The sequence below is a fragment of the Neopelma chrysocephalum genome, unplaced genomic scaffold (assembly GCF_003984885.1).
Source record: "Neopelma chrysocephalum unplaced genomic scaffold, ASM398488v2 Primary Assembly neopelma1_24, whole genome shotgun sequence".
In the NCBI taxonomy this organism is placed as follows: Eukaryota; Metazoa; Chordata; class Aves; order Passeriformes; family Pipridae; genus Neopelma; species Neopelma chrysocephalum.
In genome coordinates, this window is record NW_020897693.1 from 29,929,860 (window position 1) to 30,001,948 (window position 72,089).

At 36.9% G+C, this 72,089-nt stretch overlaps 1 protein-coding gene across 3 annotated transcripts; it reads left to right on the top strand.

Annotated features, from left to right (window-relative positions):
* Window positions 1–10,426: 10,426 nt before the first annotated feature.
* Window positions 10,427–56,895, top strand: ARHGAP5 (Rho GTPase activating protein 5). Of its 3 annotated transcripts, XM_027670306.1 has the most exons (8): window positions 10,481–10,886; window positions 18,082–18,191; window positions 22,074–25,966; window positions 35,310–35,457; window positions 47,115–47,192; window positions 48,183–48,314; window positions 49,981–50,086; window positions 54,682–56,895. In XM_027670306.1, the coding sequence occupies exons 3-8, from the start codon at window positions 22,244–22,246 to the stop codon at window positions 55,010–55,012; spliced, it is 4,518 nt and encodes a 1,505-aa protein (XP_027526107.1). In that variant the 5' UTR covers window positions 10,481–10,886; window positions 18,082–18,191; window positions 22,074–22,243; the 3' UTR covers window positions 55,013–56,895. The 3 variants fall into 3 exon arrangements, with proteins under 3 accessions (XP_027526123.1, XP_027526107.1, XP_027526115.1); XM_027670314.1 differs by lacking the exon at window positions 18,082–18,191; XM_027670322.1 differs by lacking the exons at window positions 35,310–35,457; window positions 49,981–50,086; window positions 54,682–56,895 and having other exon boundaries at window positions 10,427–10,886; window positions 48,183–48,308.
* Window positions 56,896–72,089: the final 15,194 nt, after the last annotated feature.

Consider the following 72,089-nt stretch of genomic DNA (forward strand, 5'->3'; position numbering starts at 1 on the left):
TACTGATCAGAATTATGCACCATTGCTAGTGAGTTTTTGCAGCAATTCCCAGGCTGGCTTTGTCTAGATCTGGGTTTACACCTTTTAATATCAGGCCTGGACCTAGTTCTTCAGTTTCAGGAAGTATGTACTGGGGGACTTTAATTAAAAAACAGGGAAGAGAGTTAAAAAGCTTGTGTTTCAAAGAAATAAATTAAAACTGAGTATCTGTATCAAGGTAGCACTCTATTTGTATATGAACAGTCAAGGAATCTGAACAAGAGGAAATGGAGTGAAAATGCTCATTTAGATCACAAATTAAAAATAAACAGATAGTCTGAACTGAATTAAACTACTATTTAGATTAAAATGTAAAAGTCTATAAGAAAAGTATATACATTACTGAAATGCCCTAAGATCATCAAGCTTCAAAACACACCACAGATTTATGTACTTCTGGAAGGTTTATTAAAAATGCACTATTAAAAGAAGAATAAAAGATGACTATGGTATTTTTGAAAACTAACAAGAACCAAGGAGATACCTACCTGACACAGGAGAACATACAGCAAACACTCAACAGGTTATATTTATTTAAATGATGAGTAAACTGGAATATTACTGACTTAACTTCTCAAGTTACTGTTGACTCCTGTAACTTTGGAAATTAAAATAATTTGTGGTGATTTTCTTACTGATTTACTTAGAAGCATGAATGTTATATTAAACATAATTTTTCTAAAATTTCTGAAACCCGCAATAGAGAAACTTGCTTTCAGAGTATTCTCACATCAACTATAAGAACAAATAAAAGGGAATATAGAAACCACTTAGTGAAAAAAAGAAACCCATATAAATCCAAAGGGAAAACCCCCCAAAAACCAACAAACCAAAAGAATGCTAACTGGTGGTAAATCTATATGCAAACGAATACATTTTTCTATAATTCCACAGAGACAAGCATTTATAAATTTCATAGAATCATATAATAATTTGGGTTGGAAGGGACCTTTGAAGGTTATCTAGTCCAAAACTGTGCAATAAGCAGGGACATTTTTAACCAGACCAGGTTGCTTGGAGTCCTGTCCAACCCGAACTTGAATCATGGATGGGGCATACACCGCCCCTCTGGGCACCCTGTTCCAGTGCTTCACCAACCGCACTGTAAAAAATTTCTTCCTTGCATCTACTCTGAATCTATCCTCTTTTGGCTTAAAACAATTACCCTTTGTCCTATCATGACAGGCCCTGCTAAAAAGTGTGTCCTCAAGTTTTTTTTGAAAATTGCATCCAAATTACTGCAAATTATTTTAGAGCAAATTCTTAGCTTTTCTTTGAAATTGTTAAATTAATTCACAATGCAATCTATAGTTTATACCTGCCAAACTGAAATTAGATTACATAAGGTAGGCACCTTCCTTTTTATAAAATGGAACCAGAAAGTGAAACTTTTTGAATTTTAGGGGTCTCCATGCATTATTTACTATAGACTTAATGTACAAATGTAAACTATAAACATTCTTCTACATATGGCATATCTTAGTAAAGCCACTTTATCTACTTATCTAGTTATTGTCCTACCTGGAATTTAGGTGTATGCCAGAAAAAATAAAAGCTCAGAAAAATAATGACAGATGTTATTTCTTTTAGTGTAATTTCCTCGTCTGCATTACCTGGGGACAAACTGTGGCCCTGTAATCACTGAAATGTATCCTTAATGTTACAAACTTCTCATGTTGAGCTTGCCTCAAAAGACTTAACATGAAGAAAGTTAACATAGAGGCATGTTCAGACACATTATCTTAAAGAAAAATATGATAGCAAGAGTACTACTCTGCATTGTTCTGATTGTGTCTAGGCCTTTTACAAATCTGAAATTAATGAAACCTAACAATAACCTGAGAGATGGCATTACAATTTGTTTGTGGATCTGAGCTGAAAATCTGAGCTATAAAAATGAAGAATTAGTTACAGTAAAAGGCAAAAGCACCTATAAATTAGATGTACAACTTGTAAGTTTAAGGCACCTGGTGCTAAGAATGGGATCCAAAACCAGACCAGATGCTCACGCTCCCCTTAGCAATTCATGGAGGCTTGCTATTCAAAGCACCATCTGGTGAATGGAAAGTGATGTAAAAATACCCAAAGGAAGTTTGGGAAGCCACCTTGGAGGTCAGGCAACTTTACATTTTAGTTCAAAGGACTGAATACTGTGGAAAGTCATCTAGGAAAACAGAGAAGTGTGTATGTTCGATGTGGTATTCACCTTTTCTCTTCACAAGGTGAGTATTCTAGATGTAGGTTTGGCTCAGCTCTGCTGGGGATTATTTGCACTGCTTGCATCTTAATATATTAATGAATCATATGTGCATCATGGGAAAAATTTGGATCCTACTGGAGTTACTGGCAAACATCCCACTGACTAAACAGGAGACTTAGTTGAACTCAGTGAAGACAAAGGACACTAATGGATTCCTGTAGGGCGTTTCTCAGCAAAAATGACCTTCCCTGCAGCTGGCAAGCCTCTCAAACAAGGCAACCATTAGCTGTCCCATCAACTCTTTAAGTACTCCAGGTAATGCATTTAACTGAAAAGAGAAATGAACTGTTACTTTTATTTTGCAGACAAAGCTAAAATGACACTTTTAGAAAAGTGAAAATAAATGTTCTTTTTTAAGGCAAAGAGGAAAACCAACCAGTCAGTTTTCTGAATGCAATCTGTGTGATTAATGTGTCTCAAAATACAGACATTTTTATAAAATATTAATCACTTCACTTCTGGACTGTATTAAATTACATTTAGCAGTTTTGAAATTCCTTCAATATATTTTTATGAGCAAATAATATTTTTTAAAATTTTTGATCATATAAAGCACTTCCTGTATAGTTTTACTCTTTTTGTTAAAAAATCTGACTTGTTTGCCAGGCACAATAGAAGTCCAAGGAGCTTTCTAGGAGCAGAGATGACTTTTGTGAGCAGGAATCTGAGGGATGTGGTTATTTTTCCTTATAGCTATAGTGTACAAAATTTCAGACATGAATGTTGAAGAGTAAATTATTTTTTAAAAAATATTTTGCTTTTTTAATAGGATATCATCATTGTAGCTTCTCCAATTTACATTATTTACATAGGCAAGTCTATATTAAAGTTCTGAATACAGTTTAAATGCTTGATTTATCTCATAATACCCAGAATGACTGAAATGTGCCTAATTTTCTGTTTTACTAAAAAGAAAAATCCCCCTAATTGCAAAAGTAATTTGGTGCCATACTAGTTGTTTGATGTAATAAGGTGTATAGTTCACAAATACATCTATCACTTAAACATGGTTATTTTCTCTTTCCTTTCAGTCTTATTAAGATGAAACTTGGTAAAATAGGATTAGATTATAAGAAAACAAAATGGTAATAATGACAGCTAGTGTTTAATAAACACCATATTTTCCCTTATTCATGTGTTCAGAGATAGAGAGGAGTGCCACACCTCTTTCATATGCACAACAGATTCACTGTCAGACGAGGAAGAAGTTGGCAGGCTCATGAATACGCTAAAGGAGGAAAGCATCTGTTTAGTAACAAAACCTTCCTAGCAGAGCCTTTCAGCCACTTGTTGGACCTTTTGACGTGGTACTTGTGAGAGTGTGCTCACACGTGTATGTAACTGGAAAGGCAGGAATGCAGAAAAAAAGATCACGATGGAAGCACTGATTGTCATTTTTATAAAAGGGAAGTATTTTAAGATTTTAAATATGAAAGAACTGTTTTCATGACTTTCAAACACCAAATGAGAAAAATGTCTGTGTTGTTGTTTATTGGGACGACTCCCATAAATGCATATGCAATTAAGTTGTTCCTACTCAGTAGAACAGTTCTCTCGACTGTAGTCTGTAAAGTCTACATATGGAGAATGGGAAGAATAGGCCTGTTATCCTATATTCATACCACTAGGCAAAAGGAGAGAACTGCATATCTATTCAAGGCAATTAGCATCTATTATGAAGACATGGCTGTTCTGCATCCTTCACACAGGTTAAAGAGCCACATACACTTTTTGTGAAAAAATAGAACACATGGGCTAGAACAATAGGTTTCTACAGATATATTCCATAGTTATATTTGTTTGCTCTTGTCCAGGACTCCAAAATTCTTCACACCCCGGATTTAAGGATCTGAAGGTGTTGCTTTTTTTTTTTCCAAATTTTGGCAGAAATGACTTTAAAAAGAGATGTGTACAACATAATGTCAAAAATTCCATTACATGAATAAATTTTGATATGTATTCATATGAATCCATTCATATGTCATTTTACAATGACAACAAAAGATCTTTTTCTTTAGTGTAGGTGCATAATAACATAAGCTTTGATTTGGCAACACCTTTTAAGACATGTTTGCTCAACTGACTATTTTCATGCATTGTGTATTGATGAGTGATTTAGATGCAAAGTACTGGGCATAGGCATATAGAACCCATTTCAGAGTCATAGCTCAGAATTCAAGTTTTAGAAGCAAATGTTCTCACTGTTTTACTGTGAGCTCAAACAGTCAGAATTCTCCTAGTCTCACCTGACTAAATACTGGATTCATAACACTGGGCAAAAGAACAGAACTGCATATCTATTGAAGGCAATTAGCACCTCTTAGGAAAATGCTGGCTGTTCTTTGTTCTTCACACTGAAAATAAAAGAGCCACATAGAATTTTGGTTAAAACCAGAACACATATGCACAAACAGCAGATTTCCAGAAAAAGTATTTGTTTGCCTTTGCCCAGGATTCTTATACACATTAAAAATAAAACAAAAAGCCTATTCAGTCTCTCCAACCTTTAAGGTAAGATCCAGCAATCCTTTCCAGCATACTTGTTTCCCAGCTCTCCCTTTACGTCCGGGTAGGGAGGACACAGGCACATACGGTCCTATAAATGCAATTTTTCTTGAAAGTGTTGCAACCTACAATCAACTTCTTGGTAACTGGTGAACATTCTTTATGTTTATTAGATTTGTTATTCAAGACTATATATATATAAGTAAAATATCTTTACAATGATAGTTTCAGTAGTAGAAGTCGGTATGATCAATGGTGTGATCACTTTGTAATCTGTTGGTAAAATAAATGTCTGCCCTGCTCCTTCCAATTTAAAGGCAATGTTGCCTTTAAATGTCCTCAGATGTTTGCAATTCGGAGGATATGCTCTTCTTGTGATATTAAAAAACTGCAGTCTCTGACAAGGAAAGGTGCTTGCTCCATAAGAAAGACTGCTTTAAAAAACAATGCTTAGCACTGTTTCTTTAGAAACGTAATATTTTAGCATATTTTTCTTGTAACACCTAAACTGTTAGTATCTGATACGACAACAGAAATCACCTTGTTATGTTTGGAATTTGACCAATAATATTTAGTCAAATGAAGTGATGTATTATTCATGGTTAGTTAGGTCAGCTGAACACATTTCAGCCTTACCATGTTTTCAATCATCTTGACTAGTGTCATAATATTTTCCATCACCTCTCCCGAGGCACGTTTAGCACCTTTTTTTCCCCCCTTTTAGAAAAAGAAATTCTCAATTACAGCTGTGAAGCAAACAAGCAACTGAAATCCACCCATTTCCTAAAGCTCTATTATCCCTGAGGCATCTGAAACAAAAACATATCAATACTAATTACTTAGCAGAAAGCAATCAAGAAAACCTTCTCACTTTCAAATCTGTCTTCTCCCTATACTCCTATAACCAATGTGCTTCTATACAGAAAAGCCTGAGCTGTCTGAAAGCACACAGGGAGACAAGATGATAGCAAAACCAAGCCTCCTTTATGACCTTGACCCCATGAGTCTTTTCTGGTATCTTCCTCTCACAGATCTCTCCTTGTTCACCTGTGATAAGTATAATCTCTTCTCAGCAGCTCCCAGTGCTTCAACTCACTGATTTCAACAAGCAAGCAACCAACAGAAGAGGTGTTGTTCATACAAATCTATCCTCCTCTCCCTTCATCAGACTGATGCCTGCACTGAAATGAGGTATCATCACTAAGTCCATAGGAACTGGTATCCAAGCCTGGATTGCAGCAGTGGCCTCTATCAGCTGGACAGGATGCTGCAGGCCTGTTGCAAGACTCCAGTGAAGGGTGCAGGGTGCTGTGGAGAGCTCGGTGCTCTCCTGAAGCCAAGGCTTCTGTGAGGCTGGGCTAGAGCAGCCAGGGTTCTGGGACAGTTAAAACTGGCTCATTATAAGTAAAATAACAACTGAAACAATCCTCTATTTCCTTCTGTATGTTGAGCTAGGCAATCGCTCTCTCCTCAATGTTTAGGTTTCATTACTATATATATATTAAGCGCTAAACCTACTCTGAAAGGATTTTTTTCCCTTTCTTTTTCTAAACTAATACGTACATATAAGGTGTCTGGCTAATTTTCTTCTCCACTTAATTTTTAGAAGAACTGGATTCCATATCTTTGCTCACTGGCTCCCTCTCACACCCTTGTTAGATCTTTCTGCACTCCTCTGGGATTTTCCAGTCCCTGGGAGTCATGGGCTTCACACTGGCAGAGTGGAACTTAGCATGGTTTAGAAAAAGCCAGGAAGTCATAGCACAAAGAGCTGAATACATGAATTATGTGAAGGCTTGATTTTGCATAAGCCAGGTTCAATGCAATCACTGACCATGCTCCTGATGTTCCTTTTGAAATGGTAGATGATCCAAATTCATAAAAAATTAATGATCAATGTAGTATTAAGTTTAAAAATTAATAAAATACTTGTTTAAAAAAAACACAGCCCAAAAACCTGAACCCCCACACTAGAGTAAGGGTGGAGATTAGAAGAAAGGTAAAGAAAGTGGAAATTTCTTCCTGCTCTTTGGTTTGTCAAGTGTACTGACTATCAGAAAACCAGTAATGCTGGTGAGCTCTCCCCTTAACACGATGAGATTATGCAGTGATGCAGGTCTCTTAGTAAGTAAATATATTTATCTAAATGATTCCTATTAGAAACCAAAGAGGTTTTCTTTATAATTTGAGATGATGGTACAAGCATTTATGCTTCTCTTTTGCCCTCTCTTCCTGTATACAAATGTTTTTACACACAGCACAATGACATGAGCACAAATAGTAGAACAATTTCAAAGTGTGTGAAGATTTTCTCACAGAGAAGGTGCTGTAGCATTGATTCTTAAACTTTATGCAAAACAGTGCCTTTCCCCTGAAGTGAGACAGACCTGGCAGTTCTCCTGTTTAATGAGGGATTTTGGGGAAGAGGCCTGAAAAGCAGCTTGTAGTAAAATAATATGTGCAGATTTCATATTCTGCAACCACCAAGAGCACATTGATTTTTGGTTCAGGACACTGGTAAGATTGCTTGCTTTGCACTTCCAAGTGGTGCTACAGAAACAATTATGGAGGAGCAAGGGCAATTAAGAAAATGCTATACCTGTGAGAACTATGCGCATTGCTCATCTGATCTGTGGTTTGAAATCCAGCAATTCCAGAAGCATGGGGAGATTTGGCTTCAGATCACCAGAATCAGAGGAAACTGATGTACAGGCTTCTAGATACCAACAATGTGCTTACTTTATTTGTGTTTATAATTGGCCTTTAAAGTATGAGGATATTTCTAAGATGAAACCTGCTACAGGGAAAGGCTCAAATAACAATTATAAATAACAAATGTTGCAAATCATTAATGACTTTCTTCTGAGTTTCTCAAGGTTTACTAAAACATTTCTCTGAAGTGCCTTTCTGTATAATTAACAAAACACTAACCTAGCTGAATTATTAATCAGTTTTCATTATTACACTTTATTTTGATGCTTTCTCTAAGTTATAGTGCTCCCTGCATTCTTCTCAGTCATTAAAAAGATTTTTTGAAATATTTCTTCAGACAAATATTCATAAATATTTCTGGACTATTTTAATAAAATTTTATTTTAAAAATACTTTGATGGAGTTGCTTTCATTTATCTTACTGCTTCATTAGTGACATAAATCTTTAAGTAGCCCTATAAATCCAAATATTATGCTCTCATAAGGGCATAAAACTACCTGTTTTCTCATGGATTTGCAATTTTCTCACCACTTTCCCTTTGGAACTTTATAAACCTTGCATGTCTTCTTAACATGCATCTGAAACAGTCTATGGGTATATCTCTACCCAACAATTAACATTAGACTGCAAACCTTATACATTTCATAAAGTCTAGGAAAAACGCTGTGTCATAAATCTGCTTAGAACCCTGCTTGCTGGTTCATTGGACATAATTCTTGACTTTTTGTAGCTTTACGCAAAATCAAGGGGCTTAATAAGCTCTGCAAAATCATAGCAAGCTGCCTGCTGCAGCCTGCCAGAACTTTGCATGCTTCTGGAAGGCCACCAGCAAAGGGAGTTTCTGCACATAAGTTGCCTGTGATTCTGGTGACCTGAAGTGAGGAAATCTATATGAAAATCAATTTCTGGCTTTACAGTCTTCCTTTGTTATATTAATTTTGGGGGTATATTTAGGGTCAGAGAAAAGAATTAGCTGATCTAATTCTGCCTGGAAACCCCTTCTTTTCTTTCACCAAGGGCTGTTTTGGAGCTGGCGGTGTGTCTTATTGTGGACTAACATCATAGGAAACTACTTATGCCTGTTGCCTTTCATCTGGTTGCATGCCTCTTTGTGAAGAGAACCTCCACATCTCTGTAACTAATGGTGTTGCCAACTGCTTCTAACTGAGATGCTCCTTGCTGTCCTTGGATGCTTCAGGTTTGAGCTTGCTGGGAAAAGTTTCTTCCTCTTCCCAAGCCTATTCGCCTTGCTGAGGTTTTTATAAACTAAGATCAGGATCAAAGTAAGTGATACAATCAATTTCTGTATTAGAGGTCTTCCACATGATGGAACTTTATGAAAATTCTCTAATATGAACTGCTTAAGATAATTAATACCTAAGCCGTTTTAGAAGGATACAGATCTTACTCCTTTAAATTTTTTTAAGCTAATAACTCTCAAAAGATTTTTCTTTTCATGTGAATATAAGGTTTTGATTCTGGTTATGTGAAATGGGGCCTTAATCATCCAAGGTATTTATTTTGAACAAAAACAACAAAGCAACAAACCACAAAAAGCTCAAAATCAGGTAATTTAGATTAAAATTAAGTTCTGATTTTAGGCTTCTTTAGCTTGACTTTTTTTTTTTTTAACTAAGAGATGACTGCAAAAACTCTTGAACAGATGCCGCGATTACAATGTCAAATAATTTTTGATTTCTTTAAGGAGGGCCTTCCTAAGATGAGTATTTCTAGAAATATTCTCATGTAAGGCAGTGTTCATGCTAGGCTGTCCACTCAAATTTAACACGAAAAGGTTTAGCTAGTTAGAATTTTCTCAAAAATTCAAGTTTACAGGTAATATGTCTTTAGAAAGGATCTGATTTTGTAAATATTTTAATTAACTAATTTTAAGATGTGCATGCAATATGTAAAATTGTACAGAATCAACCATATTGTTAATAAATATTATGATGACAACTCAAAACTTGGACTGTGCCAGCAATAAGATTGCTAGTAAAATATTAATTTATTCCTTTGTATGCATACATATAAGCAATCTTTAGTAATAAATGATGCATAGAATATGCATTTCTGCATGCACAGAAATATGGTGTATGTGCATGATGCCCACAGATACCCTGTCCCCCATGGTGGATAGAGTAGATTCGCACCTATTTACTATTTTTTTTGCTGTCCCATGCCTTACCTGCCACTGCCTGTGGAAACCCAGCTCTAGAGGCAGGAGCGCGAAGCTTCGCAATCCCATCACTACCTAAGTGTGTAACAGGCCTCATGTACAACCCTGGAGAGTTCTGAGGATGGAAGAGGGATTTCACCTCCTGCACCACGTGCAAACAGCAGCATGTAAGGACTATGCCGAAGGCTTGTGCTGCCTTTGGTTGCTTAACCCGACTCTGAGCTACGCGTGGCTGGTGCCCCTGCGAGGGATGTCCTACAACAAGTGGTGTCACACCTGCAGCCCACAGAGCAGGCCCCACTGCCAGCCGTCTTTTCAATGATTGCCAGATGAAAGTGCGGTGTTACACCGGCTAAACCTGGGAAATGTTGGGACTAGTTACGAGCGCTGGCAAGAGAGGAGGGAAGACAAGCCTGACCGAGGCAACATTTTTGCATTTTTTAATTCCATCCGAGTCCACCGCCATTTTCCTCCTTTAGAGGCATCGCTGCTGGGTGTAAACTGAGGCCGCGCCCCGGGGGTCTCCGTCCCTTCGGCGGGCCGATGGCTCGTGATCGAGCCCGTGGCCGCCTGCGCGCCGCTCGCGCTGGGGCACGGCGGCATCCCGGCCTACGCCGCTGTCCCAGCCGGGACTCGAACCCCGGCCTTCCAGCTCCCGGCTCCTTGCGCTACCCGCGCGGCCACCTGGGCACGAGCGAAGTACCCTCGCTGCGCGCGCCCGGCCGGGCCGGACAGGAAAGCGGGGGCGGGGCGGCGCGCGTGCGCGCGCAGCTGGCGGCTGGCCGCGCGCGCTCTCCCAGGCTTCCCAGGGAATCCAGCGGCAGCAGGAAGAGGCGCTTCCCCGCGCACGCGCAGCTGGCCGGGCGGGCGCGCGCTGAGCCGCGGCGGCGGGAGGGAGGGGGGAGGGGAGGGAAGCTGCTGAGGTAAAGTTAGGGGGAGAGAGAGACTCCGTCAGAGAAGCGAGAGCCGGGGAGGCTCGGCGGCCGCCATTACTGAGCCGAGAGCGCCGGAGAGGCAGCGGAGAGACGGGACGGGGCTGCGGCGGCCGGGAGCGCTCGGGAGCTGCGGGCCGGAGAGCGGAGAGAGCCCCGCGGGGAGGAGAAGCCGCCGGGGGCGCCGGCGTGGAGAGAGCGTCCCGGGAATGCTGCCGCTCCCGCCGCCGCCGAGGAGCCGGATCCCGACGGCGCGAGGTGAGGGCAGGAATGCGGTCCCGTGGGAGCCGGCCCGGCCCGGCCCGGAGCGGGGCGGCCGGGCCGGAAGGCGGAGGGGAGGGGGGGAGGAGCGGCCGCAGCCCCCGAGCCGCGGCGGGCGCTGCCTGCCCAGCGCGGGGCTGGGGCCGCGTGCGGAGCGGGCACCGGCCCCGCGCCCCCGCACAGCCCCCCCGGCACCGCCGGCCCGCAGGGGAGGCAGGAGGGGCAGGGAGCGGAGCGCCTGGTCCCAGACAGGTGATGAAGGCCCGAGAAATGGGAGGGTCTGAGCCTGCTGTACGAGGCTGCCAGCTGGTCACGGCTCTCCAGGGAGGGAGGAAGGCAGGAAGGGGAGCTTCCCTGCTCCTCTCTCCTTCCTTCCTCATTCCCTTCTTCTCCCTACTCGTTCAGCTTCCTCCTTTCTTCCATTCTCACTACCTTGCCCCCCCCTTTTCTCCTTTCTCTGTACTTCTTTTCCTCCTCATTATGCCCTGCTCATTCACACCTTTTCTGTTCTTTCCCTCCTCTACTAAATTTGAACACTTGTCCATTCGTCTCCTCCTTCCTTTCACCTTCAAATATTGCTCGATGTTAAATTTCACAAAACTTCACTCTCCTAATGATGTGTGCATTTCTGTTTTTCCACCAGGTGGATTTTAAGGCTTTGGAATAGGGTAGTCAGTTGCAGTGGTGCAGCTTGCAAGCATTTTGAATCCCTTAAACCAGCATAACCTTTAGACTCTCTCCACCCAAGGGAATCACCAGAGACATACAGATATAATGCTGTGGTGTTGTAAATATAGGACATAAGGAATATTAAACACTGTTTATATTAGAAATAGAAGCAGGACTATATAGTTATAAAAGGAAGACATACTTGTCACCTTCTCCCCATAATACACCCCACCCCTATGTACCCCCCTCTTTTGCCCTCTCCTGTATTGCTTTTCATATCAGCGTGGAATATTTCCTTAATAAGTAGGAGGGAAACGTTTTTAATCTAGACCAAAATAGGCCTGTGGGGGTATCTGTGTATTCTTTACTGTCATGCAGATAACTGGAGGATTTTTTTTCTTAATAAAGATTCTTGACAGAAATTTGAAAACTCTACACTGCAGAGTAAAAGCAGTAAAGAGAGAACAGCATTTGCTGGTCAATTGGACGTCCATTTTAAACCTGTGCATTGAAGCCAGTTGCAGCACTGATGCCTGTATACTTATTCTATAAATGAATGAGGAGTTAATAGGTGCCTTTTTTTTTTTCAGCTGTGCTGTCTTACCTTCTGAAGGTTCTTTGGCATGACAGTCATTTTCAGCAGTGATGTCCGTGACCAGAGTTAACTGCCTTCTGATAAAACCCATACTTATTTATAGTACATATATAAAACAAGGATATTACAAATATTCATCCAGGTACATTTTTATGAGGGTTTATTTTCATTTTTGTGTTGCTTTGAAAATTATTTTTAAGAAGTATTAAAATTCTTAAAATTCTATAGTACTCCACTAAAACTCAGTGTTGCCAGAGCTTAGGAAGTATAATGCAAATATGGTAGTTTTTTAAAAAAGTCTATAGTATTAAAGTATCAAAATTGTTTAAGCATGTGTTACATTATCACTAGCTTATTTTAGTTATAAGTTGCTTTTAAGCTCTTAACATACAGAACTGAAGTAGCAGGCTTTTTTTTTCTCTCTTTTTTTTTTTTAAAGTATCCCTATCTAAAGCAACTGCCATTGTTGTAAAATGGTAAATAATTGCAGCCAGATGCCTACCACTCCCTGGTATTGGACTTTACTTTAGCTAAGGTGTTGCATGTGTAACACAATCCAATTAAATACTTTAGGCTCAGACTTAATTCTTTTAAAATGCTATATTTAGCACTAACAGAATCAAATGCTGCACATGTTTTTCAAGCTAAAGATTAAAATATGCTTTCCTAAAGCCATAGGTGTTTTTTCCATGTGCAGACTTTGTAGAAAAGAAAAGCACTGATCATAATAATAGATTGTTCTGTGTAAGTTTCCCTGTTGGGACTTGTTATTTGAGTAGATGGTGCAAAAATAATTCCATTCTGTTTAATAAAGACATTAAAAGGATGTTGATGATATCTTAAGGCTTCCAAAAGTACTTTCCTGACACAAGATAAATCCCATGTACTGGCATCCTTCAGGAATATTTTGTATAAAACTTCAGAATACTCCCCTGCGTTTAGTAGAGTACTGCATGGTGTGTTCCTAGGATTCCATGCATCAGGCATTCTTGGGGGGTGACACCCTCTGACCTTCGCTGAGAGAATGGAAGTTTGTGAAGCCAAATATCCATCGCTAAGTTCTGCTGGCATGGTGACGTCGGTGAGCAGGCTGAAAACAGGCACATTTCTGGCCATGACGTAGCTGTGTGAGTGAAGCCCGTGGTGCATTCCTGCTCGGTGATAAGGAAGGAATGCTGTCCAGAGGGGCCTGCCGCGGGCTCGCGCCGCTAGGGGGCTTTGTCTGCGCGGCGCTCCCGGGGCAGCCCCGCGCTTCCTCCCCTTCCAGGGCTCCGCACAGCGCGGGGCTCTAACTGACAGTTTCGTTTCAGAAGGTCCCAGTTACACTGGGAGTTGTGTCCTAGGAATGCCAGCATTCCCCCCACCCGTATCTGTGTTATTTCTTTCCTAATGGGCACACACAACTTGTAATCGCTTCGTTTATTTGTTGTTTTTTCTTTTTTACTCTGAGAATTTTTAGCCTAGTGGTTAACGTAAGTGAGCTGGAAGACTATTACATTTTACAGATTATTATTTGAACCCTCATATCACTTCCTTATATTTACAGTTTCAGTGAAATATTTAAAGAAAAGCAAGTTGAAAATTCCTCCTAGGAAAATCTGAAATAATCATCATGAAGTTACTTTGAATATGCATGCTAACTGTGTTTTTCTAGTCACTTAACACCTATTGGAAACCAAAATAATTAATCCGTGGCTGGTTCTGCACACTACATTTTGTGGTAAATAAGAGTTGTTTTTTTGAGTTAGAATTCCCACGCAGTTTTACAACTCTGCATCAGTTGACATACAAACATGACAGAAGAATGTTCGCTTTAAAAAGCAAAACCAATACCCACATGCACAATTTTTTGGAAATGTGTATATTGCTGTATTTTGGCATTTATTTATTTATTTATTTATTCCCTTGCTCATTTCATAATTTTAAAAAGTGGATAACCAGTGTTGTCATTTTACACAGGTAGAAATGACATACGGTTTGTACAAGGTCAAACAACAAACTGCTGTTTGAATTAAGTCTCAGAACTCCATGATGTTGTGACCTGGCTTCTATACTGCAGTTACTCATGAAGCAAATAATGCGAAATGATCCAGATATATGGATCAGTGAAATTAGTTGAAGTTGCTGTTACCCTGATGTAAATTTTGATTTTTTTCCCCCCCCAGAAAATGCATTTTAGCCCCTTTTCTGTCCTTACCTGGATCCCTCCTTTCTCATTACTTCTTTTTCTTTCTTCTATTTTTATAAGTTCTTTGATGAATTGGCTTTGTAAAATTGCTCCATTAGTCTTTTGTGTTCTTCCTGAGTAACTGTGTAAATACACCTGATCAGGTAGTCTTGCCCTGAGAAACTTCTCTGAGCACTATGCATATCTATGGTAGGAGCTTATCCTTTGCAAAAGGAATTAAGAGTTTATTTTTCCTGTAAACTTGCACTGTTTCCTGTCCTGTTAAAATACAGGCTTTGAACCTATATTGAGTGCTTTCAGATATTTAGAAATCCGAAGATAAGTAACTTGAGAGGCCTGAGTTCAGAATACTGCAGTGCTGGTAATTTGAACCTTTTCAGTTTACCTGTTTATTGTACCCTGATCTCATTTATGAAGATTGGTAGTTTTTTGTTTGTGTGGGGTGTTTTTTTGTTTGTTTGGGGTTTTTTGTTGTTGTTTATTTGAGGTTTTTTGTTGTGTTTTTTTTTTTTTTTTTTTTTTGTGGAGAGCAACAATGATAATAGATGCCTCTGGCTTGTGAGATTCCAGCTAAAGAATGATATTTTGTTTTGAATTTAGAAATAATGTTTAGGCCCTGATTTAATTTTAGGTAATACACTGGTGGTCTCCAGTGTATTGTTATTGATAGAAGACATTTAGTGAACTTAGTAGGAACTAGGAGCTTTGAACTTCTTTTTTTAAGCACAGTTTCCCTGTTTTGCTTTATAATATGAAGTTGGACAATTGGGGTTTTTTTTCCTCTTTTTTTTTTTTAATAAATTGATTACTTTGCTTTTGTATGCAAAGAATTATCTAGGCTACAGAACTCCCTTAGGGATAGTAGTTGTTATCATACTAACCACATCTGAAATCAACAGTGGTTGGAGTAATCCATTCTCATCCTTCATTTACCTAGGATGATTAATCTACGTAATACCACTTAAATTGTATTCCTTTTCAGTCACAGTATCACTACTGAAGGCATTTCAAGATATTGTCCTTTACTATCTTGTTGCTTTATTGAGCTTACTTTCTGATAAACAATCTGGATAATTTTTTTCCGCATGTTGGCTGATACTTAGCTAATTTTACCAGAGAGTGTTGCATTTACCTTTATTTATAAATAAGATTTCAACTACTGTTACTTAATTAAGGTTACCAGCACTTGTGAAGGCAAGAATATTGGCATGTGACTAAAGAGCAAGGGACACATTAAGTGGTTAGGACCTCAGCAGACTTAGATGATTTGAAATTGTTGATAAGGTGACATTGGTATACTCTCTATCTGGTTTCATTTCTACAAAGGATTTTCATTTGAAGGGAAGATTTCTTATGCTTGTTTGAGTGAAAAAGATAACTCTTGGTAAATACTGAATGAGAAATGACAACATTACATTAAGGTATATCAACTTTTTTTTTTTAACTGGTTGTTGAAGGGAAAACAGTTTAATTGTTATTCTGTTATGTTTTGGATAGAGCTGTAATTACTGATGGGCTGATAGGGAATTTGGGTACTGTACTAAATATTTTCCAATGCCAAGTTTTGGTTCTCAAAAAGTAAGAAGTGAGGAATGACTTTGTATAAAAACTTGGAGTCACGGTCCTTGATATTATGAATGCACAGTGCTTTCAGACTCAACCTCCAAACCATTTCAGTGATACCTGTTGTGTTTGAATTTACTTTGTGAACTACTGCAGAGGTCGCAGTAACTTTCTGTTGGTGTATTTGTATACCTTGCAAAGCAGACTAGGCTGTGATGGCCCTTTTATTCATGCGTGCTTTCTTTACTTGGCCAGGTAATTTACAAACTCTATGGCAAGACTGTGGTAATTAAAACTAACCCTGGAAAATACTGATCCATGAACTTTTGTGTCTAGACAACACTACAGAGTGAGTAAAGGACTCGGAGAAAACACTCTATTTTCCCTGTTGGGTAGTTGCTTAAATAGTTGATGGTCATAAGCAATTCTGTAGACTCTTTCAGACACCATATTAGCTTCAGCCATATTAGGTCTAAAATATTTTTAGATTCAAAAAGCAAATTTGGAAGGTGTTGAGAAATATTCAGTGTTTATCTGTAGGTGATTTTCTTGACTATGGGCCCATCTACAAGTTCCTGCGCAGCCACAATTACTAAATAATGATAGGTGATTAACTGTTCCAGTATTTATTACTTGCTATTAATATGGCATTCTATTCTAATGTTTAGAATTCAGCTCAGAAGACTTCGGGAAACACTATTTGAAAAATAGGACTTTCTCTGGCCTCTTAATACTTCTGACTGATCTTGTGGAGGCCTGTCTTTGACTGTTCTCTAGTGGCAGTGTCCCCCAAGCCTCAGATGCATTCTTGCAGGCAGAGATCCTTTTCTCTCCCTCTATCTGCTCTTCCAGATACTGGGTTCTTCAGAATCCCATAGTCTGTTTCCTTGTGAGCAGCTGTCTGCTCTGCTCCTCTAGCTGTGGACATAAAGGAGTGTCACAGCTAGGAGATAAGGACAGGGAGCACCACTTACCTCCTGTCTTCTCTTTCAAGTGATAGAATTTAGCACTGGAGCTTGGCTAGGCTTAATGCGGGAGTGATGACCTGTGCCTGTTGATTTTAGTGTTGTTTGATACCACAAGATGAGTTACTATTTTGCTATTAGTTGCAGCGTTATGGTGGTATAGGTATATTGTTTATTAGTATTGCCAAACCTTTTTTGTCCAAAAGAGAATTTACTAAAGCTTAGACTTTTTCAGCTAGTTATATTATTCCACAGCAAGGTGGAATTTCTAATAATATAATTGTAAATGGCAAAACAAGAAAAAACTCTCCTGTACCATTTTGATGTAATGCTTAGCACATAGATAGCATGGTGCTGCATCTTGCTTAAAAATGATACCTTTCCTTAGCTAAAAATGGCTTACGTAATGATCCACTGCAAGAGCCCCAAGTTCCTGTCCTTATCTGCATCATAATGTGTGCATCACTGGCCTGGCAAAGTCTGGGCTTTTTGTATGTGCAAAGGGAAGAACAATGGAAGAGAGTTCCATATTTGGTTACTTCACAGTAGCATCCCCGCAGTAAAATCAACAGTTAACCAAGTTATACTAATAATTTGTACCCGAGGTGAGAATTCAAAATCTTCAAATATGATTATACTTTCAATTTCTAATTTGTCACAGTTTATGAGGCCTTTTAATGTAGAAATGCTGAAGTACAGGTAAAAGAGTTCTGAGGTAGATAGTACTTTTTTCTAATAGTAAAATATATGTACATGTAATCAGACTTAGATTAGTTTCGTATATTTTGTACTTACTGACTGTGCCAACTTCATCTTAGAAAACTATGTTCTAGATAGTTTAGAATTCCAAATTATTCTACAAGTGATTAGTGATTTTTATATCTCACATTTTGTCTGTTATCTGAGAAACTATATTAATTTTTTTCAGAAGAGGCTTCTGCAACTTAGGTATTGTTAAAATACCAAGTTGAACTTTAAATCCCAGTTGCTTAAGAACTGTCCCCTCTCTGTCTCAAGTATTATTAGCTGTGCTTGCAAGATTTAAGCCCTCTAAACCTAGAGGAAGACCAGCTTGAGCTCTTGAGTTTTGTTTATGGCTTTAAAATGAGGAAAATGATCCTCATGCATAGGTGAAATGTTGTACCCTCTCTGATTGCCGCTTCTGCTTTCATAAAATTGAAACTTTTAATGATTCTTACTTTTTGTTTTCAGATCCCTCAGGGAAGGACTTACTGAAGGGCACTGTTTAAATGTGTGACATCACTGCAGGAAGATCACAGCAGGATAATAACCATCTTGCTTTGCACCTTTTTTTCCTAAGGGTAAGTTTGGGCTTTAGGCGTTGTGTTTAAGGGGGGAGGTGGGTGAATAAGTACAAGATGCTACACCTTATTTTCTTTATAACTGCATTTGGAAATATAGAAGTCTGTAGAGACAAGGTCCTACAGTTCATCTGTAGATGGTCAGAGATTCTTCCTGCAGTGATGTCATACACTTTGTATCTTCTGAGTTCTTCAGAATTTTCATGAGAGATATTTTTTTCAAGTCTAAAATTAAAATTACTTGGGGAAATCAAACAACCCCTCCTTTGAATCTGTAACAAAAATGGAGAGGGGGAGGTGAAGTAATGAATCGTAGTGTTTACAATTTGTTATAATTGAATTAGGCAGATTGAAGTAAGATAATGGAACTAACTTACCATGAATTTCCAGTGTGTATACTTTAAAACTGTACGAAACCATAAAGCACCTTTGCATTAGTGGTATAGTGAAATGGAAAATCTTCCATTTGGGGAGCAATTTAATGATGATTACATATTAAATGCGAAGCCATTATAATGTCAGATTTTTATCAGTTTTATTACTTAATTAACGTAGATTTCATTTTGTGACTTTACTTTGTACAATCAGTGCAAAGTAGAAACTTTATTAAAAAGAAAGAAAACCACATTGGTTTTAAATATTTTCAGTGATTCAGCTCCCACTATGAGGAAAATCTTCTGAGAGACTGATGTGTTGTTTTCCCTTTGTCAGTGTCCCATTTCACCTTACTCTTTGTACTTACTCACTTAAAAATATATTGATTTAACAAGACATTTTATAGACGGAGGAGGAACAACTTTTGCTACGTGAGGATGTAGAGTATATGAAAATATTGATTGTTTTCATAAACTAATTGCAAATTGACAGTGTCTTCCTGATGAAATATAATAATCCTATGGATGAAGATTTTTGTGTTTAGTCCACATCACATCTGTATTGTGCTGTGGCAAACAGAAAACATTTTATGGTGAAAGTGCTGAATAAACTTCTCGTTCTAACAGTGTGAATGATACTGCTATTATAAGCTTTGCTTTAGAAAGAAAACAGTGGGTTTATTTGTAGTAATATAAATAGTGGCTTGTAAAGGATGTTACTTTTGCTAAGTATTTTTATTCCCAGAGCCATTTTCTGTTAGTTCTAAATTCTGTAGTTTGAGTATAGTAAACACAGTGGAAACAGTGGAACATTCTCTTTTCTGAATGTTTTTAAATAATCTGATTTAAACAAAAAATAACTCTAAAATACGGCATAAAAGTTTCAGTTCTTGCAATCTAAAAGGTCTCAAGTATAAAAATTGGATTTTTCCTTTGTATTTTATAATGAAATGGACACCTGTTTTTTCTAAAAAAGGTACTTTCCGTGACTGATTTTTATAACTGAAAGCTGTTTTTATGTGTGTGGTTTTTGTTTTATAGTTTGGTTTATTAATTTCAATACAAATGTAGTTACATATATACTATGTTTCTGGTCAGAACATTGGTTTTCCATTTCTAGGTGTTATTAAGTTGGAAAGCTCTGTTGGCTGGGGGTTGTTTCTATACACAAGATACTGAAGGTTTCAATATTTTTGTCTTCTCTTACAATTTTTAGTGATATAAATACTTCTACTGCTGCGTGTCTCCAAACTCAGATGTGTTTTAGCACTTGTGAATTAGTTTTACAGGTATTAAAGCAGATTTTGAGAGCTGTTTGGATAACGGATTCTACACATTTTAAACTAAAGGAAGATACAATACCCCTCTTAACAAATTGTTGCTAAGAATGACAAAGTGTATAACAAACCTGAGATATTGAGACTAAAATTTCCGTATTGATGCTTGTTATACTCTTCTTCTTAAAAGGACTATTTAAAGATTTGTTTACGTACATTGTGTTGCTACTCTACAAATGTTAAAGTAGGTATATTAAGTACAAGAGAATGTACCTTTCATTTATAGTGCTGTGTGATAGCTGTCTTTTTACCGAGAAAATGGGAAGAATATTCTTACCGAAATATTTTCACAGAATATAGAACAGTGTAGGTTGGAAGAGACCTCTGGATGTCCAGCCCTCCTGCTCAAGCAGGGTCACCTAGGGCAGGTTGCCCAGGCCTACATTTACATGACTTTTGATTATCTCTAATGCAGGATCCTTTACAACCTTTCTGGGCAAATCAGACCAGTGCTCAGTCACCCTTATAATGAAAAAAGTGTTTCGTGATGTTCATATGGCACCTTATGTATTTTAGTCTGTGCCCATTGTTTCCTGTCCTGTCATTGGGCACCACTGAAAAGAGTCTGGCTCTGCCTTCTTTGCACCTTTCCTCCAAATATTTGTACACATTGATGAGATCTCCCCTGAGTCTTCTCCTTGCCAGGCTAAAGAGTTCCAGCTCTCCTAGCCTTTCCTTAAGTGAGAGATGCTGTAGTGCTTTAATCAGGTTAGTGCAGCAAAGGGTCACTTTCTGCAATAGCTCTGTATCTCTCTTGTAGCGTAGAACTGAACACTGCATCAGCGGCTACAGTGTTGTGAAGATGAGAAGGTTCACCTACCCTGATCTGCTGGCAGTACTTTGGCTAATGCTGTCCAGGGTACTGTTAGCCTTGTTTGCCACAAGTGCACATTGCTGGCTTGTGTTCGTGTCTGCTGAAATCCCCAGGTCCTGTTCTGTGCAGCTGCTTTCCAGTCAGGTGGCTCTCAGCATATATTGGTACCTGGGGTTATTCCTCCCTGGGTGCAGGGACTGTATCAGCCACTCCTCCAATTTTGTCATCAATGAACTTGCTGAGGGTACATTCTCCTCCATCGTCCAAGTCATTAATGAAGATTTTGAACAATATTGGACCCAGTACTAACCCTAGTACCTCGCTAGTTACTGGTCCCCAACTAGATTTCATGCCACTGACACAAACTGGTGGGCCCAGTGATTCAGCCATTCAATTTTTTTATCTTTCCTCATAATGTAATTGTTTCTAAAACAGTAAATATTTTTCCATTTGCAGTATGCATGCAAGCAGAATTTTCTAATTAATAACTGAGAGTTAATGGTAATTGTTACACTTGACGACAGCTTCAATGAAGCCACTGGAATCTTGTAATAAATCTGTGGAAGTCTGAATGTAGATGTAGTAGTTTTTGTTTCCAGTTAATAAAAGATTTTGGGGTTTTTTTGTAGAGACAGAAGGAATGCCACTACACTGTAGTCTTAAAATCTCATACTTAAGTCTTATTTTTAGTATTTGATGATATTTGTGTTTTTCTGTAGAATTCAGGTTAGAAACTTCTTAAAAGCAGTTTATTATTAGTATGCAAATAAAGTGGTTTACTTCTGCAAATACATAGCAGTTGAGCTATGTGGACAACTGTCTGTTTTTACAGCTTCTTATTTTGAAGTTTTCATTACTGCAACCTAAGCCCAGGCCTACAAATGCACATAAAAGTAGTGTTATTCATGCAAATAACCATGATATCTGGTGAAAGCATGAGTGTAAACAGAAGTATGTGAATATTTGGTTGGGTTTAGAATTGTTATGTTGTATTTATTGTAGTTGAAAATGCTTTTTAGTGCCTACTATTCATAAGCTAGGAAGGAAAACAGTAATTTGGGGGTTTGGGTGTGGGTTTTCTTATTTTAGAACTATGCTGATTACCTATCAAATAGGTGATGAACTGTTACTAAACTGTGCTTAAAACCTGTTTATTTTTAAATTTGTAGTATAAATACCTTTAACATGAATGAATTACAAATATAAGATCTCATTTAAAGTAGTTGTAGTAGTTTCATATACATAGAAAATCAGGGCGAGCAAGCAAAAGTGCTTCTTAAAATCTCTTATCTCTCATGAATATACCAAAGAAATACTTGCAATCTTGAAGTTTTTTTTTTCTCTTTGTATTTTTTAGGAAGATGATCACCCTCATCCTGAGTATCTGAGGTTCTCTCAAGCTGAAGCAGGAACAACTGAAAGCTCTTTCTGGAACCCTGGATATACAATTTAAATTTGTAGGAACTTTTCCAGAATGAAAACCACATACAGTTACCTTGATAATTGCAAAAGGATGAGAGGAAAGTTATGATGGCAAAAAACAAAGAGCCACGCCCTCCATCTTATGCTGTTAGTGTTGTTGGACTGTCTGGAACTGAAAAGGATAAAGGTAATTGTGGAGTTGGAAAGTCATGTTTGTGCAATAGATTCGTTCGTTCGAAAGCAGATGAATATTATCCTGAGCATACCTCTGTGCTTAGCACAATTGACTTTGGAGGAAGAGTTGTTAACAATGATCATTTTTTGTACTGGGGTGACGTAACACAAAGTGGTGAGGATGGAATTGAGTGCAGAATTCATGTAATTGAACAGACTGAGTTCATTGATGATCAGACTTTCTTGCCTCATCGGAGTACAAATTTACAACCATACATAAAACGTGCAGCTGCCTCCAAACTGCAGTCCGCAGAAAAACTAATGTACATTTGCACAGATCAACTAGGCTTGGAGCAAGACTTTGAGCAAAAACAAATGCCTGAAGGGAAATTAAGCATAGATGGATTTTTATTGTGCATTGATGTAAGCCAAGGATGCAATAGGAAGTTTGATGATCAACTTAAATTTGTGAATAACCTCTATATCCAACTCTCAAAATCTAAAAAACCCATAATAATAGCAGCAACAAAGTGTGATGAATGTGTGGATCATTATCTGCGAGAGGTTCAGGCCTTTGCTTCAAATAAGAAGAACCTCGTGGTAGTGGAAACATCGGCAAGATTTAATGTCAATGTTGAAACATGTTTTACTGCACTGGTACAAATGATGGATAAAACTCGTGGTAAGCCTAAAATAATCCCCTATCTGGATGCCTATAAAACTCAAAGACAGCTAGTTGTTACAGCAACAGATAAGTTTGAAAAACTTGTCCAAACTGTGAGAGACTATCATGCAACTTGGAAAACTGTTAGTAACAAACTGAAAAACCACCCTGATTATGAAGAGTACATAAATTTGGAAGGAACTAAAAAGGCCAAAAATACATTTTCAAAACACATAGAGCAACTTAAACAGGAACATATTAGAAAAAGAAAAGAGGAATACATTAATGCATTGCCAAGAGCTCTTAATACTCTTCTATCAAATCTTGATGAAATTGAACTCTTGAGCTGGTCAGAAGCCTTGAAGGTAATGGAGAAAAGGCCTGACTTCCAGTCCTGTTTCGTAGTGCTTGAAAAAACGCCCTGGGATGAAACTGACCATATAGATAAAGTGAATGACAGAAGGATTCCATTTGACCTTCTCACTACCCTAGAGGCAGAAAAAGTTTATCAAAACCATGTGCAGCATCTTATATCAGAAAAAAGGAGAGTTGAAATGAAGGAGAAATTCAAAAAAACTCTTGAGAAAATCCAGTTCATTTCACCCGGACAGCCGTGGGAAGAAGTTATATGTTTTGTGGTGGAGGATGAAGCATTCAAGTACATCACTGATGCAGATAGTAAGGAAGTGTATGGTAGGCATCAGAGGGAGATTGTTGAAAAAGCCAAAGAGGAGTTTCAGGAAATGCTTTTTGAACATTCAGAGCTGTTTTATGACCTGGATCTTAATGCAACACCAAGTACAGATAAAATGAGTGAAATTCATGCAGTTCTGAGTGAAGAACCTAGATACAAAGCTTTACAGAAACTTGCACCTGATAGAGAATCTCTTCTGCTCAAACACATAGGATTTGTTTATCACCCAACTAAAGAAACTTGTCTCAGTGGCCAAAATTGCATGGACATAAAAGTCGAGGAGTTGCTTGCCAACAGTCTTCTGCAACTAGACCATGGCCGCTCAAATTTATACCATGATAGTGCCAACATTGATAAAGTCAATCTTTTCATTTTGGGCAAAGATGGCCTTGCACAAGAATTGGCAAATGAAATTCGGACACAATCCACTGATGATGAATATGCATTAGATGGAAAAATATATGAACTGGATCTTAGGCCAGTTGATGCCAAATCTCCATACCTGCTGACTCAGTTGTGGACCTCAGCCTTCAAACCACATGGTTGTTTCTGCGTGTTTAACTCTATTGAATCACTGAATTTTATTGGGGAGTGCATTGCAAAAATAAGGGCCGAAGCATCTCAGATAAGGAGAGACAAGTATATGGCTAATCTTTCATTTACGTTAATATTGGCTAACCAGAGGGACAGTGTTAGCAAGAATCTGCCTATTCTGAGACATCAGGGACAGCAATTGGCGAACAAGTTACAGTGTCCTTTTGTAGATGTGCCTGCTGGTACGTATCCACGCAAATTTAATGAGACCCAAATAAAACAAGCTCTGAGGGGAGTACTGGAAGCAGTTAAACACAATTTTGATGTTGTAAGTCCAGTTCCCACCATTAAAGATCTGTCAGAAGCTGACTTAAGGATTGTCATGTGTGCCATGTGTGGTGATCCATTCAGTGTGGATCTTATTCTTTCACCTTTCCTTGACTCGCACTCCTGCAGTGCTGCTCAGGCTGGCCAGAACAATTCTTTGATGCTTGATAAAATAATAGGTGAAAAGAGGCGTCGAATACAGATAACTATATTATCATATCATTCTTCAATTGGTGTAAGGAAAGATGAACTTGTTCATGGATATATACTGGTCTATTCTGCGAAGCGGAAGGCATCTATGGGAATGCTTCGGGCATTTCTTTCTGAAGTTCAGGATACGATTCCTGTCCAGTTGGTGGCCGTTACTGATAGCCAGGCAGACTTCTTTGAGAATGAAGCAATCAAGGAACTCATGACTGAAGGAGAACACATAGCAACAGAAATTACTGCTAAATTTACAGCTTTATATTCATTATCTCAATATCATCGTCAAACTGAGGTTTTCACGTTGTTCTTCAGTGATGTATTAGAGAAGAAGAACATGATTGAAAGTTCTTACATGTCAGACAGCACAAGGGAATCAACGCATACAAGTGAAGATGTTTTTCCAAGATCTCCAAGAGGAGGTTCCCTTGATTATAATTACCCAGATTCGGAGGATGATGCTGAAGGGCCACCACCTTACAGTCCAATTGGTGATGATGTAAGGCTACTCCCAGCGCCTAGTGATCGTTCAAAGTACCGACTGGATTTGGAAGGAAATGAATATCCTATTCACAGTACACCAATCAATTGTCATGACCATGAACGTAACCATAAAGTGCCTCCTCCGATAAAACCGAAACCACTTGTTCCAAGAACAAATGTGAAAAAACTCGATCCTAACCTCCTGAAAACAATTGAGGCAGGTATTGGGAAAAACCCCAGGAAACAACCTTCTCGAGTGCCTGCGGCACCGCCAGAAGATATAGACCAATCTGACAACTATGCTGAACCTATTGACACTATTTACAAACATAAAGGCTTTGCAGATGATATCTATGCGGTTCCAGATGATAGTCAGAATCGTATTATTAAAGTTCGAAACCCAATTGTTATAAATACCCAAGGTGAGGAAGAAAATGGGTTTGCTGATAGAGTATCCAAAGGTCATGGGGAAAGAAGACCTTCAAAATACAAATACAAGTCTAAGACTCTCTTCAGCAAAGCCAAGTCTTACTATAGAAGAACACATTCAGATGCAAGTGATGATGAGGCTTTTACCACCTCTAAAACTAAAAGAAAAGGAAGACATCGTGGAAGCGAGGAAGACCCACTTCTTTCACCTGTTGAAACATGGAAGGGTGGCATAGATAACCCTGCTATTACATCAGATCAAGAGTTGGATGATAAAAAAATGAAAAAGAAACCCCACAAAGTAAAAGAAGATAAGAAGGTAAGTCAGTTGATTTAAATTTTGTTTACAACTTCTGGTGCATTGTAAAAAGGGAAGAGTCAAAATATGCAAGAGTTGTACTCTATTTTGAAACTGGTGCTTTAAAATGTAATATTGTTTAATTTTTGTCTCAAGTTTCTATTAAGTTACTCAGAACTAGCAAACCTTAGGGAATGAGATGATTTGTCTACTTAAGCAGGTGTTCAATAAGTTTCGGTTATTTTCACCTCTGTATGTACCATTAGCAAATTTGCAGAAGCCATGAAGTTGGGGGGGGGGCATGTTGATCTGCTGGAAGGCAGGAGGGTTTTTCAGAGGGACCTGGACAAGCTGGAGAGATGGTCTGATTCCAGTGGAATGAGGTTCAACAATGCCAAGTGCCAGGTCCTGCACTTTGGCCACAACAACCCCCTGCAGCGCTACAGGCTGGGGACAGAGTGGCTGGAGAGCAGCCAGGCAGAGAGGGATCTGGGAGTTTGGATTGACAAGAAGCTGAACATGAGCCAGCAGTGTGCCCAGGTGGCCAAGAAGGCCAATGGCATCCTGGCCTGTATCAGGAACAGTGTAGTCAACAGGACCAGGTAAGGACCTGGAGTAGTGTGTGCAGCTGTGGGCCTCTCAGTTCAGGAAGGATATTGAGATGCTGAAGCAGGTTCAGAGAAGAGAAACAAGGCTGGTGAAGGGACTCGAGCACAGGTCCTATGAGGAAAGCCTGGGGGAGTTGGGGCTATTTAGCCTGAAGAAGAGGAGGCTCAGAGGAGACTTCATCACTCTCTACAACTATCTGAAAAGAGCTTGTAGCCAGGTGGGGATTGGTCTCTTCTCCCAGGCAACCAGCAGTAGGACAAGAGGGCACGGTTTTTGAGTAGAACTGGTTCTTTCAGTTCTTGCAGTTCTTGCTGTTGGAATGAGTTTTAGGGCTGGTGAATGAAAGGAGTGGTTTCTTTTTAATTCTCAGTTCAACCTGGAACTCTAAAACAAGAGCATGAAAAGGAAACTTTGCATAGTGGTTTTACTGACTGCTGCATTTTCCTAGTGTGGGCAAACAGGTAATCAAGTTGAAAGTTGTGCTACCTGTAGGATTCTCTATTCGAGTAAAATACAAGGAACGCAATAGGGAAATAAAGGGAAGATGATAATGTTGCATTCTACTTAAAAAATGTTTAATTTTAATCTTTATGCCTGATAGTTACTTTTTGGCTTACTGCCTTAAAAATTGTTATATCAAGGTAGTGTTGTGGTCTAGGTTCTAGATGGACACTTATAGTTTAGATTTTAATTTGTTTTCCTTTCTCAATCATTGTGTTGGGTGTAATGTTTGTTTGACATGAAATCAAGGGTGTTTCTGATCAGTTAGATATTTTTTTTCTTGTCTGAAAGTAAGTCGATTTTGATATTATCTTTTGTAGCATTTTAAAAATGTCCCTTTTAGCTTAAATCTGACAGTACTTGTATAGCAGTTAGAAATATGTTTTGTTAAAGTAGAGCATAGTTAAATTTTACTAATAGATTAAATTTTGTATTTCACTTCCTGGTATGCAGCTGTGATTTGAATTACACATGACTGATTTAAAGGGCACTAAATTTTCTTAAGGCTTACTCATAAGCATTGGATAATGATGTCTTGTGGGTATAAAATCATATGATTAAAAATACTTCGAAATTACTCTTTTGGGGAAACTTAGATGTTTTTTAAAAAAATAATTTATATACTTTTCATAGAATCATTGAATATCCTGAGTTGGAAGGAACCCACAAGGATCATCGAGTCCAACTCCTGGACTCCTTTTGATTGAATTAATCTTGCTGCATGGAAATGGAAATGTAGTTTCCTAATCCTTCTACTGTCCCAGCTGTGTTGAGTTGACAGAAAGTTACTCTGAGTTGGATATTTATGTTTTAAGCTGAGTAGACCTAGTATAGTAGGGTCTTTTCTTCCTGGTACTGTGTCAGGAAACCCCCTAATGCCTTCAGCAATGCCTCCACTTTTGGTTTTGGCCTGTTGAGAGGAAGCCTGAATTGAAAGTTTCAGGCTGTTCTAAATTTTTGTAGTGGTTACAACTCTTGAAGAGTAGAGTTGTTTTAAGTTCTTTTTAATGTAGCTCTTGGTTGTTTTGGTTGGTTGGTTTTGCTTTGGTTTGTGGTTTGGTGGTGGTGTCTATTGGTGGTGTGGTGGTGTTTTGTTTTTTTTTTTTAAACTCACAAATAGCAGGACTGCTACTCTCAAATTAGTCACAGAAAACTTCTAATAGTAGTAGAAATTATTGTAATGATTGAGAAAACAAATTTAACTTGTTAGTGAAAATGCTTGCAAGCTTTCAAAATATCTAAGAATGTTGAGTGCTCAGTGCTTTTGATAAGTAGTAACTTCTCTGTGTGTTAGCTTGCATTAAGTTGAAGTGAGTGTAGTTCCAGTTCAAGTGATGGGCCATTCTAGTTTGTGATATACTTCTTTGGGTTTTCTAACTGTTAATTTTTTTTCAGAAGAGATGCAGTTTTATTAGTTTTGGAACTTATTCACTATGTTTTCCTGTGTTTTAGATGAGCAACTAGCAGTCTTTTGTTACAAAAACTCAAAAATTACTCAGATTATATTTTCCTTGTTGAGGAAAATTGTTCCTCTCTATAAAAAAGGAACATAAGATACATGGGATACATTCTTGCTATAATTATAGCGATTCTGAAATACAGAAATCTTACAAACAAAATGAATTTATTTGGAAAAACTTGTACTTTGAAATCTGAGGTCCTGATTGTCTTTTGTAATGATTTGTAAAAATCAGCTTTGTACTGTGGTGTTGCTTTTTAAAGCCTAAATATGATGTAACATGCTTGATACTCCTTGTATCTTTGTTGGTTTGAGATGTGGTGTTTCTCTGTGGGTTTCTTGTTAGGTATTGCAGGAAAGACATTACCTTGCTAATGGATTCTCATTCTGTCCTGATGCTTTCAGGACCCCACTCTCCCAGCTCACAATGGGCACTAAGACAGATACAGGGAGGTAGGAGATGGGTGTAGTGTGATTGTAGGCTTCAGGTAAAAAAATTGAAGAATGCAAAGAGGGTGGGTAGAAAGGAGGAAGTGAGATTTGCCTAACAGTAGGAGAATGGCAGCTGTAGTTTGGCTAACACATGTAACAAATTTTAGAAATCTATTGTGAACACATGTTATTAAAGGCAGAAGAAAATATTCAGAATTCTGCTACTTTTTGCTGTTTGGAAGCATAAATTAAAATGTTTTACTGTGGAAGGTATAGCAATGACAAGTCTGTGGTGAGCAGGTAACCTTACTTTCAAGGTCATCTACTGATTCTTATTACCGAAGGAAATCAAACAATTTAAAACTGAGACCAGTTAAGGAAGTGTGCTTTAGTCTGAATTATTTGCCCATTGTTTTTGTCCATAACAGTGTGCTAGTGATCTTAGATCTTGTTTCAGTATACTGGTAGTCAGAAGTGGAAGAGAACTGTCCATGAGCTCTGTTTTCAACTAACACAGAAATACTTTCTCTGAAAACTTTTATTCCCTCATTCTCACTACTCTGTAAAACTTATCCAGAGCTTCTATTTCCTCTGTGTTGGTGAAGAATCTTCTTGCAATTCCTAGTTTTCACCTTTCCTGTGGTAACCTTTCTCCTGAAATGTTTGTTATCTGTCACCTTCAAACAGGTGAAGAGAAAATGGCTACTTGATCTGAGTTTTAGAAGATTTAAAAAAAAAATGAAATTTTCTTCTGAACTTATGTTTTTGAATGAGGATGACTGAAACTGTGTATATTATCACAAAGAATGTCATAGCAGTGCATCATATTATACTACTGTTTGTTGATGCCTACTAGAAATTACTGCCTGACACAGTTGTGTGATTGCACTCAGCCTCTTCTTAGCTGCAGTTACTGTGACTTTAGGAACCTTTGACCTGTTCTTGTCCTTGATAATTTCCAATTAATGACTTCCTACCATATAGTACAGGTGATTTATAGTACATACACGTAGTACCTGTACATTGTAGTACGTGCTACACGCACCTTACAGCACATAACTTTTGTTAGTTGTGCATTCCAGCACATGATTTTGCGTTAGTCTGTGATGGTCATTTTGTTGTTGAATATCATGTTTCTTCTGCTACTCCAGTTGTCACAGTAGTTTCCTGTATGCCATCACCAAGTGCCTTACTTGAGTCCAGACTGGTGAAACCAACTGATGGTTGTTCTATCTTTGCCTCTTGAAAACAATACATATTTTCAGTGGAGAAGGTTGAATCAGTCCAGTATAGTCTGACTTGTGATACATCCACCTTTATCCTTAATACCACATGTCTAAATTTTCTGAAAAAATTGTGTGGCCTTACGTGTGCTATTAACAAGTGGACTGTTGAACTTTTTCTGGTAGGGATGTATATAAAGAGAAGTGGAAAGAAGGACAAAAAAGAAAGCAGACTTGCTTCAGTCACAGGACTTTTTAGCCAAGCTCATGTGGAGTTGTGTGAGCACACTGAGTTTGTAAGCTTTCAAGTGCATGCTGTGTGCTAGTATTTGTTAAGCTATGATGACCTTTTTTCTTCCCCTACAGAACTTTTTCTGTCAAGTTTCTCTTCGGAAAAAAGCACCTTGTTTTTGCTGTTATTAAACAAAATAGCTCTCAGATTTAATGCATTTTCCAGTATGCATTTGGCATGCTTTCTGTGTTTGATTTAACTCATTAGCGGTGTTCATAAACTTAGAGGAACTAAGCACCGTGTACAATGTTGATATGCAGCTTTGCCTCAGTTGTTCTTCTTTGCCAAGTTAGACCTTTCCAGCTGAGATTAATGCTCATTCGTGTCCAGGTCTCTTTCAAAAATTGCAAGTGGGAACTACAAGTAGATGCTTATTACAATTAGAATCTTTAAGACTGTAATACTAAGCTGTAGTATAAACATTATTGGTGTTGGTACACATGAAAAGCAGCAACCTTGCAAGCTATATCATAAATTATTTTTGTCTTCGGTTTAACTTGATGAGTTTGGGGATACAGAACAACAGAAATTGCAGAAACTTTGAGGCTGTGAAAGGGCATGAACATTCCTAGAGCATAAGGATCTTGCTGAAGGAAGCCTTCTAATATCTCAGACAGGAGGAACATCTTCATGTGTGTGCAATAACCTTAAAACTGCAAGTGTAATGCAGTTTATGAATTAATATAAGACCTGAACCATAGTACTCCTTGGCTTTTCATTGTTCTCATTGCATTCTTCTTATGTGTAAACATAAATATTTTAAAAGTTATTTATCAATTTTTATTGATTTATCTATTAGTATTATTACCACATGAAATAATAGTTATTTTTGACCTTGTCTTAATTTAGTAATACTCTGTAGCAGGAATTCCATTACTTTAAATGAGTCTGAAAACTTTTTTCAGTATTTCAGCAAGAAATATCCACTAGCATCTGGATGAATTCTCACATATTTTATTCTGACTTGTTTTAGAACATGATGTAAGTAATACAGTTTTCGTCTATTTTTTTATGCTTAAACTTGTTTGGTGCCATTATAATTTCAAAAGTATATTAATTTTTTTGTTGAAACTATTACTGAAATAGTGTCAGGAGCTGTAGAGCCCATGTGTGTTGCTCTCCATTTTAATAAGACTATGGTAAGCATGTGAGCAACTTACATTTTTATTCAAATGTTCTTGTGTAAATTCAGTGGTTGATTTAGCGAAGTACTGTTTACTTCAGACTGGAATGTGCAGTGAAATTTTTTTTTCTCCTGAGGAGTACAGGAAATACCAGAATCTGTGCTTTCAGGTTTCATCTGTTCAAATTTAACTCTCTTAATATGCATATTTAGAACCATATATCTTCTTGAGCCTCTGTAGTTTAAAACTTACTGTAACAAGCTGGAATTCTAAAAATGGCAGAATGTGTAAAGGGAAGAAAGAGCATATTAGGGACCATCATCTGCATTATTCTATGTCATATAGTTTCTGAAGAGCTGGCTATGAATTAGAGATTACAAATATTTTATTAAGCCTGTAAATGCTGTTCATGGTGTGTGGTTTTATCAAGTGTTTTACTAGTCTCGAAAATATTGACTTTGCCCTTCACAAACCCAGGGCTGACTGCAAATGAAGCAGGCAGAAAGTTTCCTTTGTATTGAAAGTAGTAGTGAAGTTTGCGGGAGGTAGAGAAGTGGCTGGATTTCCCCTTTGATAAATAAATTATTGATGATCATTCTGGTGGGTTGAAGGTAAGAGGAAAAAAAGGAAGAGGAGCCTGTCTTGAACAGAGAGGGCTTGCTAGAGTAAGCAGCCCATCCATAAAAGGGTTTGATAGATAGGTTTGGGCAGTTTTTAGTTGTATAAGTTAATTTTAAGAGGTTGTATTTAAGTGTATTGTACTCCCAAGACTCGTAGCTGGCTGAAGTCTCAGCCTAGTTTCTTTCCAGATGATGAGTGCTGCTTATCTGGTTCCCTGGTACCTACAGTCAAGAGGGTTAAGCTTGAATATTCTTTACGTCTATATTTTTTTCATGGTTTCATGCTCTTTGTAATATTTCTTATTTTGAAACCAAGAATTGGATACTTTTCCATGCTAGAATGTGTGGTTTTTTGTTTACCTTGTCTTATATTAAGAGGGCTTGAGCTAATCTTTTGCAGCATGTTTGGTGATTGAACTACTGCAATTAAAGCAATATTGCAAGTAAATGCTTTTAGTATCAGCAGCGCAAGGCAAGTTTGGGATTCTCAGAGTTAAAATGCTTTCCTGCCAAAATATATAAGGATCTGTTAGAGGTTTGGCTTTAACTCGTTTAGGGTATGAAGAGAAGTTGTCTTTGGCAAGAAGCAAGTGGTGAAACCCATGCTGAAAGCTCAATATAAGTGCAACAATCAATTATAAAAAACTCCACAGATTTATATGAAAACTAAGGATTCAACTTTATAGTATTGGGCTGATCTTTTAATTACTAACAGGAAAACAGTGGTATGTGAAACAATCTTTTTTGCTGGGTTTAAGTAACAAAACTTTTGTGTTAGTTCTTGTCTTCTCTAACTTGGTGCCTATTAGATCTTTTTCATTATGATGTAGAACAAGAATAATGAAGAAAACCAATATTTGCTACGTGCAGTACTAGATGACTACTGTATTGTTGGGGAGTGGGTGTATTGGGCGTAACTATTAAACTAAAAATACCTGGGGCAAAATCATAATCTCTCTGCCAAAATCTAGGAATATTAAAACTGTTCAGGTGCCCTTTAACTAAAGGAATAGTTTAATGTTTAACTGGTTTTGTTAATTGTTTCATTAGAGATATTTTAAAAGTTAATCTTACACAGAAAATTTCTGATAGTCGTTATTGTGACTAGCAAATATAAAAGTTCACTTCTATGTCTGGATCAGAAAAACTGCTATTTTCTCAGAGTGGGGAACAAGGATTTAAAAAAAAGCTGTCACTAAAACATACTTTTTTGGAAATAAGACCCATATTTTTTTTCCCTGAAATTAGTTGATCTTTTGGCAAAGATCAGGTCTTTCTCACAGTAACACACCATTTTGTTCAGGACAAGTTCTCTGCTTAAGAAGTCTAGACCCACAAGTTAAGGAAAGCATGGAAGTCTCAAATCAGGAAATAGCATGTTGGTTTTTTTAACACCTTAAACTCTTGTTTTTAGTTTACAGAAGTGTTTTTTGTGAAGATTGTGTAGATAGTGTTATTTGCAGGAAGATTTGATTTGTTCTGTCAGTGGAGGGTTTATGCACTCACGGCCCAAAAAAAGAGAAATTGTGAGAGATATTTTAATAAATATTGGACTGGAGAGAGACAATGCATAATGATACATAATGGGAAATAGTGATAAACTTATTGCTGTAACTCTGCCTAGTGAAATAATCATTTAATGTTTATGGAATTGTCTTGCAATTATCATCTCTTCTCCTACTCTAGTTTTAGACAAGTTTGCAAAGGACTTCAGGGTTATTTTTTTTTTTCTTTTTCTCTTTACCCTTTTTTTTTTTTATGCTTTTTTAAATTCTTTAGACAAATTCTCATTTTCCAGTTTGGAGATTAAACTGATTTCAGGGAGACGGTTCACCTAAGAAAACTTTCGCCCTTCCTGAGTGTATAATGTCATACTTGATTAATGTCATACTTGATATCTCCGTCCCTTGCAACCATTCTTCTAAACGCAGGACAACTATTAGAAAAAAGCATTCTTTACTCCAATTTTGCAGATATATTTAATATGTCATACTATGTCCAGGTATTCCACACAGATAATAATATTTATAATTTTCATATAACTTCTGTAGAATCCTAGTTTATTATTCCACTAACCAGATTGCTTTCCAAGAGTCACAGTGTCTTTTTCTATCCTGTTGATCTAAAATGCAGAGTCTTGAGTGTTGCTTCATTTATTCTAAGATGGGGGGATATGCACTGAACACCTAGGAAAAAAGCATTTAAATTGTTTTTCCTTTCTTTGCTGCCTTAATGGACTTATCTCTAAAATGGTCTTTAATTCAACATTTGACAAAGATGTTTTCACTTAGTTTTATACAGTTTAGCTTCAGCTTGGGGCTTTCAGCTGTTGGTAATCTGAGCTGGATGCTGCCTAAATAAATATTTTAGGTGATGTAATGTGGTTTCATCAACATTCAGAGATGAAACATGGTATCTAATACAATACAATTCTTGTAATCATCCAAAGGTGATTCATCAATTCCACTGATTAAAGTCCTTCTCAAGGGAAAAAAAATAAAAATAAAAGCAAGCAATAAAACTCCATATGAAACATGTCTTCTTAGATTTGATTGTATGCAAACCTCCTTTTGGCTAAAGTCCTGTGCTTGTAACAAAGCAATCATGCTTAATAGGAGTGCCTGCAACTTTAACTTTGAGATTGATTGTTATACATTCTGCATCATCATGTTTCTTGTACAGTTGTAGTATAAAGATTATTTTGTATCTTTAACTATATGCAGAACTTCAGAGTTTTATCCTAACAATTTTTATAGAGGTCATGAATCAGATGTGATTCATATAGATTCATTTGTGAGCAGTGCTGAAAGTTAGTACGTAAAGACTTGTCCACAGCACTCTGAACAAGTGGTGTCTTTATTTCTGTTCCTGTGGTATTGCAGTTACTGATACATTGGGTTATCCTGTTCCTAATGTGATACAAAAAAGACCAAACCTTTTAGAAGTTATTTGAGTGCTTTGTATCTAATGTATGGTGTTTTGAAAGTACATTTAATTTTCATTCATTCAGTTTGTGTGATCTGTTTGTATTTACTGAATGATTGCAATATGAGTTAGTTAAAATGTTACTTGAATATTACTTAAATAACTCTGTTTTGTTGTAGCCAAAAAAGAAAACTAAGACATTCAATCCTCCAATCCGTAGAAACTGGGAAAGTAATTACTTTGGGATGCCCCTACAGGATTTGGTTACACCTGAGAAACCGATACCTCTGTTTGTTGAAAAATGTGTGCAATTCATTGAAGATACAGGTAAGATAGGAGGACTGTTGGAGGAAAGACTTTCCCACTTTGCATAATGAGTAAAGCCTCTCATTTTCTGTTTTAAAGTACTTCTAGAATTTTGTCCTAGAAATAAATAATTGTGGGCTAGGCACATTTGAGAAGTTGAATGTGCCTTTTAAGTTGTGTGCTTAATATGTCTTTTGACTTTATTTATACAAATACTTAATTACTTTTTGGCAAATGTTTGAAGTTTAATGTGTTTCCTGTAATTTAAAAAACTTATATCTTTTTCTAATGGCAAATGACTTTTTGGTTTTCTCTCTCTCCTTTCTTCCTGGCTTCCTGGTTGTGTGTTTGTCCCTGCTTTCAGCCTATTAACTATGTGACCATGAGGCAAGTAGGATGATTTTGCTGGTCCAACAGAAGACTACAATTAGGAGTGGGGATTTGTTTTGAGGTTTGGGAGTGACCTGTGGTTGGGTTTTGTTTGGTTTTTTGGGGTTGTTTTTTTTGTTTTTTTAATTTTCTTTGTTTTTAAAGATTGTGAGCACCAGTTTTCAGTTGTGTGTAGATCCTGCTTGCTCTGAAGTTTCGTAAATGCTGTATTGCTATATTTGGAGCAAATGACAGTGTGACTGAGCTTAAACATCCATAGGACCGTTTTATGACATTGTTTAGCATAAAGTAAAACAACACCTTTTTTCAATGTTTGCTTAGTTCTGTAGTACAATTTTGGCTGTAAGATGACAGTAGCAGTTTTAGCAAGAGTAAAACTGAAGGGTTTTCTTTCTTATGGTAAAATTCAGTTTTGCCGCCATCTGTAAGAGTATTGTTTCCAGAAGAATTATTACTGGTGGTAAGCCTAATAGCGGTTTTTAGAGGTTCCCATACTGCATTATTGCAATTAAAAAAGTAGTTGAAACCTCAGGCACTGATCTTTTTGGAGTCAGAGATGTTAGCATAAATCTGCCTTTAATCTTTACCTTCTATGGATTCCTTGCTTAAAAGGTAAGAGCTGTATTTTCTTCCCTCTTGCTTTTGCTTTTTCCACCTCACCCAGTTAAAAATGGGGAAGGAGGAAGAAGGGCAAGGAGTAATAGTGGCATAGGCAGTTTAATATATATATTGTTTGCTTTTTTATGTTGCAAATGTACCCCAAAACAAACCAACATAATGTCATGGGTGAGTCACTGTCTGAATTGCTGTTCTTTAAAAGTGGCTACATATTGCTACTATGTATACCTATATAAAATGGACATTCTCCAGTACTGAAGACCAAGTGACTCTTTTAAGAGTTTATAAAATCTAGCAATAACTTGATTTGAGTGTGTTTAACTTTCTAAGAATATTTTCAAACAACAAAATTATAAATCCAGTTCTAAAGAAAGTTCTATTTACTTAAAAGTGTTGTTGTCTAATATCTGTTCATTTTGTGGTAAACTTTCCAAATAAAAGTCTGTTTCTCCTGAAGAATTTTCATCAGCTTGTGGAGTGAGAGAGCTATAATAGTGTGGGAACATTATTTGTTAAATAGTCTTTTTTTTTTTCCCCCTCGTAGTCATCAGATCATACAAGCACCCAAAAGATTTAGCACTTCTACTCTCCTCTCATGACCTGTCTTTGAAACATGTTTAGTTAAGCTTCTATGTGTTCAAAATGTAGGAGCTTCTCAAAAGTGATTACTCAGGAGGCACTGCTTTTTCCTTTAGCGGGTTGGGTATAGGTTAGTTTGTCCTGGGATGCTGCTGTGCAGCTGGAGAATTTTAATTCTGGCCATACATGTAAGCTGGACAAATGCTGTGCCATCTGCGTACTTTGTTTGTGGCTGTGAAGACAGTAGTTGTCTTCCTTGTTTTGTTAAGCACTTAGAACAAAACCTCTACTTTTGATCTGTATTACAGTTTTCTTTCTCCTACTCTGGATTTTGTGTAAGTAGCTTTTGTGTTCTTTTCAGCCTCCATACTTGGCTGTGGAAGTTTTATTTTTGGTGTGTATTATTTTTATATTGGATTAATATGCTGTAGGTATTTGAGTGTCTTCAAGCAGGGATAGAATGTATTTGTTGCTTTTGAGAGAGGAGGATGTTCGCTTGCATTGCCTTCAGATCCTGTACTGAGATAGACTCACATCACTAATTTTGGGACTGTCTGAGAAAATTCCACAAATAGAGATTTGGAGGTTATCAGTCTGCAGAAGGCAAGTCAGGATCTATTGGCTGAAGGCTGGAATCCAGAATGGTACCATTCCTATTTGATAAAGCTTCTTGGCCCTGGGGAGTCATCCAATAGTCAGCTGTCTCTTACCAAATCAGCCTACTGTCAGTACTAACTGCACTGAATACCCATGTTTATTATCATTGTCTTTTTAATCAAGGAGTGCAGTCTGTTCCAACTTGGCTAATCTGTGTATTTCTCCTACAGAGGACATAATTGTTTAGCTTTTCCTTTTAAGGTACTTTCACAGAGTTCATCTCCTTCCCTTGGTATTATAATATGTAATTTGGATTGTTGCTGAATTTTTGAAGATGTGATTAATCTCAATTTGAAGGGCTAATCTTAATTTTTAATGTTCTCAATTTCTGCCTCGTGCAATTATACAAGATGGTGCTTTCTAACCACTCATCTAAACTGTGACCAAGGCTAGAAAGTATGCAGTGTGAAAAACAGTTTTCTCTGTTTCAGATGTTTTCCATAATTCTGGAATATCCTCACTAAAAAAAAAAAGTGTGTATCAGTAGAAGAGGGATAATTTGGAAAAATTAAAGTACATCCAGGAGCTGAAAAGTTCTAGCCTTTTATAAATCAACAGATTTTTCTTTTGAAGAAGCCATATGAATCCTGTCAAGGTAAAGGGAGATCTGGTAAATAAGGGATCCTAAGTCAGGGCCTGCAGGTGTAGTGTTCTGTTTACTTTGGTATTTTCCAAAAGGAGGCATTATTGTGAATTGATTTAGCTTTGTAGAGTCAACCAATTTACTTTTGAAATGTGATATAGGTTTTGAATCCCTTTGTAATCTTTCTGATCGTGTTGAAAGTAGAAACTGAGGAGCGAAGTGGTTAATACCTGAGTAGATCTAAACCTAATAAGCTCTAACTGTGTCAGAACCTGCATTTTACAGCAGTGTGTCCTGTCACTGATACCAATAGTATGAAGCAGCAATAGCACGTAATACTTGGGCTCGTTGGAACCTACTGATTAAAAAGAAAAGCACAGTACCTTGTAAGATTATCTTAAATTTTGTAAAATTGTTACTTCTGGATAAGAAATAAGGAAAGCTTTGCTAAATACTGTAAACAAACTTCACTTCTGTGTTTCCACATTGTCCATTACTATAATTTTTGAACTCATTGTAATTATAATAGAATGAGTAATCTTTTGGTTGGTTGTTAGACCTCTTTCTTGTTGGTTCATTGAACAAGATGATCAAAAGAATATTTTTTTTCAGGTAAGTAACTTGATAATGGTGAATTATCAAGTTTTCCACTAAATATCTTCATATAAATGTATAAAGTTTTCAGGAAAACTTATGGTAAAGATACTATGATCTAATTGTAATCTTTTACAGGCTATATGAATACTTTCTCTAGTGACACACATGACGTATAACATGTATAACTCCATGATGTTAACATGTATAACTCCATATGTGCTTTTGCCTCTATCACATTCTTTGCAAATCAGTTTGTAACTGGCTCATGAGGGCAGCTATGTAGATTGACTTTTTGACATTGGTAGCTATTTTCAGTTACAGGCTTCCAAAAGAAAATTTTGATGATGCAATTGTTCTGGTGTGTTTTGTTGCTTTCTCCTGATGGACTGAAGAGAACTTCATTTTGTTTCATCACTTGAAATGAACTATAAAGTGCTTTCTGTAAACCAGGCTTATGGAAATGCATTTAGCAGGGAAAACTAGAGATTTGATTTTTAAGAAAATGGTAGTGACTGTTTTTGTGCAGAAGTAATTGTGCTCAGCTAAGACATGCTAGAAAAAGAAAACCTATTATTTAAAAAAAAAATACTATCCAGTGTAGACCCTTACCCTTTTTAGTACAACTCATATTTTCTAAATTTAGGCAGCAGAATTGAGATAATTTTGAAGCTAAACTGTTAAACTGTATTAATTGCATGAATTCTGTTTCTCTAGGAATTACCAAATGGAGTATAAGAGGAATATTCTGATACTCTGGTAATTTTGTTTGAGAGGGAGGAACACAGATTTCTGAAGGCTAATTTGATGTCTAACTTCAATAAAATGTTAATATGGTTTGAATTTTGAATTGCAATGTATGTAAAAATATCGAATGTCTAATTTTAAGTGTAAAGAGCGTACATGTTTATGGCAAGTTTGTAGCTTGAGTGTTTTGTTAGTAACATTTTTATGCTGTTTTACACCACCACTTTGGTGGTAAAAAATTTCATGTACTGTTTTGTGTACTATTCAACACCTACTGTTGTTGATTATTTTTAACTTACCCAAACTTACAATAATTCAGGCAACATGACTAGTGCTAATACTATTGGCATGTGAGGGGTTTTTTAATATTTCAATATTTTTTGTGTTTTGGATTTACTTTTTGTATTCATTGTTATTCGTTGGTGAAAAGTTTGGTATAGATTACATTTCGTTCTGTTTACCAAGGAAGAAGACATCAAATTAATATTATGAACACAAGCGCAGTTTTGCCATTTTGTAAATTTAGCCCCTGATGATATTCAAATTTTAATAATAGCAGCAATATTTTAAGGGTTTTTTTCTCGAGTTTTCAAATGTTTTTTAAATTTTTTTAATAGGATATTGATATCCATGTACTTCATTGACCAGATTATAAATTTTAGATTCTGTACGTCATAGAAAACTGATAGCATTAATACAGTGTTAATTGTACATGAAACAATTGAGGGAAGAGAAGTTTATTAGAATAATTTGTATTTTAATAATTTAGTTAATTTTTGTGAGACAAGGAGCAGAGTAAAGAAGGAAGAATGAATTCGACAGAACCACAATCATATCTCATTTAATATTTCACATAGTCCCTATGGAGAGCTATAGGTGAAATTAAAAATTGCATACTCGGTATATCTACAATAATTACTGCTTTTGATATTTATACCTTTTTGTAATCCTGCTAAATCTGGAATTTTGGAGGTAATTCAAGTAATAGAATATTGCCTTCTTTGAATTTCCCTCACAGGGAAATTCACATACCCAGGTCTTTTATGCTGAATCTGCTGTGAGGTCAGATTTTAACCTTTGTCTTATCTATACTTTCAATGTAATCTCCAGAGAATTGGGTAGAATTAGGCAATGAAAATGAGTCAGCAGCGCCTGTTGAGGTAAAAAGGCTGCTAAATCATGGAAGTATATTCCCAGTGGCTGGAAAATCCAAAAATTCAAGATTGATTATCTCTCCTTTTATTTAAGGGTCTTGGGAGAGCTAGAAGCTTTTAGGAGCCTGTTCTGTTGGACAGAGAACAGAAAAGGACAGGAGTTTCCACCCCCCTCAGCCTCATGTATGAGAGCTGGCATTCTGAGGGTAGTTTCATAAGAAATGGTGTAATAGCCAGGAATATTCTCTTTTGCTCTATGCTTCTGCCACTTTCTTGTTTTGGGCACTTATCAGATATCTCTGAATCAGTGGAGTTCCCTGTCTTGGAAATCTGTATCAGCAAAAATGGTCAAGGTCCTGCTGTGTAGTATTGCGACTGGTAAGTTAAGGGTCAAATATGTGCCCAAACAAGCACGAAGCAGGAAGTAGGAACAAGGGAGGGACAGAAACAGTAATTGTTGAGGCAGGGAGTTAGACCATCTTTTTCAGTCACAATGATCAGTTGACTCAACTACTGTGAAGCTGTATGTTTAGCAAAAAAACTGGCATGGACCATGACTGTTACTCTTGATTCTGGATAGGTACAGAAACAATAGATTTCAATAGCTCTACAATGCATTTTGTACCCTCATCGTGTTGGTGAGTGATTCTAGAGTGGGTGGTGTGGTTAGTGTGTTTGAGGCCAGGGCTTCTACTCAGGGGCAGGTTGACAAGCTGGAGGAATGGGACAATGGGAACCTGATAGAATTCAGTGAGGTCAAGTGCCAAGTCATGCAACTAGAATTACAAGGACCCTGCAGTGGTACACGCTGAGGACTTGAGTGGCTGGGTGTCAGTGCTAATGAAAGGGATCTTGCAGTTGTGGTGGAGGATAGGCTAAGCATGCCTTCGGTATTAGACTGTCCCAATAGAAAGGGAGGCACTGCAGCTGCAGAAGTGGTTATTCCTTTTTGCTATGCACCTGTTAGGCCTTGTCTGAAATACTACAAGAAAAGTGTTGACAAACCTGAGTCTAGCAGAAGAGGGTCAGGGGCTGGAGTTCGTAATCTGTGGGTTTGTTCAACTTAAAGAGAGAAAGACTGAAGAGGTGCCCCAAAGTAGCTTCCCATACCTGTGAGGAGGTGCACCCAGGCTAAAGAACCGAAGTACAGTGTCATTAAAACACAAGGTTCTGATTAGAAAGAAAGGAAAGACTTTTGCTTGGAAGGTTATTTAAGCACTGGTTCAGGTTACCCAGAGAGATTGTTAGAAATCTTGGAGATATTCAAGGTAAGTTTAGATTAACAACCGAATCTGAATTCAGTGTTGACCCTTGTTTGAGCAGGAGGAGGTTGCACTAGATAACCTTCTGCAAATCCCTTCTGTGATCACTTCAAAATTGGCATAAAATAGGTTTCAGTAGTTAGAAGACTACACCAGTTTGTGTTGGCAACTTTGGAATTGGTCAATAGAGAGGAAACCCTGTACAAACTCGAGAGGAGGGTAAAACAGGCATTAGTTGTTTCTCCTAACAGAAGACTTGACTACCAGACGGATGGAGGAGGAGCACATGGATTAATTTAGTAGTGTGAGAGAATCACTGAAAACTGTAAACAAATATGTTTTGAAATACTCATAAACACATGTTGTGCGCTTGAGCTGTATTGCTAATTAAGGTATCTCTTCAAAGGAAACATCATAGGAATTATATAAAGAATTCCTAAACCATTCAGGTAGGACCAAGATGTCAATATCTTTTGCAGATATTGTGTACAGTGTGTACAGTATTTATCTGCTCCACTTATTCCCCTAGCTTTCTCCAGGCCCAAAGTGACCAAAGAGATATATGTATGGAAAATTACAGTATCTTCAGATGTCATCATTTTTAATGAAGCAAAGAATGCACGTACCTTTTCGTAGATGTGTTTGTAATGTCATATTAATTGAAGTCTTGTATTCTTCTTTTGAAACAAACAGGCCATGAAATAAGTGGTTGAGTGACACTGCATAAAGTGATTGATACCTTGTTTAATAATTGGTTAGAGTAAATTATAGAAATGTTAATTCAGCTTTGGAGAGCTTCCCATTGTATGAGTCTTTCTAAAAGGACTGCTTATTTTTTACACTACTTACTGTTTATTGAACATTTCAATATGCTATAAATTATCTTATTACAAGAAGCAATAAGGCACTTATTTTTGGTTCTGATTTTCACTGTGTGAATTGAATGTCATGGGTCTTTAAATGTCAGTGTTGATATGTGTAGATAAGAACATATGTAGAATTTTGAATGTGTTTTATGTAAGTAAAGTTAGTGCTAGATTCTTACATAAAGAATTTGAATTCTTTGCTCTACATTCTAGATATACATACTGTTTTGGATTAGTAAGGTGGCAGTTCCTTTAGTCTTGTGTTGTAGCATAGAGTTTGCAAAGGTCAATCTGTGGAATAAAATTGGAGAATTATATAGATTGCAGAATTTACAAAGATAAGCGTGGGAATAATGGTCTCAGCTATTGTAGTGGGGAATGAGCTCTGAAACATTCCATTGGCTACTTCAGGGGAAGGAATTAAACTGGGGAGAGAGACTTGCTGTGATTCGGTGGCATGTATTCAGAAACAGACAAAACATGATACAAGAACCTGGCTGTGGATATTGTTAGCAGACACTGTATGATTTTTTAGCAGTCTAAATGTTAATATACCTGTTGTCACTTGGGAAAAGGCTTTGAGATCATCATAGACAGCTCTCTGAAAACTTAACCTCTCTGTACTTGCTATCAAGCAAGCAAAAAAGAAAAAAGCTGAGAGTGAGTGTTATGGGGGAAAAAAATCATGCTATTACATAATTCCATTCTGTACACACAGTTTGAATACTAGTTGCAATTTGGTTCAATCTTTCTCAGAATAGAAAAGAATTGGAAAGGTTACTGCATATGGCAATAATGGTAAATATTGGATAAAGAGGGACTGAACTGATTAGGTTAGAACATTCCTGAGGAAGAGAAATTACATAAATTTATAAAATGAGTGCGGAGAAAGTGTAGAGAAGTTACTATTTCTTTTTAAGAAAAAGAATGTTTATGAAAACTTCAGATAGTGAGCATGAAGTCGGTGTGCTTTCATGATGTACCTTCCTGACTAACAAAGCTGCATTTACCACGATGTAAAGACCACAAGTAGGTGACTTAAAGGGATTTGGATGAATTAGTGAAGGATAAATCCCCAAGTGGCTATTACAACACCTTATGCAAAAGCTTATGTAAACCACCATCTCCAGGAAGCTGGGAGTATATATCACAAAAGATTGCTGTTGGGTTTTGTTGTTTTTTCTCTCCTGCCCTCCCCATGTCTGTCCTCAGGCATATATTACTCAGTGTAGTATATGGTATAGGAAGTGGATATTGTACCAGGTAGACTTTGGTCTGGCCTTGTGCTGAAGTTAGTATGTTCTATGAAGGAACAAAGAGTTGTGAAAATATGTTGGTGCCTAAGAACGGAAGTGTCCTACAAACTAATTATGCATATAGGTGCAGATCCATCTTGCTCATTTTCTTTGAAATGCCTTGAACCCTGTGTGGTGAAGTTTGTTAGATAGGCTGGAAGCCTGATCACAACTGGCAGCAAAAAAGGAGGTGCAAGAAGAGAATTTATTAGGCACTAGCAGGTACTTTAGGAAAAGAATAGTCTAGGCAAAGGAGATGTGCTCTGTCTTGAAGTAAATATAGGCTATTGTGACGTGAAGTAAGGAAGAGCTAATTATTTAAACCTAGAGGTGTTGTAAAGCTAACAGGACAGAGAAGCCAATAAATCAGATGATTCTGATATATAATATTACAGCAGCCATTGTGTTCGGTAATGTTGAAAATTACAGCTGGACCAGAATGGAAGCAGGATAAGAACGTAGATAAGAATTCTGAAAAATCAACCTGCTTGCAGATGAAGGAACAAAATTTTTTAAAAACTGTCAGAAAAAAAAAAGTGTGCTCTTTTTCAGTATAGATATATAGTATAGATATGCAAGAGTTTAAAAGCTAAAACTAGTGAACTGAAATGTCTGATAAGTGATGAAGATCTTGATGTAACAAGCATTGGAGAGACCTGGTTGGATAATAGAAAGCAACAGAGAATTGAAGCATTACTTAAAAAATAATACTTTAAGATTTTTAGCTGTGTTTATGCACACAAACAGATTACACTTGTCTCCTTTTGTGCCCTAGGGAAAGAATGTAGTGACAGTTGACCAACTGTTTCATGAAGCATTACTTTCTAGAATATACACAAGCAAGAAAAATTTTTGCTTGAGAAATTCAAAGGACAAATTTAATTAGCTGAGTCCAGAATTGCAGGATGTTGCTATTTTTGGAACTTGCCTAAATTCATCTTCTTGTTTAACCGGAAAATTTTCTGAAGTACTGTAAGTTGTCTTTCTGTGTTTCTCAGATACTACACTAGTGCATATGTCTCCAGAGCAGCCCAATTCAAGTATTCAAGGTTTATACACTCTGACTAAACAGTGACTGTGTCAGACATCTCACAAACTGCTAATGCAGCACATTCAGTTCCTTTTGTGCAGAAAGAAACTGAAAAGTAGTTGGATAAAACACAGAATACCCTGGAGCTCTAGGGTCTCCAACTGAGAATTCTCCCATACTTAACAAAGAGAATCTTGATCCTAGATTGTTCTTATCTGCCAGTGATTTTTGTATTTATTTACAGCTTCTGGAAAAGGAGTGCAAATATGTCTGCCTGTGATCACACTAGCACATTGGGGGCATTTTTTTAAAAATGGGTTTGAAACCCCTTTCACGTGTGGAAATTATTAATCATTGAAATGACTTTTTGCCCTGTGCCACCACATTATATCTTCTGGTGCTTTTTGAGGATATCAGGGAACAAGGCTCAGGTTTTTTGAAAGGACTGTTTAGGTGTATATTTACAAGAGGAAGACTCTTGGCTATGGATTTGGAAAGCTAAATGATAGATATAAAAGTTTATTGAAGAAACGCTTACTAAAATAGCCTTGATGCAGTTGGTAAAGAGACATGTGAATTGTAAAGTCATTAAGAAGGATAAAATGAGTTAGAAGAGTTTGTATGAAATTGTTATAAATTTCCCAGCTGTATGAAGCAGTCAAGTGCTTTCTGTGCTTTGGACATTGTAACAAGATTCTTAATGTTTCTTGGTAACTTAAAAGGCACACTTGGACTGTGGTGTGACAGAGTAGTTATGTATTGATCTGATAATCTAAAACACGTTCAGTTATTGGCCTGTGATGGTAAAAACCCAAGAGATTTCATAAAGCTCTGAAACCTGTAAATTTTTTTGATAAAACCATATACTGTTGTGAAGATCTAGCGTATAGATAATTTTGCACCCATGAAGGTAACTTCGAGAATTATGGAACTGTAAACTGCTTATATTCCTTAATGGGTTCTAAATTAACAAAGAAAAAGATCTTGAGTAATGGTGTGATTATCAGGGTGGACACTTTCATTCAGTGAGTAGCTGTGGGCAAAAAAGGTAGCAATGTGATAGGAAACATAATCACTGGAGCGGAGTGAGCAAGTTTGTGCATGTGTGCATGTGCCTAATAAAGGTATACTGTTGGATGTTTACCTGGAATGGCTGCTGGAACTGTGACGACTGTAACGCATAGTCAAACAAAGTAGTAATGAGAAGCGTGGAGAACCTCTGCTTCCTAGCACTCTTCTCCCTTCCCCTCTTTCCCCACCCCATAAAGAAAGACTTGTAAATGATGAGATAATTTACCTTAGATAAGAAGTGAAGAAAAATGGATTCAAATTTTATAAAATATAAATGGTAAAAGGGAAGGCATGTTGGAAGTTTAAGTTCTTGTCCTATACAGGAGTGTGTTACAGCGTGAAATTAAAAGATCAGAATGAGTTACAAATACTTGATACATTTTCTGCAGAGTATTTTTAGTGTGTTATTGCTCACCATAGTAAATTGTTAAGCCCAAAATGTTAAGACAGTTTTTAGAAACATAAATGTTGTGGGTACCACAGAATTAAGGGTTTTGATTAATAAAAAAAAAAAAAGTGAAAATAAAAACAGTCTAATAGAGATCAGTAAGAGAATAATTTGGGGTAAATTATTCCACAAATGTCTGCAGTCAAGTTCTTGTTATCCTACAATGTCATTTCCTCCGACTCTTATTAAGTGGGATAGTGGACTCAATAGAGAACTGGTATTTTGGTAGTTCTATATCGCTATAACCGTGAATGTGTTTACTTTTTAGGCACTTAAGATTTGTATTCCTACTTTTGGTTTCTGAGTTAGTGGTTATAACTGATTCTGTTTTGCTCTATAGTATATAAACTTGTTTTTAATATTTATTTTTCCTCCTCTTTTAAGGATTATGTACTGAAGGCCTGTACCGTGTTAGTGGGAATAAAACAGATCAAGACAACATTCAAAAACAGTTTGATCAAGGTAATCACAGATTTTATTATTTAAAGCCAAAACAGAACTTGAATTCTCCATGGAGTTATCACAATGCAGTATAAAAAGATTACAGTTTAAAAGCAACTTTCATACCACTGAGTACTTAATGCTCTGGTAGGTTGTACTGGTATACTCCAGGTTATTACCAGTGAAGCTCTGTGTAAACACTAGATGGGGATGGAATCTTGTTGCGGCTGGATTAAATACTGCTAAAGTATTTTCTAGGTGGTATTTTAGTGTTTAAAAGAGTTTAAATGCGGTGATAGCTGTTCCTTGTGTTAACAGTTCATCAGTCCTGGGCATTAGGGCATTCACGTTCGCTTATCTTTCTTATCCCCCACAAATAGTAATTCTTGATACTTATTTTATTGAAAGATTTCTTGAATAATATGGATTAACAATTAAGTTTTGATAATTTCTAACACAGCCTTTGTCATTATAGAATATGATGAAATGTGATTGATAGGTTAGGCTATTCAGTTTGATGTGTTTATATTTCAAAATGAAAACACTTCTTAAGAGTTCTTGAATATTAATCATGAAGTTGAGACTATGAAAAATAGTAAAATTCCTTGTAGATATTAAGGAAAATAAAAATCCTATTTTCTATGCCTTACTTTGCTGTTTTATGACATTTTGGGAAATAGAATTTAAAACCCATTATTGGGCAAACTTGATTAATCAGAAACCACTCAATGACAAAGACAAAAACATTGAAGTCTTCATGGAGAAACAGATGACTTCATTTTTCTGATCTTCTGCTGTTCTGTTATACTGTCAGATTTTCTTATATTTGATTTTATGTGGGTCTGTGATAGCAGCTTATCAATAGGTTCATCTTTGTGCATTTTTTAACAACCATTTGACAAAATGTTAGTTTTCAGTGTTTTGAATAAATTCTTGTTTTTATAAAATACTATAAGGAATGATAGTGGTAGGTTTTACTTACACTGCTGTTTAATTTTTTTTTTTTTGCAGATCATAATATCAGTCTAGAGTCAATGGGAGTAACAGTGAATGCAGTGGCTGGGGCTCTTAAAGCTTTTTTTGCAGATCTACCAGATCCATTAGTTCCTTACTCTTTGCATCAAGAGTTGTTAGAAACATCAAGTAAGTAATAAACAATCTTTTCTTGATTTAATAGTGTTATTTTCATTGCCCTTATTGCTATTTTTACTTCATTATAAGTTGAAAGTACTATCTGCACTGAATATTTTTAAAATGACTTAGACATGTACACTTTTAAATATTCTTTAAAAGTAATAACTATATGATGAAATAAATGTAATACATTATTTTTTTGAAATAAGTTATGGCGTAATATTTCTCCTTTTCCTAGAAAATTTAATTGGTAGAAATCTACTTTTTTCAAATTTTGTTAGTGGTGAAAAGGATGAAATCTCTTGGAGTGGATTTGCATTGTTAATGGGAAAAAAAACCTTGAATCCATAAAGTCTTGCATTCAGAGTAGGCTTTAGAAATCAGACACATCTATGGGATATTATGGTAATTCTCAATTCTCTTAGATTTTTTTGATATTCTTTTTGAACTCTTATAAGATATTTAGTTTTGTTTGCCTTACAAACATTTTTCAGACACTTCGTAGTAAATGACTAAATCATTCCCTACTTTTAAATTGAGTGTCTCTCTTGTTTTGGCAGCAAGCTGTTGCAGAAAAAGACCACTACACTTTTTTGCAGGGTACAACTGTGATGTACATTATTCCTAAGTATTTTTTGTTCAAAACATGAAAACACTAGTGTAAGCCTAAGGCTTGGGCCTGGACCTGATTAATATATAGGCCATTAGAAACTGTGTTTTCTGACAATATCTGTAGGTAGCTATTTGTGGTATTTCTGCTCTACTTTTCAGGCATATTGCTTGTGGAATGTAATCAGTTTGGTTTTATTTTTTCTTAAAAGTATAAAAGCTAAATTCCAGTCGAAACATTAAATAGCTTAGAATTGAAGTGGACTTACTGTTTTAAAATGCCATTAATACCACTTAAAATTTATATTTGGGATATACTGGACTATATTTAGCATTTTTTCCTATGGAAGTAGGGTAGATGGAGGTTCTTTTTAGCAATGCAGTCAAGTAATAGAGGTAAACTTGTATTCCTTTTTATTGCATGAATCATCATGGATTAGAAGTACATTCTGCAGAATGCTTGGTTCCACAATCCTTTAGGGTACTTTTCACAGGCATTTTATCGGCAGCATTAGTTTGGGGATTTTTTTTAAATAAAATTGTTATTTTATTCGGTATTCCTTTCTTACATATTGCTTATTTCCTCTTTGAAGTGTGGATTATATCCCTTAGGCCTGTGAAAAATCCCTATTCTTCTTTAAACAGTATATTTAAAATAGCTGCACCAGCCCTATGTGCAATTTTTTTATTATTTGAATAACTGAGAAGCTTAAGATATTCTAAGTTCATGTGAAGGTCTTTCTGCTTAAGAGGAAACTCTTAACAAGAAATGACCCTGTCACATTGTTATTCCACAAGTAAACAGTAAGCTAACCAAGTGATTCCTTGCTGTTGAACCCAGATAAATAATTCTGCTTAAATTCAGAAAAATATTTTTGTACTTAGGTAGTTAACATCTCTAATGGAAAAGTTACTCTGTGCAAATAGGAATTTTATAAAATATTTTCTTACTTGATATTTCTCTGTGGATGTCTTATCTATACTATTATACTACAAAAAAAACTTAGCAACATTTTATTCAGTATGTCTTTCTAGATATGTCAGAAAATGTCACTTATTTCTATAGAAATCATGGATAAGACAGAACGGCTACACGAGTTAAAAGAAATTGTGAAGAAATTCCACCCAGTGAACTATGATGTCTTCAAATACATAATAACACATCTGAACAGGTTTAGTATTTTTCTATTTTGTTTTAAGTTGTATCAATTGCAAAAGAAAATTGTGTTTGTAACAGTGAATTGACTACTAGAATTGAAAATTTCATACTGCATTGCTCATTGGTTAGTATAAATGTGGAAAAAGAAGCTAGGAATTAGAGGTTGATTAGTAGAGCCTTGTGTATTTGTTTTTCACATTTTATTGATGTGTGTATATATATATGTACATCTGGCATCATTGCTACTGTAAAATTATAAGAATGATCAGTGTACATAACATAAAAAAATCTTGAAAGAATAATTGCACCTAAAATTAACTATGCACCTAATTATAACTATTATAGATCCTCCCCTCCAGGAAGTAATAGCTATTAAAATTATAGACTAATCTAGGTTTTAAGGGATTTGAGTCATCTGGCCTAGACACGCTTCCCCCTGCCCCCAAAATAGGGCTAACTTCAATCAAAATCTAAAATGTAGCACCCAAAACGTGCTGAATAAGTAAAATGTAGAATAAAGATATAAGTAACAGTAAATTGGTTATACTTGCTTCTTAAATTTTGCCTCTTGCATAGAAATTTAATGTTTTTATCTTTAAAAATTATTTGCATATTTACTAAAATAGTAGATGTCTGTTGCCTCATAGTCTGACCTTTAAGTGTACAATATTCAGTTATAAAAAAGAAAAACACCAGCTTTCTCGTGCTTCTTTATCAGCTAAAATGGAATTATTCTCTGAAATCCACTGAATGAGATTGTTAGCTATATTATTAAAAGAAAAAAGCAAAAGTTGAAGTTACTTTTTTTAACATAAAACTTCATTATCCACTAATCTGTCACTTAAAGATTAGCTTGTGATATTTTTTTCTGCATTTTTAAACAGACTCCCAGTTGTTGAGGTTATAAGGGATCTTTGAAGATTGATTAGTTCCACCCCATTGCTTTGACAGAGTCAACTAGAACAGGTTGTCCAGAATGGTGTCCACTTAGGTTTTGTGTCTTCAAGGAGTGAGACTCCACAATCTCTTTGGACTGTGCCCATGCTCAGTCACCCTCACAGTAAAGATGTGGGGTTTTTTTGCTCAGAGAGAATTTCCTGTGTGTATTTGTGCCTGTTGCCTTTTGTTCTGTCACTGGACACCATTTAGAAGAGTCTCAATCCATCTTCTTTACATCTTCCTGTCGAATGTTTAAAACCAATGATAAGATTTCCACTGAGCTTTTCGAGGCTAAGAAATCTTAACATTCTCAGCTTTTCCTCGTTTGAGAGATCCTTGCTCTCTTAATGATTCTTGTGTCCCTTCATTGGGCTTGCTCCAGTGTGTCCATACGTCTGTTGTGGTGGAGAGCCCAGAGCTGAATCCCAGATGTGGCCTTTGCAGTGCTGAGTAGAGGGGAAAGATCACCTCCCTAGACCTGCTGGCAGCACTCCTACTGCAGCCTAGGATGCTGTTGGCCTCCTTTGGTACAGAGTCACCTTGCTGACTCATGCTCAACTGGTCCAGTAGGAATTTCTGATACTTCTCTGCAGTGGTACTTTTCAGCCAGGCAACTTTCTGTGTGTATGTGTGTGTATATATATATGTATATGTATATGTATATTCATGACATTTAATTGTTCTGGAGTACTGTCCTCGTGTTTGTGTCTTTGCAGGTATCTGTAATGATCCAAGTGAGCATGTAATGTGGGGGCAGAAATAAGAGCTTTTAATTTCCCTGTTTAGTCAACAGGGAGAGTGTAGGTAATCTCTGTTGCAATTCAGGAGTCTTCCCTTTTCACTGAATGTATAAGAGATTTTAGAATTTAGGTACCTACTTTTACACTTCTTTCTGTCACGTATACGACTTGCTTAATAAAGGTTGTCCATTTTCCTTTACAGGGAAATGGATCAATTTTTCCATTGCAGTCTTGTCAAATACAAATCAAGCCCTAAAATAGATAAAACCATATCATTGAACAAATATCCTTATTACAGAATTGTAAGATGCGCTTGCATGTATCTGAAGTAAAACTAAACATCTCAAACTTGACACAGTTATTAGAAATGTTTTGTTAATTCTTAATTGACCTTCTAGAAATTTTTGTGGAAGAATGGCAGTCTCTGAATTGTCAAAGTCTTCATCTGATCACCTATTTGCCTAGCATAGCTAAATGTACAGTGTCAAGCACCTGGATTGCTGCAAGTAAAAGATCTAAACATAATTTTTAAAATTCCTCAGTAGGTTCTAATACATGCATATCTACAAACAAATGAAGCAATTCATCATGGAACTTACTGGAGAACATAAGTGATGCACACTGGCCTTGGCTTTCAAGTCTGGTCCTCTCTCTGTTAATGATGACTGACTTACTTAGCAGGTTGCTAGTGACAAAATAATCTTTTCTTATTTGTCTTATCTCATTTGCATTATCAGGTAGTTGCATTCAATTCGACAAGAAAACTGCTTGAGCGTAAGCAATTGCATATATAGAAAGAGGTAGATACAGCTGAATCTTAAAGGGAACTTGTAGCTAAATTCTTGACAGTCAATATTTATTTTCAGGAAATTAATTTGTGGTAAATTACTGCTGGTGTATAATTAAAAGGGAAGTGTTTGTCAAATGAATGTTCATTAAATGAGATAAAGCAGTCTTCTGCATGATGGAAGAGTTCTCATCACAAGCTAATGTTTTAGATGTTTTGTTTTTACATCCTATGTCATTAGAGTAAAAATGTGCTACTGTTGTATGGTTAATAGTGGTTGGTGATTGATATTTTGGTGTATCCACAAGCATAGAACCTGGTTATTGAAAAAAAAATACAAGTATTATTCACAACATATAAATATGAGACCAATAACCATGAGAATTTAATAAATGGCAACAGTGAGATGAATTTTTCATTAGTGTTATAGATACCTTTCAGAGCATTCCAGCTCTCCAATTGCGATTGATTAACTGACTAAGCAGAACTGAGCTTTTAAGACTGGAGTTGAAACAGGATAGTGTTGGATTGACACTGCCTTTTTTGATATTGGTTGTGTTTTATATTATTCTTTGATAATGAGTCCCTTTATACATAAGGGCTAATGTGGCATAATACGTCTCTGAAGCCAGGAAAAACATAGGTGTGCAGCTTTTGAAGTCGGATCATAGAGCAGGTTTACAGTGTGAAGCTCCTGAGACTTTGCAGTGGAGGAAGTGGGCAGGAGACTCTTCATTTTCATTTTGAGTAAACATAGAAGAAGGTAAATGGGCATTTGCTAAGCACTAAGATTCTAAAGTAGTTTGAGAAAGTTTCATAGGAGACAGCATACAGATTGGTAGGTTTTTGTTTACTCTTAGAAAGTACAAGGGTAAAATGAAGCACAGGAGAGAATGCAGTCGATTGTTCTTTTGTTTAATCTGTTATTGGGGAAGAGGTGCAATGCCCTTCTTTGTTTCTCTTCTCTAACCATAAGTTCCCATTGCTTCATTTATTGGATCTAATGATTATGTAGATACAGCATGTTAATAATAATAATACTAAGCAAAATGTAAGCTTGTATTTCTGTTTTTGTAAATGTAAGCTTACATTTATTCTTTAATCTGTAAATGAAGTTAAAATATAGGGGTTTTTTTAGGAAAGAGATTATGAATATTACTGTCACTCAGAAACATCCTTTGGACCAAACTTACTCAAAACAGATTGAGAGGCAGTATTTGTGTACCTTCACACTATTTGGAATAAGTAATGCACACGCTAAATGGAAGTCTACCCTTTATGGTTACCATTATACATGCATTGTAAATGCATGTAAATTTTCTTATGGCATTAATTCTACTGTTTACTATGGTTTTCACAGCTTTTGAATCTATGGACTACAGCCAACTGTCAGAAATTCTCGTGGGCTGCTCTTGTTAATCCTCAAAATTGTAACTGACAAATTTCTGAAGTTTTATATTCCATCTATTTCTGCAGGACAACTGTAGTTTGGTTACCTTTGTGATGTCTACTGTAATATGAATTGCATGTTCCCAGCTGAGTGCATATCTTAGGTGTTTGTCAGATCTATTAAGACCTTATCATGTATCTCTCAGTAATTTCTTCTAGATAAAATTGTGATGTCACTTTAGAATGAAGAGTGTTTTTTAAAAAACAAAATATCTCTGTAGCCTATTACTGTGAAAAGCATTTTGTTTTTTCTGAGAAGGCATTTACTTGTAGATTATAAATTTGGTAACGGGATGGTTTGTTGTTCTTTGGAGGTGTTTTGTTTTTGGAGGGGTTTTTTTTTTGTAATAGTATTGCAATAATGAAGTTAGATCGTAAGTGAAGAACGTGTTTCAGTTTGTTTCTTATTGTCCTTCAAAATGGTGGTGGAATGTTGAATTTTTTTTTTATTAAAAGCTTAATCAGATTTATATTAGTTAACTGTACAAATCTGGAAATGTCATGGCTTCTAAATTTTTTTCTGCATAATCACTTAAAAAATTCAAAGACAATTGTTTTAATGGATTGCTGGAGGAAAGCAACAGAATTCTTGAGATTTGGTAATAATGCCTACAGTTAAGAGAGCTATGAAAATACTTCTAGTTGATTGCATACTGGTTTTAATTTACACTGTGCATGTCGCTCTCATTTCAGGGTTAGTCAGCAATATAAGACCAACTTTATGACTGCTGATAACTTATCGATTTGTTTCTGGCCTACTTTGATGAGACCTGATTTTGAAAACAGAGAGTTTCTTTCTACCACCAAAATCCACCAATCAGTTATAGAGACCTTCATTCAACAATGTCAGTTTTTCTTTTACAACGGGGAGATTGTAGAAGCACCAAACCCAGTGGCGTGTCAGCCACCGCCTTCCAACCCAGTGCAGATGGTGGAGCCCATGGTGCCCCTTCAGCTACCGCCACCACTGCAGCCTCAGCTGATACAGTCGCAGTTACCAGCAGACCCTCTCGGTATCATATAGACAGAAGATGATTGCAGGCAGCCTGGCGCTGGACAGTAAGGACAAGCTGTAGACATGCATGTTTCAGGATACAGTAATGTACTTCATATTTATGGAAAATAATTCCCATCCAGCTGATTGGACATCTTTTTGTTACATCCCGTACTGTGTTCCTCATTTGTACACACTGCAGATAAAAACTATGTGATAAGCATGACTGGAGAGGTTTAATTTTTAAAAGCAAAAATAGCTATAAAGTACAAAGCTGCTGCTGCATGATACCTTATTGCAATCACTATATCATTTCTGTGACGGTTTGTCACAAGATATTGTGAATAAAATTTTTCTATAGAAATTTAATGATTTAAAAAACCTACATTTATGAAACATTCAATGCTTACAGCCTGCCTTATGGCTGGTTTTTGTTATTTAACATGCTATTTTTGGCAATTTTCTTCTCATTCAGGCATTCTGTGTAAACAACTAAAGCCCAGATATAGATTATTTTGTAATCTCCTGGCTACTTATGTGATGGTATGCTTAGGGTGGTTTATGGAAGAATGCGAAATGCACTGTTGAGAATTTTACAATCCTTCGCCATCCATCTTTACATATAAGTAAACCTGTGGACATTTTAAGGGTGGGTGAACTTACTTATTATTTCTTACAGCACAATACCAAGGACATGCTTGTTGTAAAAGTGAGTTTCAAATATTGTACAAAAATTTTGATGTTGCCTTCTTATTTCTTTATGTTCCATTACTGAACTAAACATTTTGTAAAACTGTTAATTCTGTAAACAGCTGCATGTTTAAAAGATCATTGATGGTCTTGTAAACTTAATCTAATATATTTTAGATATTTTAATTTTTCCCACTTGGGAATACATGTAGTGTTTAGAAAATAGCTCATGACATTTTCATATAAGGTTATATAACTTTTCATACATAAACATGACTTTTGTTGTAGTAAAATTCTCTAAACCAAACTATGTTTTAATCTAGGACTTCAATTAATCTATTCTTTAAATCTATTTTTATGTGACCCTCTAAAGATATACAAAAATGCATTGCTAATACATAGCAATAAATACTTTGGGTACTGACAATTAACCTCTTTGGAGTGTATATATATAAGATCACATAAACTTGTATTCATATTTTTTTCCTGTTGTATGTTGTACTAAAATTTCAAATGACTGATTTTTTTTTCTCTGTATTTTTAAATTATCTTTTTTTTTCATTTATTTTACTTTTATATTGGTACCAATTTTGCTGTAAAAGAATGCTGCTTAATTTAAAAAAATCTTTTGGTTAAATATTTTGATAGTGATAAAAAATTTAGAAGGTTACAAATTGTAGCAAAGGGGAGACCATAGATAAACACTACCTGTGAGACTTTTCATAGCAGCTTTTTTTCTTTCATGCTCAAAATGTACCTTTTTAGGTCTGCAAAGAAGGAAGTTGTGGCTCATTCAGCTGCTAGAATGTTTCGTGTCGTTTGAAAAAAAAGCTTTATGATGGTCACTGTTGTAATCTTCACTTATAACAAGATTTAAGATCTTCTTGTATGTATTATAGTAAATAGATGATTTTGAGAATTAAGGCTTTTAAGAGTTTGATTTGCTCCATTTTCCAAAAATAAAAATTGCCTTTCCCACTTATGTCCTAGGTATTGTACTTCTAATTATGACTTTGATTATCGTTCTAGATTACTATGATACCATAAACCCGGCTGCTGTTTGAAGTACATGTATATTATAAATTATCTTGATATTGTGTTATATTCTTGCAAGTAATTATCTTTTTTAAGAAAACATAAAAAAGTCAACCCTATTCCTATTACAAAGCACACAGGAATTAATAGTACAATAAAGTCTGTCCTGTAAATTGTAGTATTCTTAACTTGTTCTACTTTACCTGTTGTCTGTATAGCTTTTATGTATAGTTTTCAGTCTACTCTTGGCATGTTTAGCGAAGAAAATGAAACTTCAAGAGTTTTATAAACTATTTCTAGGTTGCTAAAGAATTTATTTTTCTACTGTATATGGCATAGACAAAGCTTCACCTGTAGAGGAAACAAGTCTATTTCTAATAGAAGTAAGCCTAAAAATAAATGCCAGTCATATCCATGTTTAAAAGTTCTATCTATAAGATATCTCCAGTCTTTGTAATGTGAATTACATTTTAAACTTTCTATAAATTCCAAGTTGTTTGCCACAATATTTAACTAACCTTTATATACTAATTTTTAGAATAATTTACATTCCATTTCATGGTGAACTTTCACGTTCAACTGTTGATCAGCAGTATTTGCAGTATCATTTCTGGTGTGTGATGTTATGGCTAAATCACTTCATTTGGCCAAATATGAAAGTGTTATTACATTTACTGGATAAACATAAAAAGAGAAATAAGAAAGCATGGCATGTGGCATGTGATTGTCACATGAAAGAGTCCCTGCATATTGTTTGCATTATGGAGGCATTGTATGCAGGAATGTGGATACGTGTGTATGTGTAATATATACACTTTGATTTTGTGTGTGTGTGTGTTCGTGTGTTTATGCAGACGTGCATGCACATACACCCACATAGTAAAGTTTCTAAAAGTTAATAGGAAATTATACTGTGGTTATTAAAGATTTATAATAGAGCTTTCTCTGTTATTTTTATTAGTGCTATAAAATGAGGAAGCATGCCATTATATACAAATTCCTCATACTTTGGCTCATGTAGTCCCTTCTAGTTTTAATGAAAATCCAAACTATAATAACTATATTTTTTAATGTGAGCATTTTTACGGTAATATCTATCTTGATAAAGATACAAATGCATATTATTTTGATTGAGCCATCTCAGTGACACTTTATGGAGTAGTTTTTTTTTAATGTTATAATGGTATAGGCATACTGCAGTGTATTGTCTTTCACTGTTTTAGCAATTTTAAAACCCCAGACCGGAGTTACAACAGTGCCATTTTAAGTAGTGCTTAACAGGTTATTTCAAAATTCTTTACCCTTCATGATCGTGTGGAATTTTAACTTATACAGTGTAAATAGATCGCAGATGTCAACTCAAGTGAAAAGAAACTTCGTTGTTGTTGTATGTTTTCTCCTTTATTTGAATCCTAGTTGCTAGGAATTTATAGGTATGTTTATTTTTAGTTGCTGGAGCTTAGCTTCCAATATTTATGATAAATATAGAAAAACTATCAATTGGAGATTAAAAAAATAGCTTATGTGCTTCTTTCAGTTTTTTTCAGTAATTGTAATGCTGTTTGTCAACTGCAAAAATTACATACATTTAAAAAAATTTCAAGTCAAAATTTTGTTCTTTGTTTATAATGTAATCTTTTATTGCTACATCAGCAGAATACTGCAGAGAATTAAATATCAGTGAAGCTTATTCTGTATAAAAGATGCAACGAATAAAATACTAAGATGCTTACTGTGTATAATGTTCAGTTTAGTTGCCTACTAAATTTTTAAAGGCAAAAGCACTCTTATCTTTCACAGACACAGAAATTAAATTTAGCAGTAAATCTTGCTAAACTGAGTGCTGTGTGTTTAAGGCTTTCTCGGGTGGGAGGGTGTCTCTCATGGGTCTCCTAAAATTATTTTTTCCTACGGAATTTTTAAACCTGAGGTAAAAACTGTGGGCTTTAAGGTCACTTTTAAATTTTTAGAGTTGTACATTATTGGTCATAATTCTTCCAACTATATGGGACAAATCCAACTTTGATAATAGTACTCGTTTTAGTTCTTGTGCTTGCAACATCTGTGCTTAGTTTGGTTTTTTTTCAGAGCATCTTAAGTCATATGGCTGATGCAGAAATAACTGCAAAAAATTCCTGATAGCCTTTAAATCTGAACACTGTGTAGGTTTTATTATATATCATAACACATTCAGATACTGGAGCACTTTAATCTCAAATAGGATGCATCTTATATGTAATTTACTCAGTGTACAAATTGTTCAGATTGCTGTACCAAAAAACAGCTCTTCTGAATCTGACTGAAGTATAATGCCATGTTCAGGCTCAAGTTTCTGATGAGAAGCTGTCCCAGAGAACCAAAGCGTAACATCAATGTTCACTTGTGTGAAATTCGATCCTTTAACTAATTCATAATTTCCATGGAATCTGAAGGGATGAAGTTAGTCTGTCATTGTAGCTAGTGGAACTGAACACTTCCTTTCCTTACTGAGAATTTCTTTCCCAGTTGTGGAGCTGGTGCATCTTAAGACTGTTGCCTGTATGTTTCTCATCTTCCTGATTGAATGCAATGCATGTGTGTTTAGACATGTTATTTTTGTTGCTGAATTGAGTGTCATTGGTGCACAACCAACATTCTAGTGCTTTATATTACAGAATAGGGTTTAATATACTTCATTAATAATAATTCATCCATTACTGATTTTTATTTAGTGTGTTTTAGAAAAAAGAGAAAATTAAATAATTTCACTGAATGTCTACAGTGCAGTAGCTGTGGTTTTTTCAGTCTTATAGTGCGATAATAACAAAAACTAAGAAGCTTTTAGAGTTAGGATGGGAACAAAATCTCATGGTGGTAATTCTAGCTACGACTCTGCTTCAGGGTTAGATGCACTGACTTGCAGAGTACCTTTGGCTGTTTATAAGTCTGACTGATTTCTGTAGTGTAGCTGTAGCTTGTGTTTTCCCCAGAATTATAGTATCACAATCCATCTTGCAGTTTTTTCTGCTTTGCGACTCAAGAAGTGAAGGGAGGGCAAAGTGGCTGTTCTCGTCAATTCCTACAGTTCTCAGCTTTGTCACTGATGAGAATTGTCAGGGGCTCCTAAATTGTTTTGGCAGCATTTTACTGAAGTAGGAAATGTGCAGAGTGGGAAGTTATCAGTTAACTGACAGTGCAATCAATTGGTGAAACATATAGAAAAAACCCCAGGTTGCACTATTAAATTGCAGATGGTGTGGTCTCCCCTTGAAGGCTCCACCCTTGGTACTTGACAGTGTGACCTGAGTTTCTGCAGTGACTGCCCTTACCTGGTCATATTGATCTCATACAAGTTGGGACTGAAGGAAACATCAAAGTTCATGATTTTTTTGAGGTAGGTTTCTTGAACAGCTGTCTCTTAAAACGCTTACATGAAATTATTAAATATAGAATGTAGCAAATAAAATAAATATGGAAAATGAAATCTCCATGGTTCCTTATTAAAGTATGTATGTATATACACATGCTTTTTTAACCTAGTAAAGAAGTGGATGTTGATATAGGGTTTTTAACATATTAAAGGGGGTCAGCCTGCTACAGATAAATATTGCTTACTATTCAAATGTTAAGTTTTGAAAAATGAATGAAAACAGTTGTATCTAATTTTGATATCCTGTTGGTGAGTTGTCTAGCTCTAACATTAGTTTAATTTTGTTATCCTGTTATCCTTTGTGGTGACACAAATAAGCCTAGCTTTATATCCCTGACGTACTGTTAGAGTTGGAAAATTTCTTTCCACAAATGACCGCTTTCTTTACTCTTTCTTCCTTTAGTACTTTTTTTTGACTTAAAGTCAAAACTTAAAATTTTTAACATGCTCATACTACTTCTCTCCTGTAAAACATACCAGGTCTCACATAAAGTTTATGGAAGTCTAACAATACTTTTTTGTCCCCTTTTGTCTGCACTTACCTGTGCTCACTCACTTCTTGTTTTGGGGATGCACTTGTCCTGTCTGGAGATTTCTCATTGCTAGCAGGTAGATACTGGGGTGATCTCATTCCGTATCCTAACCTGCTTTTTATGAAAGAATGCTGGAAAGAGCAGCTAGGAGAGCATGTAAAAATGGTGAAGGATAAATATGAGCTCTTAAGTACCTCAATGAGGTGAAGATGCTCACCTCAGCTGGCCTTCGTTTCTGTGCTAGAATTTTGTGTGTATGGTAACTTTAAGCCTTCCACTGATAGCATAAAAGGGAGGAGGAGATGGAAAAGCTTTTACCTATACACTTGTCTTTAACCTGCAAAAACTCAACTATGTGCAGATACAGGGGATCACAAAGGATTCTGTGAGGCCCTGAAAACAGCATACGGGCCTACATACCAAGTCCAAAGCCCACTACTTAGTGCAGATGGTCAAACGCTTCTGACATATAAAACCTCCATTCTGAATAGATGGTCTGAACATTTTCAGACTCTTTTCAGTACCAACTGTGTAGTCCAAGACTCAGCAATTCAGTCCATGACACAACAACCAGTGAAATACGAATTGGATACTGCCCCCACTTTAGGAGAAACCCTCAAGGCCATACAGCAGGTGAAAAAGGGCAAGGCAGCTGGGGTTGATGGAATTCCACACGAAGTCTGGAAACATGGGGGCTTTGCACTCCATGCTAAATTTCATGAGCTTGTGGTGCGCTGTTGGGAACTAGGCGAACTACCTTCAGACCTTCGTGATGCAGTCATCATCACCTTGTATAAGAAGAAAGATACTAAATCAGACTGCTGAAATTACCGTGGTATTACTCTGCTCTCCATTGCTGGCAAAATCCTGGCAAGAATACTCTTGAACAGACTAATACCCGCTATAGCAGAAGGAATTCTACCTGAAAGTCAGTGTGGTTTCAGAGCCAACAGGAGCACCACAGACATGGTATTTGTTCTCAGACAACTGCAAGAGAAGTGTAGGGAACAGAACAGAGGTCTCTATGTAACCTTTGTTGACCTCATCAAGGCTTTCGATACTGTGAGCAGAAAAGGTCTGTGGCAGATTTTGGAACGTTTAGGTTGTCCCCCCAAGTTCCTTAAAATGATCATCTCACTTCATGAGGATCAGCACGGGCAAGTCAGATATGGCAACACACTTTCTGAGCCCTTTCTAATAAAGAATGGTATGAAACAAGGCTGCGTTCTCGCTCCTACCCTATTCACAGTCTTTTTCAGCATGATGCTCCAAAGGGCCACGGCAGACCTCGATGATCAGGACAGTATCTACATACAATATTGTACTGATGGAAGCCCATTCAACCTAAGGCGACTGAAGGCCCACACCAAGACCTTAAACTATCTTGTCCGGGAGCTGCTTTACACTGATGATGCCGCCCTTGTTGCCCACACAAAAGCAACCCTGCAGCATTTAACATCCTGCTTTGCAGAGGCTGCTGAGCTTTTTGGGCTGGAAGTCAGCTTAGAGAAGACAGAAGTTTTCTGTCAACCTGCACCTCAGGAAGTCCTCCATCATCCCCACATCACCATCGGCCAATCAGAGCTCAAATCAGTCCAGCAGTTTAATTACCTAGGTAACCTCATCTCCTCGGATGGTAAGATTGACGGGGAGATAGACAACAGGTTAGCGAAGGCATATAGTGCTTTTGGAAAACTCCATAAAAGAATTTGGCATAATAAACACCTGAAGAAAAGTACCAAGATCAGTGTTTACAGAGCCATAGTGCTGTCTACTCTTTTCTATGGTTCCGAATCATGGGTCATCTACCGCCACCACCTGCGTCTCCTAGAATGCTTCCATCAACGCTGCCTCCGTACAATCCTAAACATCCACTGGTCAGATTATGTGACCAATACATCTGTTCTTGAACAGGCAGCAATCACAAGTATTGAGGCCATGCTCCTGAAAACGCAGCTGCGATGGGCAGGGCACGTGTCCAGGATGAAGGACCACCGCCTCCCTAAGATCCTGCTTTATGGTGAACTTGCCACTGGCTGCCACAAGAGAGGAGTCCTGAAGAGAAGATACAAGGACTCCCTGAAACAACATCTCAGCCTTGGCCATATTGACCACCATAACTGGTCTACTCTGGCCTCCAATCAGGAGGTCTGTAGACACACCATCTATAACGCTGCTGATGCTTTTGAGGAAGCACGCAGGATCACTCTTGAGGAGAAAAGACAACGCAGAAAGAATCGTGCCTTGCAGAATATACCATCTAAGGAGTCTTTCTGCTGTGCCTTTTGCAACCGGACATGCCTTTCTCGTATTGGCCTTTTTAGCCACCAACGCGCTTGCAAGAAACGTGGGTAGAGCCCTTCCCAAATCTTCGTTCGCAAAGCCTAGCCATGAAAAAAAGTCTTTAACCTCAAGGGCTAGTGTTGTTCTTGCACAGTTTGGGGCATAAAGTCCTCTGTCCAATGTGGAGTTTTGGCTCCACAGAAGGGATCACGTGGCCTTCAACCAAACATGGTACACCTAAACAGTGGGAGCATACATACAAGCCTTAAATTGTTCCTCACTATTGCTGTTCCTGAATCCCGCTGCCCTGAGAGTTTAGTTGTTTTTTATTTTAAAATGGTTTTAAGTGGTATTACCACCATGATCTGCAGTTCTAAGTCATCTTTACATATCCTCAAAACTGTCCAGATGTATGTACCAGGATACAAAGTTTCTCTCAGAAATGCTTCTGAGGAAGTAGAAATCAAGCTTTATTTTCCTTTTGTACTGGTGCTATTAAGTGTTATTTTGTTTTCTCTCTTCTTTTTAAAGAATTGTTTCTAAGAAAAATGAGAGGGCTGAACTCACCTCAGAGGTGTGTTTTTGTAGCATGATAGTGACACCATGAGGTAAAATGCCCAGCTCATTCATTGAAGTAGTGTATGAAGATATGAATCCTGCTGGAATAATTTGGAAGACTAACTATGGCAGAGTAAGTGAATTGTGGAACAAATTCTCCGCTCAGTCATGGCTATAGTTCCTCTTTAAAGGAAACTTAATACTTTTTTTTTAGTTTTGTTTGTTTTCTGATCTTCAGAAGGGGGATAAACTGGTGTGCATGTAATGCAATTGTCAAAGCTGAGCTCTGAGTCCATGGGGAAGTGAGCAAACAATTTGACACCAAGCACCCTAAAAGACACTGCAGACGTGTGTTGTCCATCATGCTCCCCACCACCACCTTCATTTCTTTATGTTCTTTCTCCCTTTGCCCCCTCTGCAAACAGTAGAGCTCCTCAGCTAGAGTTCTGCCAATATGAAGAAGGGATTCTACTGCAGGGGATTCTCATTTGGGAGTACTTTGCTTTAGATCTCACCTTTTGCTTTGCACTGTAAGAATTTATGTTTGTTAACTTCTGGGATTGCTACGAAACCTATTTGTTCCCCTCCTTAAAGTTAGTGAGGATGAGTGGGCTGAAGCAAATGTCTGCAGGCAGTTAGTTATCTTTGTGCATTAATTTATGGGATAGGTGCCCAGAGCCCTAGAATGCCAAAATTTCTTCAGAAATGTAAAGAAAAGAATAGCTTAAAACTTCTGAGCCTCTTTTCTTCTGATGTACTAGTTAAGGAAGCCTACAGCTATTCTTGTACTCAGTGGTAGTAAAAAGTAAGTTCTGAACTTGTCTAGATGATAAATGTCTCTATATTCAGAATTGTCAAGCAAAAAAAAAAAAGTAAGCAATTGCCTTCTTGCAGATATGTTGCATGTACAGCGGAAGTGAAGGACTACTAGAAACCATGCTAAATATGAGCAAATAAGATGTGCAACTAGTTTAGCTCATCAGAAGGAAGCCAAGAAAGAGTAGGAATTTTAAGAGCTGAGAAGTTTTAATCTGAAACTTGTGGTGGGTATTTTGTCCCTTCTAGTGTTTTCAGTGGCTTCTGTCTGTGTTTTTAAAATATGAGGACATGTTTGGACAGATTCCATTCCCACTACCACAATGCTCTTAACAAAGTCCGTGATCTGGCCTTTTAAACACACAGCTGTCTTCCTCTCATTCTTCTTGTCCTCTTCTCGTTCTTCTCACTTTCTTTACATTCATAGGAAGGTAAATCCATAGCACTGTAGTGTGACTCCTCATTGTAATAGAGGCCATTAGTCAAGTTTTGCTGGTTTTGGAGTGTGGTATCAATATCACTGCCTTCAGCCTTTAGTGTTACCAGTGCATTGCAAAGTATCGAAGCAGCAGTTTCTTAAATGACAAAGCAAACAACTTACTCTATACCTGTAGAAGGTAATAACATGAAAGGATTGCTTTAAGAAAAATATCCTATTAGCATGTTTCTCTCATGTTCTTGATGATATATTTACATTCAGCTGTGCACACGATATGATATAGAATGCACTGTATATTATATTGTTCTAGAAATGCATTTGTGGTTTGAATGTGAAAGCTTTATTGACAAAAGTGTGGGATAACCACAGGACCAATTGATTGCAATGCTACTGCAGAAAGCACTTGTACATATACAATAAAGGATATATAGAGATTTATTTTTTGCAATCTAGCCTGTTAGTGTATTGCTGAGATACTAACACAAGATGAACTTGTTTGCATTTTACCCCAATTATACCCCAACTGGAACTTCATTAAGGTATGTCAGGGAACTGAGAGGGTTTCCTGGGGTACTGCTCATGTTACGGAAGATCACATGTCTGAGTGAAAGGGGAATATCACCAATGAACTCAGTCTATTTTGCATCACACTGAATAGGCACAAAAATACTATAGTGTAAACAGGGACGTGAATTCTTTTGGGTAGCAAAGGCCTTTCTGTAAATTAGATAAGCTTCCTTCCTCATTTCAGTGTTTTGGGGGATCTGACTACTAGCTAGCTGGATTTAGTATTACTCATTTGAGTATTTTATTTTATCCTGAGCAGCAGCCCAGTGCTTGGGCCTCAGCAGTGAGATGTTCTGGCTGGCATGTGTTGATGTGCTCTGTGAAGACAGGATAAGATGCTATGTGGACTGGGGTTTCCAGCCATAGATCCCATACTGTGAGTGGACTGCAAGTTAGGCTGCCTTCAGCTGAGCTTCAGAGCTCAGTGAGTTTCTTTTTAATAATGAAGCAAGAGAAGAGAAAGCATATAACTAGGGAGATAAAAAACAAACCTCAAAATGTTTCTGTTCTTTATGAAATGCCATAATGCTTTCAGGAACACAGTGGGATTTGTGAAATATTTCACTACACATGCTTTCAGTAATAATGCGTTAAAGTGTTAATTTATTTAAAAATAAATATCTAATTGCTTGATCTATGAAATTTTACTCCTTTTAAAATTATCACTTTAAAAAATCAGAGCTGCTTGAACCATTCAAAAAATTAAATGCTTTCCTGTTTGATTAAAATACTTTGCCCGGTTTTCAGGTTTGCACAGCTTGATGTTCATCATTGAAAGCATTCACTGACAACAGCTTCAGTCTTCTCAGGCTGAATTAGATATAGGAGTGATGCTCATGTTACCTTTTGAGTCTGAATGGCTTCCACCTTTCTCTCCTTCCAAGTGGTTCTGTTCAGCAATGCTAATCAGCAACTTGGACAACAAATCAAGCAGAGCCCTTGCAGACCTTGTGCACAGAGAAATTGTTGAGCAACATCGTGTGAATTCCTTCTCTGTCCACCACTTGTCACTGTGTTGAGGTGATGGCTTGTATCAGCTGCAGGCCTCCAGCCACAAAATGTTTGCTGGGGACAGGATACACCTGAGTCAATGCCCCAGCAGAGAGCTGTGCATTAAGACATTGGACAAGTACATTATAGACAGCTAATGGCCAGGAGGGCACACAGCCCTGAGTTCCTATGTTGTGTAGAAAGGAGGACAGGATGCCTTCCCTCTGAGGTTTGAGGTCATTGCTCAGATCTCCAGGTTAGCATCTGTGAGCAAACTGGTCGAGAGCTGCAAGTGTGCCCCTGGAGAACCGACCCCTGCAGAGTTCGAACACCTTTGTTCCTTTCTTCACTTTGTCGAGTTCTCCCATGGCCACATCACTCCACTGAATGTTTGCTCATGTTTTATTGCTGCGTTTCAGTTACTTTTCTCACAGATGAATTAGCTTGCATTTTTCCTGGCTAAAAATCTTTATTCAGCTAATAATGAAACATTCCTGAATCTCCTCTCTCAGTTCAGGAGATGTGTTATTGACTAAAAATTTGACCAATATGCACAGAGAAATAAGTATTTTCATGTTTCTGAATTAATTCCTGCTTGTCATTTAAAAAAAATTTTTGCTTGTTCACGGTCAGGAAATAAGCATATATAGTAGTTAGGACATAAAACAGAACTCATGGTATTTATACATGTTTTTGTGTTTTTACGTTGAGGTGTCCTTACTGTACCTATAGTTCTGCAAGTCTGCACTGTTAAGAAAACAGCTTTTCTTTCTCTACCGCTGTGAGAGACTACTGCCACTTTAAATAATTATCTTTGTGAAAACAAATGTCAACTTGCCATTGCTACTGTTACTTTATTTTGTCCGCAATGCAACTGAGGCAAATCAAAATTTCTTTGTGTTGAATAATGACTCTACTGTAAAAACTGAGTATCCCACGTAATAATCTTCACTGTGGTTTACTTTTAGAAGAAGGTTGGTTTTTTTCTTTCTATGTAGGTTTGACCTCTAAGCTAAAAAAGAAGAGGTCTGTGAGACCTCCATTCACATTCACTGCTGAACCTTAGAGGTCAGCAAATATATAGGAACAGGAAAAATAAAGACTTAATGCATCAGGCCTTCATGACGGACAGACCCTCTCTGCACACTACATCTCGTTTAACCAGATGTGAATTGTATTATAGCTAGAATAAAGGTTATATGTGCTACAGGCTAGTCTCTTGAATCAGAAAGCCATTTGTTTTATTATTCTTCAGGCTCTTATACTGCAGCAACCTGCTGCAATTCGCAAGTGTGAGTAGACAAACTGCTGCTGACAAAATATTGCAAAAAAACCTGTTTATAGAGAGAATCATAAACTGACGCATCTGAGCATGTGATTTCTTTTTAGATTTCCAGTGTTTCACCAGTGCAATCCACCACAGATAACTGAAATGAATATAACTGGGTTTTGTTTTGTTTGTGCAGACATTGACACTGCAGCTTTGTGACTATATGTACACATTTACTGTATGTTGAAATGATTTCAATATTTTGACTTGCAACAAGAAAAAGTAACATTTATACTGCTGTTTTTGCTTTCTGTTTATGCTCTACTGAATGTTATGTACATAAATGTTAATTGAAGAAAAGATTCAAAGCCTAGTTTTTAAAAATGGTATTAAAGCAGCCAGCATAGGACAAAAGTGGAGAATGGATCTGGATACAATTCTTCTGAATTGTCTCAAATGAATGCAGACATTTAACCACTGGATGAAACTGAAGAACCACTGCTTGGTCTCCTGCTTTTGTTTTATGAGCAATGGCTGTTGAAGACACTGAATTTCAGGAGCAGGCTCAAGACCATGATTCCCACGTAGACATGACCCCTCAGTTTGGTCTGTATTTTTGCTGCCAAGACTGTGTTTTTTTGTACACCCACTTTTAAGTTATCAGATCTTTCTACACATCATAATGGAATTCTAAGTCTCACTTAAAAGTTGCATGTTGTACTAGACTGTGAATGCTGAAAACCTGGTGCTCTGAAAGCCAACTGTGGATCTAGCCTGATTAACAAAGGGTATTCTCAGGCCTCTGAAAGTAAGCAGAAAGGCTTATTCTGGGACAACTTTAGCTCTAACTTCTGCAAGTTTCCTGCCCTACTCTGTCCATGTCCAAGTTGTTTATGATTCAGGGTCTTATGCTTTATGTTAAAATGTAGCATTTTACAGAGAACTATCACTCATTTCTGTGTGCTTTAAAACTGTACTGTAATATAGCCCTTTGGGAGCTTTTTCACAAATGGTTTGAAAATCCATGCAGTGGAGTTAGAGATGTAAGCTTGTCATGTGTCCCAAGGTAATACGTTCTGGATGGTTAATCAAATCCTTCACTTAAAGTAGAGATTGGAGTGACTGACTTCCTTTGTATCCTTGGAGCATATTTGGAAAATCAGCGCTTGAAAGACTTTAAGAGGTTGTTGAAAGATGCTCCTCTGAGGAAGAACTGCTTGCTTTGATGCAAACTGCTTGTCTAACAAGCCAACTCAGGTCTGTTTACAGCATCGGGAGAGGTGGACTGCGGAGAAACTTCTTTTGACTGTCTATTTGGTTGTCATCTGGAGAAAGTGTTTTGTCTATGCTGACATTTCAGTATGATGTTGCAGTATGCATCTTTTTCACAAGTTACTTTTATTGCTTTTGTCTCAATTTTGTGACATGAAACAAGCATGAAGCAGGAGATAAAGGTAGTTGCTGAGAAACAGCAATACTTCTTTAGCTGCCTTCCTCACTATATGCTGGTCTTTAATTCTCTTTTATATTTCCTACTCTGGATTTATGTTTATTCATGCCTTTTTTTATTTGTTCACCTTTATTTGGTGCTCTTTGTCAGGTAGTTACTCTGCTTTATTGTTCTTGTGTGCACAATTCCAGTGCAGTTTTATTTATGAAAGATTTTAACCAAACAAACTAGCTTGGCCTAAGCTCCATAGGGACTCATTAAAGTTCTTGTTATTCTTACTATTCATGTTAATGCTTTGAATTGTAATTACTTACACATGCAGATAAATAGTACACATTCTTTATCCCTGTAAAGCGGGTTCTATGAATTCTATAAAAATTACTTCTGTTTCATCTAGTGTTTGTTTTGTAAGCTTTTCAAAAGGAGCAAATTTTGAGGAGTTTACTGGGTTAAAATTCACACTGAAGTCCCTAGTGATTTTTATCTGTGCTAGATTTAACTTTTTACAGTGTTTTGTACATAACATATGCATGTACCAGGTCCACGTTCAGCTGTGTTCCCACACTTTTAGAAAGTGAATATCACTTGTGATCCTTTTCTGAATTTCAACACACAGAAACAAACATGAAGAGCTTAAGCATTGATAGAGCAGACAGAACACCAGCTGAGGCAGTACACGTTACACAAATAATAATACAGCAATTGAGACCCAGGTAAGATCTTACTGAGCTGCAGAATCAGCAAGATTTTTTCTAAGAAAGTTCACAGTGATGTGGATGTACCGGAGTGGCAAGAATGCTGCCCGCTCTAGATAGCCTTGGGAAATGTCACCATTAGCAGTGGCTAGTTCAGAAGCAGATGTGTTCTTTGGAATTTTCTGAAAGCCAGCTTCTTCCATAGATGACATGGCTATGGACTGCCACGTTAATTGGTGTTGTGAAGCTAATTCAAGTTCAGTAAAGATGCTTAAATCGGTCTGACTTCCTAAGACCCACAGCAGTGCAGGATATTATGGGTTGCAGTATTTTTCCATGGGAGAAGAATGTTTCTTGACACCTAAGATAGTGCTAGGAAACCATACAATTATTTCTTAATATCACAAGCAATTTGGTTGTTAAGTAAATGATTCCATATGTAGAATAAACCACAAAATATTTAGTTCTTGAGTTCTGTTGTTTGAAATGCCTCTATAGCTGTGGATTATGAAGGAGCTTTAAAAGACTTAAAAGGTAAAATCCCATATCAGAAATTTAAACAAGGGTAATTTTCATTTTATGTTTTAGTTTTTCCCTCAGAGAGAACATTTCTACCTCTGACAAAGGTTTTGAAAAGTTTAATGATGTTTGTGCTTTGACTTGGATAGACAAAACTGTATATATTCTTCTCTCCCTCAGCACAGGTTTATTTCAGATTGTAGCGGGTAAGATGTTCAAAGGAAAAAAATATCATAGGTTTTCCTTGGGCTGATTTAGCAAACCTTGTTTTCCTTAAAGTAATGAAATTTATTTCAGCTTCCAGATTAATTTGGACACACATGTAGTTCTCTAGAATATTTACAACACCCCCCCCCTTAACTAATGATATAAAAAGCAAACGAAAGAAGCCATTTTCATGTGGTCTTCCAAGCTAGCAGACAAACCCAAGTCATTTAATTTTTTGGTAGTGTTGAAATTAAAATTTTACCTCAAATGTTTTTTGTAAGAAAAAAAATGGCAGAGAGAACAAGACTTAGTTTTCTCTGGAGGGTAGTGTCCATTTTTCTTAGGTTTACAATGAACTGGTTGTGTTCAGATGTACAGTTAGTATATCATAACTCATGTAACAAGGCTAACAGGAGTTCAAGCCTTTGTTGTATTAAAACCTCTAGAGACAGGAAGGCAGCTTATACACTTTAATATTCTCTAGTTTGATGCCCTGATTTAAAATACTCATATAACACCTTTTACACGTACTTTGGATTGGCTGTGTTCAAAGTAGTGGTATGCGAGTTGTGGTAGTTAAAAATGACTTAGAACATATGTAGTGTTTTCCTTCCAAAGATTCCAGAGCAGTTCAGCACATAATTTCCTTATAACCTTTCTCAAACACAGCTTAGATTTTAAATCTCTATCAAGACAGATTATAACTGTTACTAGAGAAGTTTACTGGTATTGTTTATTCTTTCTTAATTCTCTGTTACACATTTGGTTTGTCTGTTTTGGAGATGGAATACTACAGAGCCCAGCAGTATTACAGCCAGGGTGAATTTGGCTGGGCACCAGCAGCCACTGTGTGTGTTATTTAAATTATTTATATGCTCCTTTGGGAGACTTTCTTCACTTCTGTCACTTCTGTCAATCATAAAAGAAAAAATCTGAACAATGAATACGTCGTGATTACCTTTTTGTCCCAAAAATATACACAGAAATCTTTGGGTATTTCTTTCTTTCTCTGATTTCCTAGAAATGTTCGTGATCAGTAACTGAGAAATTTTGCATAAAGATTAATTTTTCAGCTATTAAGTGGTGAGATTCAGTATCCTCAGGTTTATTTATGATGATAACATAAATAAAGAAAAAAAAAGAAAATTAATAGTTTGGACTGACAAAGGTAAGTACTAGGGCAAAGATTATTTCATTGTTGCAAATCTTGGCTAGTTAGGCCAGATTTCAGATTAACAACTGGAAGCTGTAGATCATTTCAAGTATTTATATCCCTATCTTCAGAATTTGTAGGGGAATGAAGTTTACTAAAACTATCCCTAGATTTTTACCTATGGGAAGAGTATCCTACACTCCTGGTGATGGGGCTTACAGTCTGACATGTGTCCTTGCTCCTGGCCACCCTTGTCCAGCCCTGCTGGCCCATGGCTGAGCAGCTGGCAGATGCAGGTGGGTGTCTGTTTTCAGCTCATTTGTTTGTCCTTTAAGCCCAGACCGAGGGTGTTGCTGCCTCACTGACCTACCATGCTTCTTTACCCTTCTTGGGCTGCAGCAGCCATCTCGCAAGTGCCCGGCAGGATTGTCCCCTGCACCAGCGCTTGCCCCTGCGTGTCCCTGACATCAGCTACACACCCTTTGCAGGGTGA

What these genes read in the sequence shown, in the direction of transcription:
- ARHGAP5 (XM_027670306.1), top strand. Translation starts at nt 22,244, where the DNA reads ATGATGGCAAAAAACAAAGAGCCACGCCCTCCATCTTATGCTGTTAGT. An exon ending in AGAGTTGTTAGAAACATCAA is followed by an intron (nt 48,315 to 49,980) that starts GTAAGTAATAAA and finishes TTATTTCTATAG; the next exon opens with AAATCATGGATAAGACAGAA. An exon ending in ATAATAACACATCTGAACAG is followed by an intron (nt 50,087 to 54,681) that starts GTTTAGTATTTT and finishes CTCTCATTTCAG; the next exon opens with GGTTAGTCAGCAATATAAGA.